This window comes from Diceros bicornis, chromosome 26, assembly GCF_020826845.1.
Source record: "Diceros bicornis minor isolate mBicDic1 chromosome 26, mDicBic1.mat.cur, whole genome shotgun sequence".
NCBI classification, from domain to species: Eukaryota; Metazoa; Chordata; class Mammalia; order Perissodactyla; family Rhinocerotidae; genus Diceros; species Diceros bicornis.
Genome location: NC_080765.1, coordinates 7,088,085 through 7,159,688, shown reverse-complemented (window position 1 = coordinate 7,159,688; position 71,604 = coordinate 7,088,085). Strand labels below are relative to the sequence as shown.

Genomic DNA, 71,604 nt, shown 5'->3' with positions numbered 1-71,604 from the left:
ATTGAGGTCACATTGGTTTATAACATTGTGTAAAGTTCAGCTGTACATCATTATATTTTGGCTTCTATATAGACTGCATCGTGTTCACCACCAAAAGTTTAGTTTCCATCTGTCGCCATACATGTGTGCCCCTTTACCCCTTTTGCCCTTCCCCTACTCTCTTCCCCTCTGGTAACCACCAATCTTTTCTCTTTATCTATGTGTTTATCTTCCACATCTGAGTGAAATCATATGGTATTTGTTTTTCTCTGTCTGACTTATTTTGCTTAGCATAATATCCTCTTGTTCTGTCCATGTAGTCACAAATGGCATGATTTCATCTTTTTTTATGGCTGAGTAGTGTTCCATTGTACCACTTCTTCTTTATCCATTCATATATTGATAAGCACTTGGGTTACTTTCAATTCTTGGCTGTTGTGAGTAATGCTGCGATGAACATAGGGGTGCATATATCTTTCCAAATTAGTGTTTTCATGTTCTTTGGATAAATACCCAGAAGTGGACTAGCTGGATCATATGGTATTTCTATTTTTAATTTTTTTTGAGAAATCTCCATACTGTTTTCCATAGTGTCTGCACCAGTTTGCATTCCCAACAGCAGTTATGAGGGTACCCTTTTCTCCACATCCTCTCCAACACTTATTTCTTGTTAATTATAACCATTTTGATGGTTGTGAGGTGATATCTCATTGTAGTTTTGATTTCCATTTCCCTGATAATTAGTGATGTTGAACATCTTTTCATGTGCCTTTTGGCCATCTTATATCTTCCTTGGAAAAATGTCTGTTCATATCCTCTGCCCATTCTTTGATCAAGTTGTTCATTTTTTTGTTGTTGAATTGTATGTGTTCTTTATATATTTTTGAAATTAACCCCTTGTCAGATATATGATTTGCAAATATTTTCTCCCAGTTGGTGGGTTGCCTTTTCCTTTTGTTGATGGTTTCCTTTTCTGTGCAGAAGGCTTTTAGTTTGATGTAGTCCCATTTATTTATTTTTTCTTTTGTTTCCCTTGCCTGAGGAGACATGGTATTCAAAAAGATACTGCAAAGACCAGTGTCAAAGAGCACACTGCCTGTGTTTTCTTCTAGGTGTTTTATGGTTTCAGGTCTTACATTCAAGTCTTTAATCCATTTTGAGTTAATTTTTGTGTGTGGTGTAAGATAATGGTCTACTTTCATTCTTTTGCTGTGGCTGTCCAGTTTTCCCAACACCATTTATTGAAGAGACTTTCCTTTCTCCACTGTATGTTCTTGGCTCCTTTGTTGAAGATTAGCTGTCTGTAGACGTGTGGTTTTATTTCTGGGCTCTCAATTCTGTTCCATTGATCTGTATGTCTGTTTTTGTGCCAGTACCATGCTGTTTTGATTACTATAGCTTTGTAATATGTTTTGAATTCAGGGAGTGTGATACTTCCCGCTTTTTTCTTAGGATTGCTCTGGCTGTTTGGGGTCTTTTGTTGTTGCGTATAAATTTTATGATTCTTTGTTCTATTTCCATGAAAGATGACATTGGGATTCTGATTGGTTTTTTTTTTTTTTGAGGAAGATCAGCCCTGAGCTAACATCCATGCCAATCCTCCTCATTTTGCTGAGGAAGATTGGCTCTGGGCTAACATCCATGCCCATCTTCCTCCACTTTATATGAGACGCCGCCACAGCATGGCTTGACAAGCGGTGCGTCGGTGCGCACCCAGGATCCAAACCTGGGCTGCCAGCAGTGGAGTGCACGCACTTAACCACTACGCCACGGGGCTGGCACCCTCTGATTGGTATTGCACTGAATCTGTAGATTGCTTTAGGTAATATGGGCATTTTAATTATGTTTATTCTTCCAATCCATGAGCATGGAATATCTTTCCATTTCTTTATATCTTCTTCAGTTTCTTTCAATAATGTCTTATAGTTTTCAGTGTATGGGTTTGTCACCTCCTTCATTAAATTTATTCCTAGGTATTTTGTTTTTTTTTTTTCTTTCTTTCTTCTTTTTGTGAGGAAGATCAGCCCTGAGCTAACATCCATGCCAATCCTCTTCTATTTGCTGAGGAAGACCGGCCCTGAGCTATTGCCAATCCTCCTCCTTTGTTTCCCTTTTTCTCCCCAAAGCCCCAGTAGATAGTTGTATGTCATAGTTGCACATCCTTCTAGTTGCTGTACGTGGGATGCTGCCTCAGCATGGCCAGCAAGTGGTGTGTCAGTGTGCGCCCGGGATCCGAACCCGGGCCGCCAGCAGCGGAGTGCGCGCACCTAACTGCTAAGCCACGGGGCTGGCCCCTATTCGTTTTTTTTAATTGTAAATGGGATTGTATTCTTGATTTCTGTTTCTGCTAGTTCATTGTTAATGTATAGAAATGGAACTGAATTTCATATGTTGATTTTGGACCCTGCAAATTTACTGTATTCATTAATTATTTCTAATAGTTTTTTGGTGGATTCTTTAGAGTTTCTGTGTATAGAATCATGTCATCCACAAATAGTGACAGTTTTACTTCTTCCTTTCCAATTTGGACCCCTTTAATTTTTTTTCTTGCGTAATTGCTCTGGCTAGGACTTCCAATACTATGTTGAATAAGAATGGTGAGAATGGGCATCCTTGTCTTGTTCATGTTCCTCAAGGAATAGCTTTCGGTTTTTCCCTGTTGAGTGTGATGTTGGCGGTGGGTTTGTAATAAATGGCTTTTATTAAGTTGAGGTACTTCCCTTCTACACCCATTTTATTGAGAGTTTTTATCATAAGTAGATGTTGGATCTTGTGTAATACTTTCTCTGTGTCTATTGAGATGATCGTGTGATTTTTTATTCTTCATTTTGTTAATGTGTTGTAGCACATTGATTGATTTTCAGATCCTTTTAATGTATTGTTATATTCAATTTGCTAATACTTTGTTGAGGATTTTTTGCATCTATGTTCATCAGTGATATTGACCTGTAATTTTCCTTTTTTGTGTTGTCCTTGTCTGGTTTTGGCATCAGGGTAATGTTGGCCTCCTAAAGTGAGTTAGGATGCATCGTGTCCTCTTTGATTTTTTGGAAGAGTTTGAGAAGGATAGGTGTTAAATCTTCGTTGAATATTTTGTAGAATTCAGCAGAGAAGCTGTCTGGTCCTGGACTTGTGTTTTTTTGGGAGGTTTTTGATTACTGTTTCAATCTATTTACTTGTGATTGGTCTATTCAGATTCTCTATTTCTTCTTGATTCAGTTTTAGAAGGTTGTATGATTCTAAGAATTTATCCATTTCTTCCAGATTGTCGAATTTGTTGGCATATAGCTTTTCATAGTATTCTCTTATAATCCTTTGTATTTCTGTGGTATCCGTTGTAATTTCTCCTCTTTCATTTCTGATTTTATTTATTTGAGCCTTCTCTTTTTTTTCTTGGTGAATCTAGCTAAGAGTTTGTCAGTTTTGTTTATCTTTTCAAAGAACCAGCTCTTAGTTTAACTTATTCTTTCTATTGTTTTTTTAAGTCTCCATTTCATTGATTTCTGCTCTGATTTTTATTATTTCCTTCATTCTACTGACTTTGGGATTTGTTTGTTCTTCTTTTTCTAGTTTTTTTTAGGTATAGTGTTAGGTTGTTTATTTGATATTTTTCTTATTTTTTGAGGTAAGCTTGTATTGCTATAAACTTCCCTCTTCATACCACCTTTGCTGCATCCCAGAAGTTTTGATATGTTGTGTTTTCATTTTCATTTGTCTCCAGGTATTTTTTGATTTATCCTTTGATTTCTTCATTGATCCAATAGTTATTCAGTATAATTTTAAGTTATTAATATATGTGCCTAATATCAGGGCTTCCAAAGATCACAAAGTAAAAGCTGACAGAGCTAAATTAGAAAAAAATATCTGAAATTTTATAGTTGGAAATTTTAACACTCTGTTCTTAGCAATTGATAGAACAACTAGACAAAAAATATTAAAGATATAGTAGATCTGAACAACACTATCATCTTGAACTTATTGACATATATAGAGTACTTTATAGAACATGTATAGACCACACAGCAACTTCAGAATGCACATTCTTTTCAAGTGCACATGGAATGTTCACCAAGTTAGACTATACACTAGGCCTTAAAACAGGGCTTAATAAATTCAAAAGGAATGAGGGTGGGCCGGCGCCATGGCTTAGCGGTTAAGTACGCGCACTCTGCTACTGGCGGCCCGGGTTTGGATCCCGGGCGAGCACCAACGCACCGCTTCTCCGGCCATGCTGAGGCCGCGTCCCACATACAGCAACTAGAAGGATGTGCAGCTATGACATACAACTGTCTACTGGGGCTTTGGGGGGAAAAATAAATAAATAAATAAAATCTTTAAAAAATAAAAACAAAAGGAAGGGGGTATTCTCTACTACATTGAATGAAAGTAGAGATCAATAAAATAAGATAGTTAGGAAATCTCCAAATACTTGGAAATTAAATGCCACACCTCTAACTAATCCAAGTAAAACATTTAAAAGGAGAATTTGAAAACACTTTAGCTTGAATGATAGGGAAATTATACTCAGTTCAAAACATTTTCTAATTGTATGAGATGCATAATTGCAGGATGCAGCTAAGGCAGTGATTAGAGGGAAATGTATATCTTTAAATACTTATATCAGAAAAGAAGATGCTGTAAAATCACTGTAGGGTCTACAGACATTAAAAGGATAAGATGGGAATATTATGGACATTTTTATGCCAGTAGATTTGTTAACATTTATGTAATAAATGATACCGATTTTACATAACTCTTTCAGATAAGAACTTGTTTTATGAGGCCAGCTTAACTCTTGCAGCAAAACCTGATAAGGAGATTACCCCTATTCTCCCTCCCCTCTCCCAAAAGAAAATTATAAACCACATCCCTCAAGAAGATAAATGTGGTAATTATTATGAAAATATGGGGAAAAATGAACCCAAAAATATATGGAAAGGGTAATATCATGACCAAATGGAGTTCATTCTGGAAATGCAAGGTTGGCTTAACAGTCAAATATCAATGTAATTTATCACATTAAAAGGATACAGGAGGAAAAACAAATCCCATATGGCTATATTAATATATGCATACAAACATTTGACAAAATCTAACACCCATTCATAAAATGCTTAGCAAAGTAGAAACAGAAGAGAACTTCCACATTCTGAATAAAGGCAGTTATGGAAAACCCACAGATAACATATTTAAAGGTAAAATACTAAATGATTTCCCTGTAAGATTGGGAATAAGGCAAGGATGTATATTTTTACCACTTTTATTCAACACCATACTGACAGACCCTGCCAGTGCAGTAAGGACAGAGAACAAAAGAAAAGGCCAAAAGTTTAGAAAGCAGACAATATGAAATTGTAAGCCAATTTTACATTTGATTCTTTTCTCAGGGTATGGAGTGCCTGTGACTTAATTTGGATAAGCTAAGGGTTCAGATATCACTCCTGTGAGCTCTTTTATACGCATGGCTTAAGATGAGCTGCTCTTCTGACCATAACTCTAGGCTGATAAAGAGATTTCACTGGTACATTAGTTTCCTGGCTTCCTTTTTCTCATAGCATCTAGTTCCAACTTCACGCAAGGCATAGAGCCTGCAGCCTTACCTCTTGCCTCTGTGTAGGTATTAAAATACCAAGCTGTAAATGTATGTTCAGTGTTGATTTGGGCTCTGCTGCTTTAATTCTTCTTCACCATTATAATTTCTCTCTTCTCTCTTTGTTTCTAGTCTTAGAGACTTCCATGATTTTTAGCTCAGTGATAGATTTTTAAAATATTTTATCCAGTATTTTATGTGCTTGAGACTAAAAGGGGAAATGTGTTCATTATCTGTCATCTCACCTGGAACCTGGCTAAGTCTCAGTTTCATATCTCCACTCTAAGAATACACAGTAAATAAGACACATCATTGCCCTGCAGATTGAGTCAAAACATACCGTGAAAGATTGAGTCCTTCCTGTATCCCAGTTTCTTCTCCAGTGTCATCTCTTTCTACTATCCCTCTTTGCACATTATGCTCTAGCATTTATGATCATTCATTTCCTCAAACATCACCCCCTCTCTGATTCAGGGTCAGTAGCTTCTGCCTGGAACATTCTCGTCACCTCCCGTCATCTGGTTTACTCCTATTCATCCTTCCGGTATCAACTTAAGTTATCACTTGCTCAAGAAGACTTTCCCTGACTCTAAGCTAAGTCACTTACCTCTAATACTGTGTTCTTATAACCACCTTCAGTTCTCTTGACATCATCACACTTTATCATCATTATTTGTTCAATGTCTTTCTCATGATATGATAAGCGGATACTTTATCATATAAATTACTTGTCGAGTGTCGTTCCAATGGTATTATGAGTTCTGTAAGGGCAAAGAAATAGTCTAGCTTGTTCACTGCTTCATTTCGATTGCCTACCTCTTATTAGGTATTTAATAAGTAATGGTGAAATGACAGAGTGAATGAACAACACCTAACCTTACAGTTACCGAGAATGCATATATTTACTTTGGAATTAGAATCAACATGGAAAGAGCCTTGGATTTGGACTCAGTAGTAGTTGTTAATTTGCTACGAACCCACTCCATGATTAGGGGCAAGTCTCTTAACTTAGGGAGCCACAGTATCCTATTCTGGATCATGAAAATTATGAATTACATAATTAAATGTCTTCTAAATCTTTAATGCTCAGTGTTCTCTATGTCTGGAGTCACTAGGATCCCATAACTTGCCCTATAGTTTATCCCCATAGAGGAAAATTCATTCCCTTTCAAAGTGGGGAAGGATAGATTATTATTTTAAACACAGCTTCTATACTTCGCAACCCCAGTTCCTAGCCCTCTAGATGATACATTTGGTGAGAAATGAACGAATTCAATGAGTTACTGAAGAGTTCCCAGAAGCCTCCATGGGCCTCCATCTGTTGCCATAACCCTGATGTTACTGTGAGACATTTCTCACCTTATTTCCAAGCAATTTCATCCAGCTGCTCCTAATGGTCTAACCCAAGGGGGAGTGAGTACAGAAGCCAGCCCCCTGAAATTATCAGAATTAGCTGAATTGATTCCAATTAGCACACTAGCAGCTCTGAAGCAAAACCTTTGTCCCCATGGCCTTGAGCTCAGGACTAGTTGCAGTGGAGTCTGAGTTCTCTCCTAGGCCCAGAAAGGCTCTTGAGAGTTGAGTCCTTCTGAGGTTCCGTGAGGAGTTGTATCAGAGTTGGGAGGGAATGTCTGGGGAACAGGGGGAGGCATTTCTAAGTCCACTTATATGGATAATGAGTGAGGAGAAAATGGTCCCCTATAGGGAAAACCAAGAGCAACACAAATTTCATGTTACTGAGTCTCAGGGTCTCTAAAAACCACAGCCCTGAGTTGTTTTCACTTAGCTCTCATTTCCTTTCCCAGGACCCCTCGAGATCTCTTTTACATCTAGGGAGCCAGAAAATGTTTGTAAAATTTTAATTTCTCTTCTCAGACAAATACTGTTTGATCCCTAAAGATCTTGAGAGGGATGAATGGGATAGGAATCTGAATATGTAGATAAATGGTCATCAGGTGCCCAACAGTCTCCTACAGGGTCATTACCACAGGCTCCATCAGAGGCACCACTGGCTCTTCTTTCTTGATCCTCTGTACCTCTCACCCCTCAATGGGAAAGTGACCTATATCCCAGAATGTTTCTCTGCTCTCTGCTTTCCTTATTTCTGAGTGCTCTGCCTGTCACCAACACCACAGAGTTAGTGAATCCAAACAAAAATATGGGAATCCTAAGGTTGGAGCAACCAGGGGATGTGATCATTGGAGGCATCTTTCCCATTTACATGGTAGAGCCTTCATCACCATTGAATTTCACCACCGGGCTGATTAGACTGTGCTCATCAAAGTGAGTAATTTGGTCAGTTATGACCGCTGTCTAGCATGTGGAAGGAGAGGGTGAGGTGAGTTTTCTAATGATATCCTCAAATATCCTGGCATGTAGGGGGCATTCAGTAAATTGTAACTACTTTTATTTTAAATATTACTAATGTTAACAACATCTTGGCCCATCTTTGAGTGAAGGCCAGCTTGTCCTGCTCTACTGTGTTCAATGTCATTCTTTTTCTTAAATGTCATTTTAAGCTGTCCAGTATATTCTTGATTACGTTTTTAACAAAGACTTTTATATGAGTGATTTTATATATAAGTGGATTTTTAGCAATTAATTTTATTAAATTCTTTCTCAAAAATTACAACAAAAATGCGTGTTTACCACAACCTGTGAAACAATATAAAAATATATATTAAAAAGCCATAGTGTGAGGGGCCGGCCCGGTGGCGCAGCGGTTAAGTGTGCGCGATCTGCTTCAGTGGTCCAGGGTTCGCCGGTTTGGATCCCGGTCGCGCACTGATGCACTGCTTGTCAAGCCATGCTGTGGCAGCATCCCATATAAAGTAGAGGAAGGTGGGCACAGATGTTAGCCCAGGGCCAGTCTTCCTCTGCAAAAAAGAGGAGGATGGGCATCAGATGTTAGCTCGGGGCTGATCTTCCTCACACACACACACAAAAAAGCCACAGTGTTTAGCTTCTACTTTCCATTTCTTTACTCACATCCTTGACAGCACAGTGTATGTCATTCTATACCTTTCTTAAATCTTGATCAAGTATGTATAAATGAATTTTTTGAAATTCATTTTACTGTTTATTTAGTGTCTACCAAAAGTGGAATTGTGCTATATGAATTATTATGTAACTTGTTTTTCTCTTTCAACACCAGCTTTTAATTTTACAGAAAAGATTTGGAAAGTGGGATTGATGGGCCACTATGAACATGTTTTTTTATATTAATAAAAATTGCCAGATTACTTTCCACAAATACAGAAAGTAATATTTCTCCCTGTGGTGTATGAGAGAGTCAGCGACTGTCAGTTGTGCTTGCCCACAAATGCTCCTCTCAGATCATTTCCTCAACTGGCCTCTGGCTTTGAGGGGATAACCTAACACAGCTGGTTGCAGGTCAAGCTCTATTCTAGTGGTTCTCAAATTTTGTTGTCTATATAAGAATCAACAAATATTTGTTAAAATTTTAGATCCCTTAGGCTCACCTCCAGAGGTTTTCCTTCAGTAGATATGAAGAAGAATGCAGGAAACAGCAGTTTTATACTGCATGTGCCACTTGATGTGGTTCTTTCAAGAGCCATACTTTGAGGAACACTCTTCAACCCCATGGCACTATCAGTTCAAAAATTTTTGGTGGTGTGCTTCAGTTCAAAGATGATTTAATGTAAATTTGGTGGATACAGAACCTTCATGTTTCCACATTCTCATTTCAAGCTTGCATATCCCATACAAGATACAAAACAATAATAAAAAGCCTAGTTTTCTAAGGACGCAGGTTTTGTTAGCTCTCAGCAAGGAAAGCATTCTCAAGTTGTCCACTTTCCAGGAAGTACTTGTCTGAGAATGGAAGACTAAATCCAACTAAAATTACTAGAGAAATTCCCAAAAGGAGTTTGAGTGATGTAGGAGATTGAGTTGCTGAATAGAAAAAGCCGATTAAAAGGTTCCTAACAAGATATATAAAAGATCTGACTGTGGCATCTAATCAAATGCTCAGTTGTCACTAATCTATATTTTTCACATATTTTTACAGTCATCATCTTGTATCTCATTCATAAGTATATAGTGTCTAGAATGTGACTCCTAAAAGGAAAGCCTCCAAAACAAGCAGGTTGCTATAAGAGACAGCTGCTAAATGAAATTGAGAGGTTTACCAAGAATCTAGGCATTGATGTAGTACAATTATTATTACTATTTTATTACTAAAGTTTATGTGGCATTATGTGCCACACACTGTCTTAAGCACTTTACATATATTAACTCATTTAATCCTCGTAACAACCCTATGAGGTAAGTATTATCATTATCCCTGTTTTACATAGGACAAACTAATGCAAAAATAAAGAATTTACCAAAAGTCACATAGCTAGTAGATGATAGAGCTAGGATTAAAATCCAGGTGGTTTTTGTGGTTTACAGTCTAAACCGCTGTAATAAACTGCGTCTCAAATAAGTAAACAGGAGATAATGAGGATGTGACTAGTTGAAGAATAACAAATGAGGATTGTAAATCAAGTTTGATCTTATTTTATTATAGGAGAATTCTGAGGAAAGGCTCCTGCCGGTACAACTGGAAAGGAACAAGGAGATGTCTAGTCAGGCAGGGCAGTAAGATGAGAGAGTTGTCAGGGAGTCTGCTCTAGACAGAGACAGAATTTCAGAATGAGGAGGAAAGGGGATGTGATTTGGATTCTTAGTGAGCAGCTTTGGACAATACTAAGCCATTCCTCCCCATCCACTCCCCACGTCCATGTGCTACCCGGACTCCCAACCATCACGAATAGAGAAACACTAACATCCTGGAGGGTGGCAGACCAACATTAGAAAGGTAATCAGAGAAAAGAGGGAACAAATGATGTTAATATTGGAGGATACCAGGGAACAAAGAAGAATCAGAGAAATATTTACCATTCTTCCCCTTGCCTCCAATGAGATCTCTCTTTAAGCCCACAACAATTCATAGTGTCTCTTTTCATGCATAGTCTGGAACACAGAATTTTTGAGGTATAAAGATCCATAGAGATTATCAAGTCAAAAGGTTTTAAAAGTAGAAGGAACTAGAACAGATCTGGGAAAACCTCCCTTCGTGCCCTAAGTCAGATTTCTTTCTCTATCTCCTGTAGCATGCTCTGCTTTATCCCTTCTCAAATATCATTGTACTTAGTGTATTGGATGAGTTTTTTTCTCAATACCCTCATCTCACTGTTATATTGTGATCCTTATCTCCTTTTATACTATATTTATTGATTCTAAGAGCCTTATTTTTTCAAATTTTAACACAGCTGAAAATAAGATGGATCTTATAATCAAAGCATTTTATGATTATAATTGGCAGTGCTTTTTCCTTCCTATTGGTACATAAAATAGTGGTGCATCTTACAATCAGTGGCATCGTAGATTCAAAATATATGGGAGTTATGCCTTGTCTTCCTTAATTGTAAACTCCTATAAGGCGTTTCCTCCCTGAGGATAGTTCAGGTTTTGTTGCAACTATTTTAGTTACCTATTTTTCCCTTCCCTTGCCCAAATACATCTATACATGTCCACCTTAATGGAACTGTTACTTTGATCCTGCACTATTTTAATAAATCTAATAAATATATAACATAAAGATTTAAACAGTAAGAAGAAAATAGAATCATCTAATTTGGAATCTTCTGGTTCTGAGTAGAATGGTGTCTCAGAGAAGATCAGTGTTACCATGAAAGCTACATAAAATGCACAACAGTCTATTTTAAAGGTATGAGAGAGCTGCTGAAGCAATGAGGACTAAAGGAACTAAGATTCAAGAGAAGAGAGAACTGCAGAGAATTGAGCTGAAAATCTGCTGCTGCTTTTTTCAGGGGTCAGTTGCTGACTCTAGGCATGGGCAAGAGGCAAAAATCCAGGCTTTGACCAGTCAGAGGGATGGTTCTGGGGAGCATAAAAACCAGCAGGGCTTTATGAAGTCTACTAGAAATGAAGTGACAGAATGGGAGACACTTTAGGAGCCTCAAAGAGAAGAACTGTTCTCCCCTTAATACCTTTCTTGGATTCAGAGCTGTATGAAATAGGAGGATAAAATTCTGTACTGAAAACCTCTGTAAAGGAGAGAAGAGTTTTTGCAGCCGTACAGTGCTGAGGAGGCCATGGTTAAGGTTCAGGTTCTACAGGAAGAGTGACCTTGCTGATATGCTAGGCTTTTGGTTGAAAGTCCTGGATGGAGAGGATAGAGAAAATGGGAGAGAAACAATATTGAAGAGACAATAGCGAAACATTTTACAAAGTGAATGAGGGATATTGACCCATAGATTTAGGAAGTTCTGCAATCCAGAAAACAGGAGCAATCCAAATAAAAATATCAGGAGAAAGATCTTAAAATCCACCTGAGAAAAAGACCCGTTGCCTTCAAAGAACAATAATAAGAATTAACAGGACTTTTTAACAGAAACTATGGAAGTGCAAGACAATGGAATAACATTTCTAAAGTGCCTAAAGAAATCTAGAAATCTGTACTTACTAAAATGTCCTTTAAAAATGAAGGAGAAATAAAAATATTTTTGGACAAACGAAACCTGAGAGGATTTGTAATCCACAGACTAGAATTAAAAGAAATACCAGATGAAGTTATTCAAATACATGGAAAATGTATTCTAAAGTAATGATGACCAATGAAAATGATAAATGTATGTGTACAAGAAAATTAATATTGACTGCCCAAAACAATAACAGTAGTAGTCCTGTGGAGTTTGAAATGCGTGAGGAATTAAAATGCAGCAATAATGCAAAGGGACAGAGGGTGTGAAGGGAGGTAGCGTTTTAAGATTTTAGTATAATCAAGTTCTAAAACTCATTCTTTAAATTAGACTGTAATAAGTCAAATATGCATTTTGTAATCTCTAGGTTACTCATCAAAACAACACTGAAAGTTTGGATAGCTAACAAGTTAGTAGAAAGGAATAATAGAATGATAAAAGTATCTTATTAATCCAAATTAAGGGGAAAAAAGAGAGAAAAAAGAACATTGAATATATTGGTCTGAAAAAGTCAGATAGTATATGTAAATGTCAGCAATTAAATTAAACATAAAAATAGACATTCTAGGGCCAGTGCTGATGGCCTAGTGGTTAAAGTTCAGCATGCTCCGCTTCAGAAGCCCGGGTTTGGTTCCTGGGCGCAGAACCATACCACTTGTATCAGTAGCCATGCTGTGGCAGCAGCTCACATACAAAAAGAGGAAGATTGGCAACAGATATTAGCTCAGGGCAAATCTTTCCCAGCAAAAAAAAAAGAAAAGAAAAAGAAAAAGCATAGACATTCTAAAAAAAAGATTGATTGTCAGGCTGCATAAATAAGCAATTATATGCTACTTTTAAGAGACACATATTAAATATAGGGACAGAGGGTGAAAGTAAAATAATATACTAGGCAAACACTAATCAAGAGAAAATGGATGTAGTTATATTAATCTGAACAAAGTGGACTATAGGGCAATGAATACTACTAAAGATAAAGACAGCTCTTTCATGAAGATAAAAGGGTCAAATCTAACAGGAAAACAGAAGAACTTAAATATGTTTGCAACCAATAAAATATCTTCCAAATACAGCAAGCAAAAATTGACAAAGTTAAGCTCATCTCTCAATAGCTGATGAGAAAAAAAAAAAAGAGAAAAAAATCCAGAAAGAATATGAAAGGTCTGGACAATGCAAATAACTAAGCTAACCTAATTGACATATATAGAACACTGCCACCCAAATAACTGCAAAATATATATTCTTTTTAAGTCCATACCAGAACATTTATCAAAATAGACCATATGCTGAGCCATTAAGCAATCTCAACGAGTTCAGTGGATTTAAATAATATATATTATATTCTCTGACCACAGTGGAATTAATCTAGAAATCAATAACAAAAAGGTAATGGGGAAAAAACCCTCAACTTCCCATAAATTAAGAAATATGCTTTTAAATAACCAAAAAGAAAAGAAGAAATAAAAATAGAAATTAGAAAATATTTTAACTGAGTAATAATGAAGATACAACATATCCAAATTTGTGGGATACAACTAACTGTATATAGAGAAATCTGTAGCATTAAATTACCTAAAATTACAAAAGAAGGTTGAAAATCAATCATCTCAGTTTCCAGTGAAAGACTAGAAGCAGAAGCAAATTAAACACAAATAAAGTAAAAGGAAATATATAATAAAGGACAGAAATTTTAAAATGGAAAGCAAATACATAATACAGAAAATCAGCAAAGCCTAAAGTTGGTGCTTTTTGTATGACTGTATTTGCAGAAAGAAACTGGAAGAACTCACAAGAAACTAAGCGTTACATGTGGAGGGGTTGGGGGGATGAAGGGTGCAACTCTTCACTACTTTGTTTTGATTTTCTGAGCCATTGTCTAGTAAAAAATTTTTAATACCCATCCAGTGCTGTTTCAAGCCATATTGGATCCTGAGGCCAAAAATCCCAAAACATATGTGCCACTACATACACTTATCAAAATATCTTCCTATGTTTTGAACCAGATGGGAAAAGTTAATGAAAGCACTACAATTAAAAAAAAATGACTATATATAAAGTCCACATTGCCCAGTCTGTTTGCACACCATTGTCAACCTGCACAAAGTAGGATGCGATGGCCTCATGGCCCAGGAACCATGAGCTGATTGGAAATGACTGTTCCCAGCACATGATAACTCTAGGTTATAAAACAAGCAAACAATAGCTTTCTCATTTAAAATTTTGATATTTTGTTCATCATGGATTTTTTTGCATTAATTTAATTTTTTAAAAATATTGCATTACAGGGGCCGGCCTGGTGGTGTAGTGGTTAAGTTCATGCGCTCCACTTGGGTGGCCCGGGGTTCGCGGGTTTGGATCCCAGGCGTGGACCTATGCACCACTCATCAAGCCGTGCTGTTGTGGCAACCCATATACAAAATAGAGGAAGGTGGGCACAGATGTTGGCTCAGGGCTAATCTTCCTCACCAAAAAAAACAACTACATATTGCATTACAATCTTATTTATCTTGATTACAATAGTATTTATCTTGATTACTGAGTTTTTTGGTGCCCTCTTAAATTTTGCACCCAAGGTGAATGAATGCCTCGCTTGCCTCACCCTATTCCCCACTTGGAACACATTATGTGGGACCATTTGGAGCTGGGAGAGTTGGAATGGGAGGAGATTCAGAGTGATTTTCATCATGCTCAAGGAAAGCAAAGAATCTTTGTGGACATACACATTAAAAAACTCATTAAGGGACTATATTGGAAGATTTAGGAAAATTCTAAAACTTCGTTTGTACTTTTTTTACTCAGGATTACAGCCTGGAGTTACTGGGCAATTCGGGTCTTCGTCTTTGTGACTAAGGAAATCAACAGAGACATCCGTTTGTTACCCAGTCTCATGCTAGGATTCTCCATTTGGGACTCTGGAAGCCTCATTTTCGGGGCCCTTCAGGGAATCATGAGCCTCCTGACAAGGTCCAAGAACCCAATACCCAACTATAGCTGCCGTGCTCACCCTCCTCTCCTTGCTCTGATTGGGGAATCTCAGTCAGCACTGTCCATCCCCATGGCGAGACTGCTGCGACTATATAAATTTCCCCAGGTGAGTGACTTGGAAGCCCCTTCTCATTTCTTATCACCTTTTACCCACCAACTTGACTCTTCTCTCAAAGTCACAAAGTCACAGTTCTTTCTCTCATTACAGAAAGCAGCCCTGCTCAAAATATAAACAAGCACACAGGCATTCATTCCTACAGATTCAGCAAACATTTCCCTCAAAATATTATACTATCCTATTGTTAAGTATCCAACTAGCATTCATCTTGCAATTTTCCACAACCCACCTTAAATTGCTCAGAATATAGGATTTTGGCAACGTGAGGATGAGTGGAGACAGGTGAAGATTCTTGCCGTCCATAGTTGTAGATAAGAAGGTCCAATGAAAGGAAAACTAGCCAAGGAAACCTCTCGAACTTGCCCCACAGAATCGCAGAATGACATCTGTGGCATGGAGAATCCAACTCTGGACTGAATCATCTGAAAGTGCACGGACCTATATGGCATTAAAATCTCAAACCTTAAGGTTTCAAGATGAATCTAAATATTACAGAATATGAGGTTGTGAATAAACATATTGATTCAATGTATTTATTGAATATATGATTTTATATTCAATATAACATTGACTCAATTTACTTGATTACCACAAGTGACTGATCATGATTAAAAAGTACTGTAAGGCATACTTCCTATCATTAAAAGCATGATCTAGATATATTGGGAAGAAATGCTGCAGGACTGAGTATGATAGTGGACAACTTAGTTCAACTAAAACTAAGAGTTTGAAAACTGGCAGAAATGAGTGCTCAGGTAAGCATGGGTTAAAACACGAGCTAAGGATAAGAATAGTGGGTAACATTTATATAGTGCTTGCTTTTTGTAAGGTACTATTCTCATCACTTTACATTTAGTAAGTAGCTCATTTAATCCATAGAACCATGGATAGGTACTATTATTTTTCCCATTTTACGGATGAGGGTGAAGCATAGAGAGGTTGGGTGACCACCCTAAGTCACAGCTGGTCAGTGGCAGACCTGCGACTTAAATTCAGGCAATCTGGCTCCAGAGTCTTTGCTGCCTTTCTAAACATATGTGTAATATTCACTCAGGTAGGGAGGAGGCAAGCTAATCTAGACAAAGAAAAATAATGATATAAATGTGCAGTGAAGCTGCTTCACAGTCATTTAACTTGAACAAATCCAACTGTATGGGCTTGGCCAAAAAAGAAGGAGTGGGAGAAAAATGCGAAGGAAGAAAAGGAGAGGTGGGGGACAGAAAATGGTAATTTACGTAGTCCTGGAGGTTGTCTGTCCTTCTACATAGAGGGATTATGCTCATAGGCAATGGATACAGTGAAGCCTGAAACAGTCCCTGTGCAGTGAGGAAAATGACATTGAGAGTGTGGAAATACAGCTATGCTAGTGGGCTGGGCAGAAATTCCTTTTCTGGGTAGTATTTTTTTTAAATTAAAATTATATATCCAAACTCAAAAGCAGAAAAAGGAGTTCCTTTTGTGTGTGAGGATGAAAATAAAATGGACTTCAACTTATCTGTAATGTTTTCTTTATTTTAATCAAAACTGAGAAGAAAAGGCAATTATGAAATATTAACATTCTTAACGGTGAAAACAATGGTGTTTGCTACATTTCTGGAGTCAAACTGCCTGGGCTTAAATCTGAGCTCTGCTACTTAACTTGTCATGTTATCTTGGGCAAAATATTTAATGTCTCTGTGACCCAGTTTCCTCATCTGTAAAATGAGGACAATGATGGCACCTACTTCATAGAGTTGTTATGTGGATCCAGTAAATAAATTCATGGAAAGTACATAAAATTCATGTGTCCCTGGCACAAAGGGAAATCCTCAATAAATGTAAGTGGTCGGTGACAACTTTGTTCATAGTTTCAAGGAGGAAAATGAAAAATTTTTGAGAGTCATGGGAAGTAATTGAGAACCATGAGAAAACACTGACCAAAGAGAAGTTCAGGGAAATAATTAAAGTATTCTGCAGGAGACCAAGATATTGATGACTAGGAAGATGTTTAAGCCAGGAAGGGCCTTAGAATCTTCATGTGTTTGCTGAAAGGAGCTAAGCAGTGATCACTTAATTGATTTAATCTCAGAGTATGGTCCCCATAGAGAATGATGTATATTACTGTATATATTTTATATATATATTTGCCGTATACAGTTGTATATTCAAAATCCGGTATACTGTACTTTTGGGGCAAGGTAAAAGATTTTAAAAAAGTAATTTTGAAGTCATTTAATTTATCTTACCATCTAATTTTTAGAACCTACCCTCCACTTAAGATGTATTTTCACAATAATTAGAATGTTTGGGAAATAATAAGGTAACTGGTTTGGCTGAATCATGATAGAAAAAGGCATGATTCATATTGGGAGGATCCTGAACACTAGGGTAGGAAATATGGACTTTATTTTTGGGCCTTAAGAAGCCAATGAATTTTTTTCCTAAGCAGAGGGATGACCTTGGTGAAATATCATATAGTAGGAGACCAAAATTTTGGGGGACATACCTATTCCAAAGTTGTAAAAGTACAGTCGTAATAATTATTTCAGCCTCAGCATCTTCTGGGTGCATTTTTTGGTTTTTCTTCCCAACATGTGAATTAAGAATACAATATTGTAATTCACCTTCTTGAAATGGTTATAACTTACCAAAACATAAAGTGGCCAAAACTATCACAACTTACGCATCATTTAGTAGCACAGCTGTGAGGTTACTGCAATTATCACAAGCTGGTGATACACACCAGCTTGTCCATATCATGCTGACAGAGCCATTGTAACATCACCTATTGGTCACATTCAGCTCTCAGATTTACTGTCTCCCTGCTTCACATGCATAGGAAATCTTGCTTCAGTTGTTTCAATCGTGATTTTCTTTAATGGGTGATCATCGAAAAAATCCTTTTAGAAATTTACTTTTACTTGGCTACTTTCTATATTTAAGTTCCCAGATGTAAAGTAAATCAGTCAATCAATCTTCTTTTGTATTCTTGATAATTCAGCGATGGACCGACCAATTTACAGACAAATTGCACTTAAAAAAAGAATAACCAGAGCATTTAAGAAAAGAATAAAATTGTTACAAAGCAACTATGTATTAAAAGTCATCTGTTGATTGTAATTATATGATTGAAATCAATGGATTCCACCTTATTTGTGCTGCACTATAGCAATGCCTCTCCCCCTTGACAATCAAACATGTAGCTCATGTGGTCCCACATCCATCACGTGCCATCTCTTCCTCCCACAGACCTGCCTAAGAGGAAAGTGATGGCTAGTAAGAGTCATGCATAATTGGGAGTGGAGAGGGAGGGTATTTGCAGGGTTGAGGATTCTCACAGGAATTAAAACTGTGAAGGTGAGTGCGTGGAAGGCAGAGGGAGGGTACGTCACTGGGATTGTGCCACATCACACCACGTTCTAATTTTCTACCAAAAGAAAGTTCAGTTAAGAAACAAAAATAACGATTTATTTGAACAGGTTATCAACTTTTGACTATTTTTGTCAAATTATGTGGAATTCTGTGTGCCTAGGTCCTTACACTTGTGCCAGTTTTACACTATTATGTTGTCACCTAATAAATGTGTTCCTAAATGCTGAATTCAGCTTTAATCAAGTATCAAAATCAAATATTTGCATGAAATCCCACTTGAACCATGTTTTGACCAGTTAAAAGTTAATTGTAATTTGAGGCTATCCCTGACTTTGTTCTGCCTCCAGATCTATTACCCTGTTTAACTGAGAGTCAGTTGTATTTGAAAGATTAACTTGTCATCAGGATTTAGGTTGAAATGTTTGAGAATTTAGGGTGAAATATTCTAGCGAAGAAGCAGCAAGTAGATGACGTGATTGTACGTCATCACTTAACGTGATTGTAATACGTGATTGTAAGAAGATGTGATTGTAATACATCAGTGGCACCTAAAGCCAAACTTACTTTGGTAGTTGAGAGAACGGAAAGAGGGAGCATATATGAAGTAAATTACATGTAAATTATTGGCAGAACTTGTGGAAGCTTAGGGATATAATAGATTCAAGATGTTCTAAGTTAGGTACACAAGACACCACTGAGGCAAAAAGGGAAGTTAGGTTAGGAAGTCAATGTTGAAGGGAGAGAAAGACAAATAAATGAAAAAGTCTGACAAGCATTGGAGGATGAAGAGAATATAATATGTGCCTCTACAATAAAGCAGGAAATTAGATGGTTAACTTGGGATATGACTATTGCAAGTCAAACCCTCCTATTTGGTGGGTGTCTTTAGACTCTGGGAATCCAAGGAATGTTCAACCCCCATTTCTAACTCAGAAACCTGTTATATTTCTATCACATGGCCTAAATCCATTTGCACAGAAAGAGCCTTCTGAGTGTATTATATAAAGCAGAAGTTCTCAAGTTTTAGCAGGCATGAGGATCACCTGCAGTGCTTGAAAAAATTCACTCCGCTGGGCCTCTCCCCTAGAGATTCTCATTCAGTAGATTGGGCTTGGGACCAGTGAACCTGCATTTTAACATGCATCTCAGGTAATTTCTGACGCAGACAACTGACCACAATTTGTAAAACACTTGTAAAATCTACAAATGTGTGAAGACAAAAGAAATGGTTTTCCAATTAAAAATCATCTCATTTCTCAAGGCTGTTTGCATAGAGAAGCTATGATTCTGAAGCTCTATTTCCATCAGTACTTTGAGTTCTTAGGCCCTATCTTCTAAACTGGCTGTCCCTTAGTATCAGAAATAGGTTTGCCTTTAATCTTGGGAATTAAACTCTAAGAGGTATGCACTAGTGGAACCAACATCACCTTGTTGTGATACACTTTCAGGGTAGTTATTACTAGACTACTATTCTTCACACTATAATGAAAATGAATTAAACACACTATACTGCCTCCCCCCAGAAGTTTAGGGAGAAATTATTTACAGGGGCTGAGAATTGTTTCACTTTTATTTAGAATGTAATTAAACTAGAGAAAAAAATTTACATGTATGTTATGATTTAGTATAGAAAATCATCATAAAAAGAATAAATTTTAGTATTCTTTCTATGTGCTTCTGTCAGAATTCATTTCTGATTTCTGAAAAAGATGTGTTTACTTTCCAGGTCAGTTATACATCTACTGCAGTCAGCCTCAGTGATAAGACTGAGTTCCCTTCCTTCCTAAGGACAATATCCAGTGACCAATCCTGGGCCCAGCGTGTGGCCCTACTCCTGAGCTACTTTAACTGGACTTGGGTGGGCATTGTGACTCAAGATGATGATTTTGGAATCCAAGGGAGCTCCTTGTTGATCACTGAGCTGGAGAAAATGGGAGCCTGTAAGGAATTCCTAATTACCATTCCCACCTCCAAGTCCTGGGAGAACATAGAATATAACAAGGAACTGCTAAGAGCATCAACTGCAAAGGTCATTGTGATGTTTCTTATCAGCCTGAGTGTTCCCTGTACCTATGAGAGAGTCTCATTGAGTGATATAAGGGGGAAGATATGGATAAGAAGCAGTGTCCAAGAAAACGAAGTTAAACTGTCTAATGTGGGCAAGTCCCAGACCATCACCATCTTTAGATCTGAGATCATAATTCCAGGCTTCTCAGAATTCCTTTTTTTTGTGTGTGTGAGGAGATCAGCCCTGTGCTAACATCTGCCAATCCTCCTCTTTTTTGCTGAGGAAGACTGGCCCTAGGCTAACATCCATGCCCATCTTCCTCCACTTTATATGGGACGCCACCACAGCATGGCTTGCCAAGCAGTGCGTAGGTGTGCGCCCGGGATCCGAACCGGCGAACCCCGGGCCGCTGCAGTGGAGCGCGCACACTTAACTGCTTGCGCCACCAGGCCGGCCCCTCAGAATTCCTTAATCAAATGCATCCTTCCAAGTACAAGGAAAATATGTTCATAAAGACATTTTGGGAAGAGAATTTTGGGTGTAAGTGGCCTAGTCAAGACCTTGATCTCCAGAGAAATAGCACGGACACTGGAGAGGTCAAATTTTGCACAAAAACAGAGCATCTACAAGGACAGTTCATGAGTACTTTGGTACAGACTTACAACACCTACACTGCTGTCTACAGCATTGCCCATGCTTTTCAAGACCTGAGTTCTTGGGATGATGGGAGGAGGCCCTTTAAAAACAGGACATGTGGAAAGGACAGAGATGTCCAACTCTGGCAGGTGAGAAACTTAAACAATCAGCCTTCAAAGAGATTACTCAATACTGGGAGAAGGTGTCTGTTCTCCTTCCAGCATGTCTTTTTGCTACTCCCAGCCCCTGATTTGAAAGAGTGTGATTATAGAATTGCAATGGGAAAACTAACCTGAACCTTTACGAGATGGTAGCAAGTAAGCCAGTTCCTTCTTCTGGTCCATCAAATTCAACAATTTACTACTCCTGGGCTGGTAGGAATCAGTAAACAGTCTTCCCTGCTAGACAGGTCACTTGCTTGATAGTGCTAGAGGTGAAAGGGGGTGAAAATAGGAGAGTAATTCCATCATCCAGGACCAAGAAGTCCTCCTGATATGATTTCAGCTTTCAATCTCCCTGTAAATTAGAGAACAACCTAAGTGTACATGAAATAGCTTGAATTTTTCTCTTTGAGAGTGTGGGCTTTTGAAAAATTACTCTTTCTGTGATGTTAGTCCAGGTCTTCCAAGAAGCACATACCAAGATGGGATGAAACATGCAAGGATTTTATCAGGAGACATGCCTATGACAAAGGAAGTAGAGTGAGAGCTTGTAAAGCTAGGTAGAGCCCAAGATGCAAGATGCAAGTCTGACTGCAAGTGAAGGAGAAGAGAGAGAAGGTCAGTGGAAGCATCCTACACTGCCCTGCAGTCTAAGGAAAGTCCAGGAAAGCCCTCAGGGAGTCTTTGAGCCAATGTCGCTGACAAATGTAAAAGTGTAAAAATATGACAGAGTACATGGAAAAAATACATAGAATAAATGTCTCTCAACTTAGGTAAGACCATAACCTGTACCCCAAACTGGATTTTCATTGATAAGAATGCTTCATGGTAGCTCTAGTGGATATTCCTCAAACAAGGTAGTTTCCTTAGTAGCACACTACAACTTGGCCAAACTGTGTTTTGGATCCAGGCATGTTTTCATGGTTGATTTTGTAAGTTTAAGACAAAACAGATAAAGTAGAATCTCTATTTGTCCTAACTCGATTTTTCTCTCTAACCCCAGGAAAGAGTGAGGGCACTGGAGTTATGAATGGTGAAAAGGAGGAACATATTCTTGCCATCATGGCCCTTACTAGCAAGTGAAATACTAATTCTGCAGGCCAGGAATCTAGTCTACCACAGAGTCTGCTGATGGCTCTGTTCTCCGTGGTGGGAGGTATAGCTAGCAGGAACACATGGATTTCCACCAATTCACTGGTTGTGTTAGCAGGCTGACCACAGAGGTATGTGTATGGTGGTCCTCGGAAAGCAGACAAGTGGACAGGAAGATGCACTATTGACCTCTGGGCCTACTCACAAACTGAGCTCAGAAACACATAACGGAATCTCCCAATCTGCATTCCCCATCCCCCTCCAACCTGCAAGTGACCTTGACTTACAGCTTGTCCTGTACAACTGCATCTGAAGGGAAAAGAGGATCAAGGTCTTGGTATCACTGGTAAATCTCTTCTGCCAGGAAGTTGCAGGAGCTACACTGTTGATGACACTTGGTGTGCTGGCACGAACCTTGGGTGGCAGTACTGTGAGCTGCACTCTGAATGCTTAGAGCTGAAGGCCACTGTGGGAAATGGGATCAAGCCTGGGGCTTGGAACTCTGTTGGACACGGACCTCAAGTTCATCCCCAGCCACTTCAGGCCTGAAAATGTACTGGTAGGTGCCAGAGCTTGGGGTCATGGAGAGCATGCTTAAAACTCTGGAAATTTCCCTAAGAGCCAGAAAGCCAGTGCTCACAGTTGCACAGGTACCAGCTCCAGTAGCACAGAGTCCAGAAGGAAACATGTAGCACACTCAGGCTGATGTTTGCAAATGGCTTTAGGGGTAGAAATAAGCAAAAATTTTCCACTGGTTCAGGAAGGAAATTTCTGAACAATTGTTTTGGAGTTTGGGGTTTTGAAGGCTGGGATAGGCAGAGGCTCATGGTTGACTTGATACATGGGCTGCAAAATGTGGACCAATGATGATCCAACGGACAGAGCCTGTGGGTAAGATCGAAGTAGTAAGGTAGTTAAGAGTAAAATTGAAATGCCAGTGCAAAGATACTAGACATTAAGCAGAACACAGGTACCTCATAACAGGAACCTGGAGAAAGAGATTAAGAATAGAGCCTGGAGATACATCTTGCAGCACAGAGGCATGGATACAAGCATTTTATACAGCACGTGAGGGGTTATAAAGCATACTCTGCCAGTATAAAGAAAGACAGAAGGACTGGCCCATTCCAGGGGAGGATTAATTATTTAAATCACCAAGTTTAAGGAAGTGGGACAAATTCTAGTAAGATCCAGGGTAGGACCAATATCTAGGAGGGTCCAGTCTAAGGGCTGGTGGACAGTCTAGGTGAGGCCTTTGTTAAAGTTGCACATAATGGACTGAGATTCTTTCAGATTTCGCAGGAGAAATAACATAATGTTCTATAGCCCAGTACAGATAGGAAGTGCTGGCAGGAACCAGATAAGGGAGTCAGGACACCAGCAAACTTGGTTTAAAGCTAGTGACAGTGGTACCTGTGTTCTGCCTAGTCCCAGAGATGAATTAGAGTGTAAACTAAGAAGAAGCAACAGGGACACAAGTCCTACCAAGGTGAGAGACAGGCAGGAAAACAGGTCTCAAGGCTCATCTGAGCACCTAATAAATGTTTTGCTCATTCTCAGACAGATGGAAGAGATTATAATGTCCTCACTTTCTTGTTCACTGCTGTTACTCCTATGGCCTGCATGTGATGAGCCTGGCATGTAATGTTGAAAGTGAGAAGGAAGCAAGCAAGCAAACAAATAAGAGGCAGATTCTTTCCAGACCCTATTTGTTAGTTGGGAAAATCTCAAATAAAATGCTATGAAAGTTCTCAAAGCTCCAGGGAGAAGCAGGGCCCATCTTGTAAGCAGTTTGTGATATTAATAACAGCTGGGTGGAGCTGGTCCTGGGGCAGGCAGAAATGGGCATCCGTAAGTTTGGGAAGTAGATGAGAACTCTGCCTCTCCCTTCTCCACCTCTTTCTATGCTCCCTCATCTTCCACGGGCCTTCTTGGTTTTAGTCTGACTTGAGAAATAAAACACTGGGCTCTAGGTCAATGCCCTAGTATAACCATGGGTTCTGATTTCTTGCCAAAAATTTACTCATTTGTTCATTCATTCATTTGTTCACCCATGTATTGAATTCCAATCATAAACCTATAAAATAGGATGGGAAGGAATTACAGGAACTCAATGGTTTGGAGGAAAGTAAAGAAAGAAAACTATGTTTGAGATAAATTACTCAGTCCCTGGTCCAGTGATTCCAATTCTTCCTCTCTTTTCCCCTCTCCCCCCTCACCACCACAATCACCTGCATTCATCATTCATTGCATCCTCTCTCCCCAGCTCCTTCATCACCTCAGGAATGTGCATTTTCAGGCCCCGAAGGGGAAGAAAGTATCCTTCAATGTCAACGGAGACTTTTCTGAAAGATATGACATTCTGAACTGGCAGGAGACCCCTAATGTCTCCTTCTACTCGGTGAAAATTGGGTATATTGATCCTATGGCCCCAAAAGACAAAGAACTGATGATCAACAAGAGCACCATCATCTGGATGAGAGGAGCAGCGCAGGTAAGTGATGGAGACTGCATGCAATTTTAAAGGAAGACCAAAAAATCATTCCTCTCACACTGGTGAGCTTTATCAGACTGTAGGGTTGTTAATGAGTTTTCTCCATTGCCTGGAGGAGGCATGGAAAATGATAATACATTTCTCAAAATAAAGGGAGGAATTTTTAAAACAGTAGAAATCATTAGCCCTGGGAAAATCCTTCATGTAAAAAAACAAAACCAAAGGTGGAGTGTGGAGAATACTTACCTACTCAGGACATGGGAATATTATTATTTTGCCTTTTATCTACCAATCCCATGTGAACAGACTGAGGAGTTTCTCTTTTCAAAGAACTTGTTTGTTTTGTCTGTAGGCCCTAGTATGTAGCTATACCAAAAACAAAACAAAACCTTTCACACAATGTCTCCCCTCTCAGTTCTCTTAACTCACTCTCGTTCTCACAAGGACTTTTGATTTCCAAGTTCCTGGAATGGAGGACTGAACAGATACATAAATAGTTCCCTTTCTTTCAAACTAACTTACACCACCTCTTTCTATGGCGGGGCTTCTAATTCTCCTTCTGATCAGGAAAAGGGAGAATCTAGTGATCTATATATATGCCGTTTTTCTCCCCAGGTTCCCCTCTCGGTCTGCAGCGAGAGTTGCCCCTCAGGGTCCACCCAGATCACCCGCCCTCCCAGAGTCCAACCAGATCACTCGCCCTGAGTGGCCCACTGCTGCTTGATTGCAGGCCTTGCCCTGAAGGGCAGTTTTCAGACAGCAGAGGTAGGAGCACCAGGGAGCCCAGCTTGTGTCTTCCCTGCGTGGACTCATTTTCTGTCTTCTGTGTGTGTTCTCTTGGATGTATTTTTTGATATTTGCTAAATCAATATTCACATCACAGGATTTCAGAAGAATCTGAATCCTGTCTTAAAATATAAAAAGGCTCTATATCCATGACAGATACCATAAAAATATTTGTTATATTTTTTTTTTAAAAAAGAAACAACTCTGTGGTCTGGAAAAGCAGCTTTCCTTAGCAAACCTAGCGCACTGTCAAACAAACGTGGAATTAAATGTTTTTGGTGCTTAGTATGGATTAATTTTGTGAGTATCTGTAAAGTGCAGTGTACTCCCTGGATTCATACCGGAAAGGGTAGGCTAGAGGCTTAATTCCTTTACCAATGGCTGATGTTATTAATGGTCATCAGAATCCTTGGTCATTGAGAATCCTGTGTTTGGGCTCACTGGCTTAACAAAAACTCATATTTCCAGATTCAAGTGCAGTTCACAATTTTCTCTCCTATCTCATTAATTTGTATCTTTTGTTTTTAAAATTCTTATAAGACTGGTTCAAATTGTGCTGGAGGCGTTTAACACTTTAAGACCATATAGCGGGCCGGCCCCGTGGCTTAGCGGTTGAGTGCACGTGCTCCACTGCTGGCGACCCGGGCTCGGATCCCGGACGCGCACCGACGCACCACTTCTCCGGCCATGCTGAGGCGGCGTCCCACATACAGCAACTAGAAGGATGTGCAGCTATGACATACAACTATCTACTGGGGCTTTGGGGGATAAAAAGAGGAGGATTGGCATGGATGTTAGCTCAGGGCTGATCTTCCTCACACACACACACAAAAAGACCATATAGCATTTACAATACAAGGCTGTGAAAACTTTCTCTTAATTTCCATTGCCTCTTCGAAACCCTCCACCTGTAACCTTTCAGTAGAATGCTTTAATGACAACTTAAAATTCTCTTCTCCTATCCTTGTGGTATCCTCCAGTACCAGTGATTTGCCGTGTAACAAACAACCCCCAACTTCGTAATTTAAAACAATAATCACAAGTCCACAAGTCAGCTAGGTGATTATAATTGATTCTAGAACTGATTTGGTTGATCGTACTGTTCAAGTGTTTACAATTAGCTGGTGGATTAGCTAGGGGCTGGCTGATCTAATAAGGTCTCGGCTGGGATGACTTGGCTCTTCTCCATGTGTCTTTCCCATCTCTTTAACAGGGGAGCTCAAACTTCTTTAGTGGTGGCAGGGTTTTAAGAAAGCTAGCTCAGGCATGTTCTCACAATGAAGGCAGAGCGGCTAGAAAGGAATAAAAAACATGCAAGTGCTTTTCACGATCCTGCTTGCATCACGTTTGCAAACATCTCATTGGCCAAAACCACGGCTGAGCCCAGAGTCAGAGCAGGAAATGACTGAAAGTTACAAAGCAAAGCGTGTAAATACAGGGAGGCCATTAATACAATCAATCTTCTGTCCCTCGAAAAGAATAGAACGGGCTTCTGGTAGTATAGAGTTTTGATTGACAAGTCCCAACTACTGTTGATCATCTCAAGGAGAACTCTGGATCCAGTGAATCCTGTCTCAGTGGAGGGCCTTGGTCAGCCCACATTTGTCTATGTTGTATCTGCATTCCCCTTCCAGGAGAGACCCAGTTTCTTAAGAAATGGAGTATCTGTTGAGGCTCAGTTGAAAGTCAATTTCCAGTGTGGATTTCATGAGGGAGTTTCTTAGTCTTGTGCACACTACTAAGCTCCCATAAGGCTTCATATGTTTAGTTCTCTGCTTGAAACAGCCTACCTATGAACCTCCTCCCAAGGTTGTGAGGCTTATCTCAGAGTATTTTCTGCAATATTCATCTAACTCTGAGGTCCCATCAGTCATGCATCAGTCATGTAGTCGTGTGAAGGACACCCACATGAATCACTTCAAAGCTTGTAAATTAATTTGAAATCCTGCTGAGTCCTGCAGCTTAGCTCATAAATCCTGGCAGGAAACTCCAGAATATAACCCAGATTAGAGGGGGCTCCCTTGTATCTGGAGAACTGGTGAAATTTTCCTTGCATGTCATTTTTGTGGACTGTAACAGCTGAAAACTGTCCTTCCTCCTTTACGATTTCCATGCCTGACTCCTTCATGCTTCTCTCTGCCTCTGTCCTTCAGAATCAATATGTGTTTTCTTGGGTCTTCTCTATTAAACTTCTGTGTGGCACTCAGGACCTCACCTTTTTCCCAAGAAAATAAAATCACACTTAACCCTTTGTAAATTTAGAAACTGTTGAAATGTTGAAGTTTTCTAGGAAGAGATTACATTGCACTCTGCAATCTCATTGGCTCCCCGCTCACATGCAGCCATTTTCCAAAGTGCACATTCCCTTCACAATATCCTCCCCACATCTTGTAGACCCTTGAAAAATGCTGTCCCGTCCCATACTCTTTTGGGTTTATATGTAGAAGTCATGTCTGGTAGGCCTGGCATCCATAGAACATATTCTTCAGAATTTTGAAACATGAAATTTTCTCAGTCTTATTTGTATATATACTTATATGAATGTATGTAAATTATATGATGTATGTCTATGCATGTGTATGTTATAAGCTTCCTCAAATCAAATTGTGTATGTTTATACAGGGGTAGTTTATAAATAAATAAAAGCAATCAATAAATGTATCCATAGTAAAAGACTTTTAAGGAATATGCCCATTCTGTGCCCCCATCCACTCCTCCAGGATAGTTCTCACGCTCAGGTTATCTCCAAAGTCATATTTGTGTTATGTAACCTCCGTCCACCGTGGTTCCTTCCCCACCATGCTTCCAGTCTAGGGCTACAGTTTTACCCCAGTAGGGGCAGATCACTGTTTCTCATTTTCCTCAGTGCTGTGTTGCATATCTATTCAGGGAAGGCACTGCCAAAATGACTGGGGCTCCTCTTTTCCACACAGCCCAGTCACTCTAGACTTGGCAGGTCAAGAACACTGGGGCCTTAATGCTCTCAAATTCCCTTGTCCCAGCGTATCTGGGACAAGGGGTGGAGGTACCACTCCAATAGAAGCAAGCCAAGAAGACTAGGAGTCAGCGTCTGCTCATAGAGCAGGAGAGCTACTCCGAGAGAAGTGGGCTGCTGTCCCTGACCCCAATTCTTTTGCAGTGGCACAGAGGTTCTGACCAGTGGGAGAGGCAGGCTGTGAGGAGAAGATCCCCACAGTTTTGCCTGAGAGAGGACTGACTTTATTTGGAACAGAGACAGAGTTTGGAGAATTCCATGCCTAACGGCATCATCAAAAACAATGGAAATCTTGGTGCAGAGCAATTTAGAGGACCCTCCTAGCTCCATGATACTAGTAGCCACAAGCTAAATAGCAGAGCAAACAGAAGTTCAACATAGTAACCAGGAAGAGTCAGCCAGGAAGAGCCTTCCTGGGATCACAGTCAACTCCAAGGGTCAAGAAGGCTGTGCATGAGCTGAGCTGCACCCACTCGGGAGCAATCAGAACAAGACGTGGGCAGACTTGAAAATAATTGCCAAGCCTCACACAGATCAATCAACAAAGGATGGACACCTCACTGGTACAGGGGCTTAAGCATAACCTCTGACCAAACACTGGCTGAACAATAAGCTACTCTGACTCAAGAACAACCTCCTATAAAGTCAGGCTTGAAAATAAAATCCCATGTGTCCCTGGTTGTCTAGAAGACTGTGCATCCCCAAGGCTGTTATCTCTCAGGAAGATCTGTGAGTATAGCAAAATATTTTTTCCACGGCAGTCATCTCCTAATGTGTTGGTCTTACCAGACCATAATAATAATAAAACGTATTAAAAACAAATGAAAGCTTCCATGAGAAAGTAATATTTAAGCTATGATCTTTATTATCAATGGGAGATGCTAAATGAAGAAGAGGTAAGAATATTTCTAGAAAAGAGAACAGAATGTGAGAAGGTCCTGAGGCAAGAAGGAATGTGTTACTTTAAGAACGGGCAGTGTGGCTAAAGTCACAAAAGCAGTAAGTGAGAGTAATGACAAGCAGTGTGTGAATGCGGCAGAACCCAAGGATTGCAGAGCATTGAAGCTTACATTAACTTTTCTCCTAAGAGCCATAGAAAACTATTGATGAATGTAAGGCACGTATGTTTAGATGATAAACTATAGTATGTATTTCCTGTTGTGATTGTGCTTATCTGAATCATTGTTACCTGCAGTTAAAAGAATATTGCCAAGTATATTAATGGTTGCTCACCCATTAACCCATAAAATTACCAATCCAATGTACTAGACTATCTCTTAATGACCATCTTTTCATTTACAGGAAGAAAATTCACTTCTAAGGTTTTTAGCACTGCAATTCCTGTGCAGCAGAGAATTGTAGTTTGTAGATTAAAAGAAACGTATTGCCATAATCATTATCTTAGCTTGAGGAGAGAGAATATAGACTCCAAGAGGTAAAGTAATTCCTTATTTGTTTACTTAGACTCCAGACAGTGTGTTGAGTGTCCAGAAGATCAATATCCAAAAAGGAGAGGAACCACTGCCTCCCAAAAGCAGAAATATTTCTATCATTTGAAGAATCTTTGGGAATGACTTCTGTCCTCACAGCTCTAGTTCTCATGCTCTTTGTAAAACATCGAGACTATCCCATAGTCAAAGCCAATAATAGAGCTCTCAGCTATACCCTCCTCATCTCTCTCATCTTCTGCTTCTTCTGTTCTTTGCTTTTCTTTTTCCCCCCCAAAGCCCCAGTAGATAGTTGTATGTCATAGCTGCACATCCTTCTAGTTGCTGTATGTGGGACGCGGCCCCAGCATGGCCGGAGAAGTGGCGCGTTGGTGCATGCCCGGGATCCGAACCCAGACCGCCAGCAGCGGAGCACGCGCACTTAATCACTAAGCCACGGGGCCGGCCCTGATCTTTGCTTTTTATTGGTCATCCTACAACAGCCACTTGCCTCTTTCAACATATAGGTTTTGGAATTGTATTCACCGTGGCTATTTCCTCTGTTTTGGCCAAAATCATCACTGTGGTCCTGGCATTCAGAGCGAAGAAGCCTGGGAGTAGGCTAGGGAAGTATATGGGCCGCACCAACCTTCAAAACCATTGTTCTTGTCTGCTCACTGATCCAAGCAACAATCTGTGGGATTTGGGTGGGGACTTCTCCCCCATTTCTAAACAAGGACTCACACTCTGAGCCAGGCTTCATTGTCATTGAATGTAACAAGGGCTCCATCACTGCTTACTACTGTGTCTTGGGCTACATGGGCTTCTTGGCGCTTGTGAGTTTCATTGTGGCATGTTTGGCCAGGAGCCTGCCTGACTCTTTCAGTGAAGCCAAGTTCATTACCTTCAGCATGCTGGTGTTTTGCGGTGTCTGGATCTCTTTTCTTCCCACTTATCACAGCAGCAATGGGAGGGCCAAGGTGGCTGTGGAGATCTTCTCCATTTTAGCCTCAAGTGCTGCATTATTCACCTTCATATTTATTCTCAAGTGCTGTCTCATTCTGCTGAGGCCTGAAAAGAATGTTCAGGGATATTTAAAGAAGAGATAACTCTATAGTATTTAAAAACTAGAGAATTAAAAAGAATTGTCTCAGGGGCTAGCCCAGTGGTGTAGCAGTTAAGTTCCCACGTTCCGCTGTGGCAGCCTGGGGTTCACCTATTCGGATCCTGGTCATGGGCTTACTCACCGCTCATCAAGCCATGCTGAGGCAGAGTCCCATGTGGAAGAACTAGTAGGACCTACAACTAGGATATACAACTGTGTACTGGGGCTCTGGGGAGAAAAAGGAAAAAGAGGAAGATTGGCAACAGATGTTAGCTCAGGGCCAATCTTCCTCAACAAAAAAAAAAAAGAAAAAAGAAAAAGAGGGGAACGTTAAACAAATCATGGCACATCCATTCAATAGTACATTAAAAAAAATTGTCTCAGCTATTAGATGCCATTAAGTTAAGAAAATAGACAGATGAGAAATGTCAAATGCACAGAGACTCCTCATAAAGGTACTCTTCCAACACAGGGCATATTAAGTTCTGAGTAATATTGAAAATATTTAACAGTGTATGGCATGAGCACCACCCAATCTGAACAGACGCTGCATAATCAGAATAAATGGTGGCAGGAATACTGTAGTGGTGTGTGCCAGTTGAAAAAAAGCCCCACTTTTACTAAATTGATGGTATAAAAGATATTTGCAGAGGAATAATTGTGAGCAGACAGATTTTTTATGAGACATGGATTGAAAAATAAAGTATTGATTGGGAGGAAACAGAAGGCCATAGTGTGATAGTATTGAAAAACTAAAGCTTTTCTTTCAGAGCTCCATCCCTATTCCTGGTCTCCACCTTCTGTGAAGAATAGGAATACAATTATGTGGAAGTTCATACATCTAAAAAAAACATCCAATTCCCAGAGGATAGAGAGATCAAAGAAGGATGAGTGATACATCATAAGTGCTCAGTAAATCCTTCTGATTCCATTTCAGTTTAACAGAATGTGTTATGAGTAACACTACCAAAATTTAAGAGAAGCAGGAGACCCAAATAAATGGAACAAGTGACATGAAGTTTCTAAAATCCATTTTGTCTGTTTTCAAACTCAGCAGGTAGCTTTGCATCAGACCATGCAGATAATCAGAAACAATCAAACCTTGAACTTTTTTTAGATTAACTCTATCCTAACCCATCCATTCCTCCTGTCTTGGAGGGCATCCCATTCCTTTTCAAGGCTAATTGGTATTCCTATGCTTCTGAGCTCATCCACTCAAGCATCTTGAGAGAATCTGAGTCACCAATATCATATTTCTAAATTAAAAAAAAGAATAATATACGGGGCCGGCCCGGTGGTGCAAGCGGTTAAGTGCGCGCGCTCCGCTGTGGCGGCCCGGGGTTCGCTGGTTCGGATCCCGGGCGCGCACCGACGCACTGCTTGGCAAGCCATGCTGTGGCGGCGTCCCATATAAAGTGGAGGAAGATGGGCACAGATGTTAGCCCAGGGCCGTCTTCCTCAGCAAAAAAAGAGGAGGATTGGCGGATGTTAGCACAGGGCTGATCTCCTCACAAAAAAAAAAAAAAAAAAAAAGAATAATATATTAATTTTCTCAGCTCCATTAATATAAATTTTTAAAACCTAGATGAAATGCATAATTTTCTATGCAAATATAATTTGCCAAAAGTGGCCCCAGTAAAGAAAGTCTAAACAGAGCAATCTCCTTAGAGAAGAAATAAAGAATGCTGAAAAAAAATCTAGACTCAGATGGTTTCACAGTCGAATTCTACCAAAATTTGTAAAGATTTGATTATCTCAATACTTCTTAAACTTAACAGAGAATGAGGGAAAAAAAGAAAGTTCTATATTTTAAACAAGTATAAAATTAAGGCTTAATAGAAATTGCATAAAAATAAAACTACAAACCATTCTCTTATGAATATCAATATAAAAGTACTAAAAAAAAATATTAGCCAACAGAATGCAATATCACATTTAAAAATATATCATGACCAAATTGAGTTTATTACAGAAATGCAAGAATAGTTCAATATTAGCAAACCTATTAGCATGTCTAAGGAGAAAAAAAATGATCACTTCTACAAATATTAAAATGGCATTTAATAAAAATAAATTATTAATTTTTATATTAATATAAAATATAAAATAAAACAAATGTATTATTAATTTTTTTTTACAAAGCTCCTTAAAATAGGCATTGATAGAGTCTTTTTTTAACATAGCAGAATATATATATATAAAGTCATTTCAAAGCCAGCATTTTATTTAATGGGGAGACACTAGTAGCAAGTCTACTAAAATTGGGCATAATGCAAGAATGATTACTATTGCCATTACCATTTAATATTTATATAGGAGACATTGTCCAAAACCATTAGACAGGAAAAGGCAACTAGAAGCCTAAAATTTCTAAAGGCAAAAGAAAACTAGATCTTGTGTACCTAGAGAACCTAAGAGAATTAAAACAATAACTACAAACCAAAAAGGATTCAATAACGTCACCGACTAACTGCCCTGAGTAACTCAAAGAAGGTTTCAAAAGTACTTAACTGTTTCTCAAAGTTGTTTTTTGGTTATGTTAAGAGATGCAATCACCAACTGCCCTGAACTGGTCCAAACCCCACTGCAAGAGCAAGGCATATGCAGACAGGCCAAGAAGTGTCCAAAAGTTACCTTTGTTTCATTTCAATGTTAAGATCTCTGCCCCAGGAGGAGCTTAAGCCTTGTTAGTATAACATATAATGTATGTGAAAGCATGTTTTCAAACTACACCTGCGTGAGCTTATACCCAGCTCTACACATGATGACAAAACTTTTCTTTTGAATGTTCATTCCTCATCCAAAATAAAGGCCCCTGCTTTCCCTTCCTTGAGGAGGCATGGCTTTGGAAGTGATTCCCCATGGTCTCCTTTATTTGCTGCAAATAAATTTTACTTTGTATGACTACTACTTCTGGTGAAGGCTTTGATTTCAACTCACCAAGAAGCAAACTCACTTTGGTTCGGTAACAATGTAGCAAGTTATAAAATTAACATACAAAAATCAGTAGCCTTCATATACACAAAATTCTTAGTTAGAAAATTTGTAAATGAGAAGACTTCATTTACAATAGCAACAAAAAAGAGAAAACTCCAAGAAATAATTTATCAAGAAATGTGAAAAAAATTTTATGAGGAAAACTTTAAAACACCTCTGAAAGAAAAAAGTGCACTTGAATAAATGAAAAGACATTTATTCTTAGATAAGAAGACTCAGTGTCATAAAGTTGTCAATTATCCCTAAGTTAATTTATAATGTTAGCATGATACCAATATAAGTAGGGTTTTTTCTGCAGCTGTATTTATTAATTCTAAAGCTCGTGGAAAAATAAAAAAGCAGATATAATAACAATAATAAAAAAACTCTGAAAAAGAGCAAATAAATTTTTCTACCATTTATAAAAACATACATAAAACCTTTCTAATTAAAACAGTGTGATATTGGCATATGAATAGATAGACAGACAAATGGAACAGAATTGAAAGTCCAGATATGGTCCAAGAATATGTGAGAATTTAGTGTATGATATAAGTGGCATCCTATATCAATGGGGAAAGACAGCCTTTTTAAAAATATATTTTTTTCATTACTGGATAACTTTTTGGAAAAAGGTTAAATTTAAATCCGTGACTTCCACCACATACCAGGTTAAACTCCAAATGGATTAGAGATTTACATATTAAAGAAGCAGAAGGAGAAGAAGAGGAAGAGGAGAAGGAGGAGGAGGTGGAGGAGGGGAAGGAGGAGGCGGAGGAGGAAGAAGAAGAAGCCAAAAAAGTGTGAATTCACTTTTAACCTGGGAATGGAAATATTTTTTTTTTCTCTTTTTTTTTTTTTTTGGTATTTCTTTTTTTTCTTTTCATTGCAGTAACATTGGTTTATAACATTGTATAAATTTCAGGTGTACATCATTATACTTCTATTTCTGCATAGATTACATCATGTTCTCACGTTCACCACCCAAATACTAATTACAATCCATCATCACACACATGTGCCTAATCATCCCTTTCGCCCTCCTCCCACCCTCTTCCTCTCTGGCAACCATCAATCTAATCTCTGTCTCTATGTGTTTGTTTGTTGTTGTTTTTATCTACTACTTGTGAGTGAGATCATACAGTATTTGACCTTGGAGAAGTATTTCTAATGATGTCTCAAAATCCAAAATCCGTAACCTATACCCCAAGAGAAAAACATCCAAATACAATTATAGACAGTTCATTAAAACAAAATGCAAATGGATTTTAAACATGTGAAAATTTCAACTGCACTAATAATAAAAGAAGGGCACATTAAAACTACACTGAGTTTGGGCCAGCCTGGTGGCGTAGTGGTTAAGCTTGCGTGCTGTGCTTCAGTGGCCTGGGGTTTGCTGGTTTGGATTCCAGGCATGGACCTACACGCTGCTCATCAAGCCATGCTGTGGTGGTGTCCCACATACAAAATAGAGGAAGATTGGCACAGATGTTAGCTCAGAGACAATCTTCCTCACCAAAAAAACCCCCCCAAAACCCACAAAACTATACTGAGTTTCCTCTTCTGGCTACGATGCAGTTACTGGGACCAGACTGACTTACTGAACTCATAAAAAACTATAAAACTAGACAGAATATATTAAAAAATGTTTTCAGGCCTTGGACAACAGGCAGTGCAGACCCATGATTCCCTGAGCAAAAGGAAATAAGTGAGGCGAGGCCTATGATTGCTCTGGCCTTCTAACTGGAGGCACTTTCTAGACCACAGTGCAAAGGAGGAAGAACCCAAACAGACCATAGCAGGCTCTCTGAGTTGAGGAGACAGAGACTTGAATTCAAGGAGGCAGAGGTAGCTGGGACTTGGGTAGAGAATCCTAGAGAGCCAAAAGCTACATAGAGAAAGAGCTCTGGAGATCTCCATAAGGGGTCTTCTTGAGTCTGTTCCTGGCAGCCTCAATGCCAGCCAAAGAATGAGCAGGAAGCTGTAACCTGAATAATTCTCAGAGCTCACCCAGAGCTGGGATAGAGCTCTATCCCACTCTCTATCATGGAGCTAGAGATACATAGAGAGTCCTCACTGAACACCTGAGACATTTAGTAGAGATCCTAGAAGGATAATGCTAGTAGTTTAGTAAAATGCTGATACTAATAATTTAGTAAGAGTACTAAATGAGCCCTAGAATACTTCAAGATCTGCTCAAGCTTTCAAGCCAAGATTATACTCTTTTTGGGGTGACTCACCCTTACAAATCTTAAAAACAAGCCTTAAAAGAATTAAGCTGATCTGAAAGTAGTCTGAACTGTCTGCCAGGAAAATTTAAAAAACAACAAAACAGTGTTTTTTTTTTTTTTATTGTGGTAAAATATACATAACATAAAATTTACCTTTTTAATCATTTTTAAGTGTACAGATATGTGGCATTAAGTACATTCACGTTGTTGTGCAGCCATTGCCACCATCCATCTCCAGAACTTTTTTCATCTTCCCAAACTGAAACTCTGCACCCATTAAACACTAACTCTTCATTTCCCCCTCCCCTCACCCCCTGGCAACCACCCTTCTACTTTCTGTTTCTTTGAATGTGATTACTCTAAGTACCTCATATAACTGGAATCGTACAATATTTGTCGTTTTATGTCTGGCCTATTTCACTTAGCGTAATGTCCTTGAGGTTCATCTATGTTGTAGCATTTGTCAGAATTTCCTTCCTATTTAAGGTTGAATAATATTCCATTGTATGGATATACCACAATTTGTTTATCCATTCATCTGTCCAGGACACTTGGGTTATGTCCACCTTTTGGCTATTGTGAATAATGCTATTATGAACATGGGTGTACAAATATCTGTTTGAGTCACTGCTTTTAATTCTTTGGGGTATTTACATAGAAGTGGAATTTCTGGATCATGTGGTTCTAATGCTTTTTAAAGGAAGACAACAAATTCTAACACTCAATGTAAAATTTATAATGTTTAGCATCCAATAAAAAATTAATAGATAAATAAAGAAGAAGGAAAATGTAATCTAAAACCAGGAAAATAATCAGTCAATAGAAACAGATCCAGAAATGACAGAAATTATGGAATTAGGAGACAAAGACTTTAAAATAACTATTATGAATATGTTCAAAGATTTAAAAGAAAGCATAAACATAATGAACAGAAAAGTACAAGGTAATAGAAATAAATGGAATTTCTAGACATAAAAACAACAACAGCAATATTGAAAGGATCAGTGAGCTTAAAGAGTGCTTATTATTGATCTCCTCCCCATAATGGTCTTATCTCATAAGCACTGGGAGACTGGAAAATTCCTCTCTTCTTTTTCCAATGTTTTAGCATAACTCTTTAGCCTCCTGCTCCATGTAGCTTCGATATCAGTAGACAGGGAAACTATCCCTGAGTTTGAGGCCCCCAAGTCTCCAATGTTGTCACTTTTAGCACAGCATAATTGTCAAAAGCTCAACTGATTTTTCTGTCTGAGATCAGCGGCCTTGTGCCTGGACCAAGTTCTAAATACTCTGAGTAACATTTAAATTTGTAATATTTGAAACTTAAGAGTGCCTGGCACATTGTAGACACTCAAATATTAAGTGAATGAATGAATTTCATTGTTTTTCCTGATTTTCTTAAGTGTCTTTTGGAAGTTCAGCTGCTACAACACTGAGTCAATGAATATCTGTATTCATCTAAAGATGTTTGGAAAACTGAAGGTTTTCTTCCTAATACTTCAGGAACATTTACTGTGTGCCAGGCATTGTTCTAAGCACTTTACGTATATTAACTCATTTAATACTCATAACAACCCTATGAAATTCATAGTATTAATCTCCTCATTTTCCATGCACGGACACTAAGGCACAAAGGAGTTAAGCAATTTGCCCCAGGTCAAACAACTATTATGATACTGGTAAAATGCTATATATCTATAGTGGTTTTGATCCATGGGAATCAAGACTTAAAGGGAGATTTCATAGAATACCTCAAAAAGATTTTTCTTTTTAAAAAAAAAATCTGTATTCTCTCTTACTTTTTTTCTTTACTAAATATATGGAATCCTATCAAAGATTTTAATTAGTCCTACTATCAATTACAACTAATTGCCGCTGTGAAATAGTCCTATGTTGCTTTGTATAAATAACAGAATTCATGTAACAGAAAATTAAGTAATTTCAAATAATATAATTTCAGATAAATACCTATTTTTCATATTTTTGTGTTAAAGTAATAACATATTTATATTTTGATTCATTATATTCAACATATGTTTTTTTGTCTGGTGCAGCTGTGTCCAGGGTTGGCTCTATAAAAAGTTGGTCACTATGTTAAACTCACAAGAGGAGCTTTTGAAAATACCCAATTGCACAAGAGCCCACCCCTAGAGATTCTGATGCAATTGGTGTGGAAGGGGAGGGTCTTTATATTAGCATTTTTAAAGCCCCCAGGTGATTCTTATTAGAGATTCCCGCCGGCCCGAGTGGGCGGGGCCTGGAAGTCACGTGGCCGAGCCGGCGCCTTCTGCGGCCGTTGATTTGCCCGGGCCAGTGCTGTGGGTGCGTGAGACGCGAGGCCGCAGCTCTCTTAACCCGACCAGAGAGTTGCGAAGCCTCCGCGGTTCCTAGAAGGTACGCGGGCGGGGACGCTCTGCTCGGACCGCACGAATGGGGAGAGTGAGAGGGGCCGGGACCTTCCGCGTTCGCTCCTTCATGTTGGGGTTAGCGGAGGGACGGCGAGTAGTTGCCGGCTGTGGCTTGGAAACTCGAGAGGGCAGCCCAGTGCCCATGGCCGCTGCAGGTGGACGCTGAGGACTTCCTGGAGGAGGCGGCGCGGCGGAGGGTCGGACGCGCCGAGCAGGTTTGGGGAGGAAGAAGCTAGTGTGATGGGAGGGGTGGGTGCCGCGGGAAAGCCACGGTGGCCGCGCCACAGCAGGTGTCAGGGCTCGAGAGACCCCCGGGCCTTCAGGGAAAGTTTCATTGACTGAGAGCCTTCCTGAAGACGCCAGCTTTGGATGTTTTCCGCGGTGTCAGGTCTTGAGCGTTAAGGAAGAACAGAGTCCGATGAATGAATGGTTGGTTAATCCTGTTGTTTGGTTTGGTTTTATGAGGGAAAACGAGATGTGATTAAAAGTTTAAAGGATTCCTATTATCGTTGTTAAAAAACAAAATTCAATTGAGTAAATCTTAAAGATCTTCTTGGCTTTATTCAGCGATTCACGAGTGGGGCAACATCCCATCTAGCAGATAGAAGGGAGCTCCGAGGAGCGGTGCAACAGCAAAGACTTGTAGACAGAAGGGAGCGGGACAAGGAAGTTACACTAGCGAAAAGCGGATTGGTTGTGACTGCCTTTAGGCTGGCAGATGGCGTCACTAGTGCTGACCAGGTAGTTCCAGATTGGCTGGTTTAAGATTTCACTCCTGGGAGCGGCCGAAAGTGCCATTAGGTTAAGTCTCCTGGCTTGGTGACTGGGGCTTAGCGTAAGTGACTTCAATTGGGGTCTGTTGTCTTGTTTTTAACATTGTGAAATGGCATTTTAGATTCTGACTTGCAGACACAAAGAGTTCACTGTAGGTAATATAGTTTACATAACGAAAGGGATGAGGCCCCTGTCCCAGCCTTGGAGCCATTGATCAGGACGTTTTTGGAGTGCCTCCTTGCTGAAGAGGGTCTTCCAAACAGTGTTTTTAGGCAACGTGAACGGTGTGTGAGGAACTTGCTTAAAAATGCACTTGCATAAAGCAGAGTTCACCGGTGGCCAGAAAAGCACAAGAAAAAAGTGAAAATCCCCTGTATCCCATCACTTCTGTACTCCCTGAGAGTAACAATATTGAGTTTATCATGTTAAAGAAAAACCAAAATAGAGGCCCCAGTTTGGGAATACCCCTAGGCCAACCATCCATAGCTGGGGAACGGAAACCTAAACTGTCCTAATTTCCCCAAAATGCTGCCTCTGCCCTTAAAGGAAACTTAAGCTTTCTTCATGTCAGGGTGACCTTGCAGCTTCCTAGCCAATCAGCTACAGCTGAACCAACAAGTAAGCTTGTACAGTGCTACTCTTCTAAAAGGAATGTAAGCTTCTAGTAACCAGTCACAATAAAAACGATGTACTTCCTCATTTACGTGTAGGGGAGGAAAAATAATTTCCTCTCTACCCTTCTGAGTTCTTAGCTGAGACCCCTGCAATAAAAGATTAAGAGAAAAACAAGTTTATTAACGTGTATACCTGATGTATACATGGGAGATACCCAGGGAAAAATGAGTGACTCCTTGAGGTGGCTTAGAATTCAGACCTAAATACCATCTTAATAGGGAAAGGGGACTGGGGATCTTAGGGGAGAGTAAACGATTCTTAGGAAAGATGAGTGGGCCCTTAGAAGAATAGAAGATGGGAGGTCTGATGGTTTGTGACAGTTTGTCTGGGTGTGGTGTTAACTTCTCATCTCCTCTGCTGTGACAAGAGTCAATCTTCCCTGGTTGATCAAACTCCCTGGGAAGGGATTTATGACAATTGAGTTCCTTTTGGAGGATCTGTTTTTAGGCAAATAAGGGGAGTTCACAGTGTCAATAAAAACATCTTCAATACAAGAATTTAGTTAGGAAAGCTTTATTGCTCATATAATTTGCAAACTGGGGAGACGCAGCCTCCAGGACAAATTGAAAGTACACTCCAGGGAGGGCATGCGAGGGCAGAGCTTATAAAGGCAAAACCATGGACCGCAGGGATTGTTTTGAAAGCCCACTGATTTGTTGGTTCCCCCATAGACAGTAGTGTTCTAAAATCAGCTGTGTCAGGCTTCTGGCCATCTGTCAGGAAGGAGCGCTCAGTTTAGGGTACATGTGGTTTTTCTGAGAACAGAGTATGTGGCTGCACCTTGGTCGTGGCGTGGCCGCTTGACCCTGTTTTCTTTTAGGTCCCGGTTAGCCACACAAAGTCTGTTTTATCTTTCTCTTTTAGGGGTCCTCTATAATTCCATAAGAGAAAGCCTCTCCCTATATTTGTGGTTTTTCAATTGCCTCCAGCTCAAAAAAATATTCCCAAGTGGGATATTTTGGGGTGGCATGCCCTGAACTCCTACAGTCATATTTTGGGGTGGTGTGCCCTGAACTCCTATAGTCATATTTTGGGGTGGCATGCCCTGAACTCCTACAGTCATATTTTGGGGTGGCGTGCCCTGAACTCCTACAGTCATATTTTGGGGTGGCGTGCCCTGAACTCCTACAGTCATATTTTGGGGTGGCGTGCCTTGAACTCCTACAGTCATATTTTGGGGTGGCATGTCCTGAACTCCTACAGTCATATTTTGGGGTGGCATGTCCTGAACTCCTGCAGTCATATTTTGGGGTGGCATGTTCTGCTCCCCCTTACATGCTTTATACGCTGAGCTGAACTGCTGAGAGGCCACCTTCTGAACACTTTCGGTTTTGAAGTCTCCTTGTTTACAGTTTGTTTCTCCCTCAATGAAATATTCATATCAAGTAAAGCTCTCTGAATTTTATTTAGACAGAAATTACCTCTGTGTATATAATATAAGCCTGAAATCTCTGATAACTACCCTACAGTCATTTTTACACTCTGAGCTGATTCTGTCTGATGGAGAAACAAAGGAAGACCACCCCAGTGAGAACAGCAGAGACTTCATTCAGAGCCTGCTCTAGCAAGGGAGTCGGCCACCATCACCTGTATTTCGCAGAGACTCAAAGACAGGCAGGGGAAAGCTTTAGAGTGGGGAAAAAGAGAAAGCTCCGATCTGCCCAGTTTGGAGGTTGTTGGCTTGGGAAAGCTGGAGGCAGGTTAAATAAGTAGTAGTGGGACGTCCTGTGTGATTCGGTAGGGGGCATATTGGACTTTCTCTGTTGGTTTTAAATTGGAGGAGTGGGGGCACATATTAGGGATAAGCTGCCAGTTGTTGAGCAGGTCCTGATTTGGGGCCTGTTTCTGCATTGGTTGTGGTTTGGGTTCTGGGTTGGTTGCTGCAGGTTGCGGGTCAGAGTTCTATTTTATCTATGCTCTGGTCCTTGTGTATATTCAATCTCTCAGTGAGGTGCTGCAGAATATATTCTAGCAAGAAGGGGAGGGCAGGGCCACAGGTGCTCCTGGACTAAAGTTTGGAAATTGAACTAGCTTCAGAAATTCCTAAAAAGACTATATTCTAGCGGCTCCTTTCATTTTATCACATATTCCAACACCAAACACAGTGACTGTGTATTAGCTGAGGTTTGTTGGCGCCAGTTGGAATTCCCTGTCCCGGGGCTGCCTAGTGAGAGAGCTTCAAATTTGGGCTGGCCTTACTTGTTATCTTTTTCTCTCCTTCAGCCTAGCCTGATGGCTGGGGTCCTGCCCCATCTCAGAGACCAGGCTATGGAAGCTGTGTTCCTGACAGCCCGGTGGAAGGTGAGCTGTGGTTCTTCCTCCGCTTCCTCGCTATAGTCCTTGCAGCAGGTTGTCACCTGTGCTTCTGACCGACTGGCTATAAACTGGAAGTTCCCACGACCCACTCCTTGAGTTCCATTAATTTACTAGAGTGGCTCACAGAACTCAGGAAAACAGTTTAGTTACTAGATTACTGGTTTCTTGTAAAAGGGTGTAACTCAGGAGTAGCCAGATAGAAGAGATGCATAGGGCAAGGTATGTGGGAAGAGATGCAGAGCTTCCATGCCCTCTCCAGGCACGCCACCCTCCAGCACCTCCGTGAGTTCAGTAACGCGTGTTTGGGTTTTTATGGAGGTTTGTTGCATAGGCATGATGGATGAAATCATTGGCCTTTGGTGATTATTCAACCTCCAGCCCTTCTCTTCTCCCTGAAGGTGTTGGAGTGGGGGGTGGAGGGGAATGAAAATTCTAACCCTCTAATCACATGGTTGGTCCCCTGGCAACCAGCCCCCATCCTTAGGAGCTTTCCAGAGGTCACATCATTAAAATGGACTCAGGTGTGGTTGAAAGAGATTTGTTATGAGTAACAAGATGCTCCTTTCACTTATGGCTCTGGAGCTATTTTGGAAACCTAGGTCAAAAGACCAAAAAGATGCTCCTTTGCTCTTATCCCTTAGGAAATTCTGAGGGTTTTTTAGGAGCTCTGTCCCAGAATCAGGGGTGAAGACCAAATATATATTTCTCATTATAAATCACAATATCACAAGGGAAAGAGGGTAAAGATATAGAAAAGGAAGAGTCATTGTCATTAGATTAAGACCCTGGAGGAGACATGAGAAAATAGAATCAAAGGCACAGGAGGAGGGATTACTAGAAGAGCGACCTCTTCCTCTGAGAGAGAAGAGAGGAGGATGAGTGAAAATATAGGTAATGTCTGGGGGAGATGGTGGGAATGTGTGAGGAGTTAAAGAGCGTGTGCCTCGTGGGCTATTTTCTGGGACTTAACTGGGCAGTGCCCCCTGAAAGGGAGGGGTTGGGGGTGAGCAACATGTCCTCGTAGCCCCCTCTGATTACCTCCCATGGGGTATTGACCACTGGATCATTAGCAGTTGACTTCTCCATCTTCCCTGACTGGGCCGTTCACTGCCTGGAGCAGGGACCAGGGCTGCTAGGGGGTTGTATAGGTTGTGCATTGAACAACTCTAGGGGGCCCCATTCACACAACTTGAGCAGTGCACAGCCTGAATAGCTATATCCTGTGGCCTCAGCAGGAGCTGTAACCTACAGCATGAAGGCTTGCGACTTATCAGTGCTCAGTAAATGTTTCTTGAAGAAACAAGAGTGATAAAGGCGTAGAATATCACTGGTGAGGAATATGAGAGAAGGAGTTGCTGAGCAACATTAAGGGGCCAACTGTAAACCTAAATGTACAGAGACAACTTGATGGGAGATTAAACCATTTTATTCCCCAGTGATTGTTAATCTTCACGGAGGTGCAGAGAATGCAGGCACTGAGTTGGGGTCAGGTTGAGAAGATCTGCAGGGCAGCTGTGGTAAAGGGAGGGACATTTGGGATGGTGGTGAGAGAGAGCTTGAAACCATAACCCTGAAAATCAGCTTTGGTACGAAGGAAAGAAAGACCATGTAATTTGGGAGATTCTGATATCTGTCTCCGGAGGGGGGCTAGCTACGTGAAACTTCTCAGGATGGGGATGGGTATTTCCTGTTACTCATCGCCCTTTCCCTGCACAAATACCTTGTGAACTCATGCAGTGTCTCGTAAGAGAAGGGCGAGGGGCAGACATGGCCTGTCTGCTCCAAGGGCTGCAAGAGCGAGTGAGTGAGGCACCTGTTCAGCAGGAGTTGAACACACAGTTGCAGATGGAAACTCCTGCCATGGACATTGTGCTGAACAGTCTCCCTTTGCCCCCTCTGGATATGTCTCTCCACCCTTCCCTGCTTTGGTCTGTGCCCTGGCAGGCTGCCCTCTATAGTCACCCTTGATGGGCTCCCTTGCCCTCTGGCTTCTGGTTGGCTTTTGGCAATGGGGTGGAGGGGTCAGGGGACCAGAGGCCTGGAGGAAATTGATGTCGGGTGTTTATTCCCACAGCTCCCTCCCTGCTGGGCTGCAGGATGACAGTGGCTGCATTCCTCTAAGGCCTTGGGCTCCAGTCTTGCTCCTTCTCCAACAATTTTCTAGACTCCAATAACCCCTCCCTTACCTTCCCCTTCAGACCTAGTGGGTAATGGTTCCCCATGATAGCCAACCCCTGGGTGCTTCAGTGTGCCTTGTTGGTTTCCTTTAAGCCTGTCCATTCCTATGTGAGTGGTCTGCATGCTAACCTATCCTCACTAACCTCATTTGAGTGTGCCATCTCTTTCCTAAAGGAATTTGGGACAGAAGAAATATATTATTTGTCAAAGGTACTATCGTATAGAGCAGGGGTCGGCAAACTGACCTGGACTTGTTAGTAACGTTTTATTGGAACATAGCCACGCCTATTCGCTTTCTGTTGTCTATGGGTATGTTTGTGCTGTAGCAGCAGAGCAGAATAATTGCAGCAGAGACCAAGTCGCTTGAGAAGCCTAAAGTATTTGCCATATGGCCCTCTGGAGAAAAAGTTTGTCAACTCTGTAGTATAGAAGAAAGAAGAGGCCTGGCCTGATGGTCAGAAGACTTGAGTCGAGCCCTGAATCTACTTGTTAATTGAATGAGTAGGCCAATGACTTGACTTGGCCAAGTCACTTTACCTTATCACACCTCACTTGTAGCATAGTAATAGCTCACAAAGTTATGGCAAGAACAGGAGCTATAATTAGTCGCTGTGTTTTCAGGAGTTGCTGTCCTTTGAGGATGTGGCTCTGTTCTTCACCAGGGAAGAGTGGAACCAGCTTGACTGGGCTCAGAAGGACCTCTACAGAGATGTGATGCTGGAGAATTACAGAAACTTGATCTTGTTGGGTAAGGACTCGGCTTGAAGATTTGGCTTTGAGTCTGCACGAGTCCTCAATCCCTTATCTGCAATTCCAAAATCAGAAAAAGCTCTGAAAACCAGAAGTTTTTTCATAGCTCGTTTGGCTACAAGACCCACCCTCAAGTCATCAGGTGGTAAAACCTGATTTCATCCTACAGGAGGCTATTTGTCATCCTTATTTTTCCCACTTGGTCTTTGTATCTATATATTTAGCATCAGAAATATCACTGTGTTTGATTATAAGTACAGTTCCAGACCCTGTTTGGGGTGGTACATGATAGAAAATATACACGCCAAGGCACCTTTGTAAGATTTGGAAAAATCCTGAATCCTGAAACACATCTGGTCTCAAGGTTTTCAAATAAGGGATTGGGGACAATGAATAGTTTCCTTTTGTTTTAGAAGTCAGGGATGCTTAATCCATTCCCCACCCCCACCTGCATCTTTCATGTCTGTAAGACCTCTAGGAGGTGAAAAGACTGTGGCTGATTTGGATTCCAAAGGCAAGCTTCTTTTTCTCTTGAACAGTCTTTTTCTTTCCTCTCTTTGGAATTGGGTTCCTTCCTTGTTTGCAGCATCACTGGGTGCCCAGGAAATGCTTAACTGACTTCATTTCTGACCCTTCACTGCTTCTATCTTGCCAGGAGCCTGCCTTTGTCTTGTTCCAACGCCGAGGCTCCTACTGTGGGATTTTCCTCGTTAAATAGCTTCTTTTTGGGGCCGCGTGTTTGGCCCCCACACTGACACTCTTGGCACAGAGTCTTGACCACTTCTTGTGGGGTTGTCCAACCACCACTGGATTTTTTAATGTTTATTTTCCTTTTAAAAGTATTACAAAAGCATGCTTGAAAACATGGAAGGTATAGGATGAGAGCCGGGGAAAACATTCAGGGCTAACACTTGCTATTTGGGAATATTTCCTTCCAGTTTTTTTCTCCTATGCTTTTAAAAAATGTAGCTGAGCATGTTCTTTGCATAATTCTGTAATCCCTTTAAAACTTAACCTGATAGCATCAGCATTTTCCCTCTGTTATTAAAAGCCCCCATAGGGGCCGGCCCGGTGGCGCAAGCGGTTAAGTGCGCGCACTCCGCTGTGGCGGCCCGGAGTTCGCCGGTTCGGATCCTGAGCGCGCACTGACGCAGCGCTTGGCAAGCCATGCTGTGGCGGCGTCCCATATAAAGTGGAGGAAGATGGGCATGGATGTTAGCCCAGGGCCAGTCTTCCTCAGCAAAAAGAGGAGGATTGGCAGATGTTAGCTCAGGGCTGATCTTCCTCACACACACACACAAAAAAACCCCATAAATATAGTAAATGATCATAATATAATTCTATTGTATGATCCATAGTATTTCATCATTTTCCCATTGGGGGTGTTTAGCTTGGTTTTTATTTGTTGGTTTGCTTATGTGTTTATCATTTTCTGTATTACAATGTTCCAGTGGATGTTTCTGACTATAAATCCTTGTATGAATTTCTGATTATTCCCCAAGATACATTCCCAGAACTGGAATTTTGGAGTTAAAGGGTGTGGTACTTTTAATCTCTTAATATATATTACTGAATGATTTTTTAATGTTTGAATAGAAAATAAAAATCATTGGCCGGCCCACTGCCCAGATATAACCCATGTTAAGATTTTGGTGTACTTTTTCGTATGTATGTACACTTATATACATATACCCACACATATATAGTTTTTAAAAATAAAAGTTGAATCATACTTTACACGAGTGTTGTAGTCTGTTTTAAAATATATAGGGATGGGCCGGCCCCGTGGCTTAGCGGTTAAGTGCGCACGCTCCGCTGCTGGCGGCCCGGGTTCAGATCCCGGGCACGCACCGATGCACCGCTTCTCCGGCCATGCTGAGGCCGCGTCCCATATACAGGAACTAGAAGGATGTGCAGCTATGACATACAACTATGTACTGGGGCTTTGGGGGGAAATAAAATAAATAAAATCTTAAAAAAAAAAAAAAATATATATATATATAGGGAGATTTTTCTATTTTAATAAATATTCTTTGAACACATGGATTTTTAATATCTGCCTAATACTTTTGCCTTCATTGTGTTAAAATGTTACACTTTAATCATTCCCCTATTGACATTTAGTTTGTTTATTTCCAGTTTTGCTCTATTACAAGTCAGCTGAACATCTCGGGTACATTAATCTTTGTCCTAATTTTTCCTTACGCTGTGTAGATCTTCCTTGACTTATGATGGGGTTATGTCCCGATAAACCCATTGTAATTTGAAAATATCATAAGTCGAAAATGCATTTAATACACCTACCTACTCAACATCATAGCTTAGCCTAGCCTCCCTTAAATGTGTTCAGAACACTCACGTTAGCATACAGTTGGGCAAAATCATCTAACACAAAGCCTATTTTATAATAAAGTGTTGACTATCTCATGTAATTTATTGAAAACTGTGCTGAAATTGAAAAACAGAATGGTTGGGTACAGAATGTTGTAAGTGTATTGGTTGTTTGACCTCGTGATCACATGGCTGACTGGGAGCTGCAGCTCATGAGAGTGTCGTACTGCATATTGCTAGCCTGGGAAAAGATCAACATTCAAAATTTGAAGTACAGTTTATACCGAATGTATATCGCTTAAAGTCAAAAAATTGTAAGTTGGGGACTGTCTGTATTTATAAGAGGGAAATTACTGCATCCTGGGGTGTGGATATTGTTCAGGCTGTCAATAAAGATTGCCTGATTTTCACAAAGATTGTGCTGATTTCCATTCTCACCAGCCGTTTTGGTTAGTGTCCTTATCTCTGCCGCCACTGTAGACCCAACAGGGTTCAGCTGAACTCTAGGATGTCTCTCTGTAACTCACTAACCGCCACATCCCATTTACTTCCCCGTGAGTAGGATTTCAGTTTCCCAAACCTGAGGTGATCTGTCAGCTGGAGCAGTGGGAAGAGCCGTGGATCCTGGATCTGCCAAGAGCTGGGACTAGGAAGGCTTCCAGTAGTGCTTGCCCAGGTGGGTGAGGAGAAGCCCCAGTTCAGTGTAAGTCCTGCAGAGGAAGGAAGTCACGTTAATGAAGGCCTTTCTGTGCCCCAGATACTGAGCCAGGGGTGGGCCTATATTTTCCCACTTATTCATGAATCCCTGCTGCCCTCTGATAGTGGCGGGTGTGACCATCATCCCCATTTTCCAGATGAAGACACTGAAAGGTTAAGACATCTGTTACACAGTTAGTGGATTGATAGTTGGGATTTGATTTCAAGTCTGCAGGGCTCCTCCTCTTTCTAGTGCAGTAAAGTGCTTCTCTGAAGCAGTTGCTCTCTGTTTTCTGACAGCTCTTATGCCATTCTAGATACTCCTTTATTCTACCTTCATTTCTTATCCTTTCTCTTGTTCCCTTGCTTCCATTTTGTTTTTCATATTCCCTCGGTGTTTCTTGATGGACCTACTTTTAACTACTTACTGTGTCCTGATTGCTGCGTCTACCCTTTTTCACGTCCCTCTACCCCATGGTTTCTCAGCCTCGGCACTGTTGACACTTGGGGTTGGATAGTTCTTTGTTGTGGGAGAGCTGTCCTGTGCATTGTAGGATGTTTAGCAGCATCCTTGGCTTCTACCCATTAGATTCCAGTAGTACCACCCTAGTTGTGACAAAAATGTCTCCCGACATTATCAAATGTTCCCCAGGAGGCAAAACCTTCTGTGGTTGAGAACCACTGCTCTATTCCCTTGGCTTTTGTACCTACTCCCTCTGGTTCCTTTTCTATTCTATCTATACTTTCTCCTTTTCTGGTTTTTTTTTTTTTTTTTTTTTTGGTGAGGAAGATTGGCCCTGAGCTAACATCTGTGCCCATCTTCCTCTATTTTGTATATGGGACACTGCCACAGCATGGCTTGATGCGTGGTACATAGGTCCGCACCTGGGATCTGAGCCTGTGATCCCTGGGCCACCAAAGCAGATCATGTGAACTTAATGACTATGCCACCGGGCCGGCCCCTCTTTCTCCATTTTTAAGGAGTTGTTTCTCCCAGTTATTAAAAACATGCTTATCTAGAAAGTTTAAGATGCTACCTCTCCTACATTTATGTGACACTACTGAGTGCCTAGAGTAAGTTGTTTTTCCTATAATGGGTTCAGTTCTCGCCTTCTTTGACACACATTCTTGTGCATTTTAGTTGGTTGATGTTAAGAGCTCTTCTGTTAACGAAAGCTGAGAGTCCTATGAAAATCTGAATTTTGGCCACTTCAGTATGATGATGTCACTAAGTGAGCACTTCTTAGCTTCATTTGAGTGTCTGATATCACAAACAGTTGGCTTCTTTTTCTTTTTTCCTTCCGTAGTGGACAGGTCATTTATATATATTTTTTTATTTGGCTAGGCTCTGAAGCCAGATACAAGATGAAAAAGCTAACTCCAAAGCAGAAAATTTCTGAAGATTTAGAATCATGTAAGATATCAGCGGTAAAGCAGAAAACGGCCAAGATACCTTCAGAAAAATTACATAAATGTAATGAATTTGTGGACATTTACAGACTTGCACTCCCTACTATTGGTGGTGAATGCAACAAGAACTTCGTTCAAAATCTTAACCTTATTCAAGGTCAGAATGCTCAAACAAGAAAGAAGCGGGGCAAATATGATGAATATGGAAAACCCTTCCATCAAAGATCATTGCTTTGGAGGCATAAGCGAATTCTTACAAATGCAAAATCTTATGAATGTAGTGAATGTGGAAGAGGCTTCAGGCGTCAGGCAAATTTTTTTCGACATCAAAGAATGCACACTTCAGACTATCCCTTTGAGTGTGACGTGTGTGGGCACGCCTTCAAACAGAAGTCTGCTCTCAGTGTCCATAAACGGTGTCACCCTCAACAAAAGCCATATAAATGTCATGACTGTGGAAAATGTTTCCGTCAGATGGCATATCTTGTTGAACACAAGAGGATCCATACCAAAGAAAAACCCTATAAATGTAGTGAATGTGAAAGGTCATTTAGTCAGAATTCAACCCTTATTCGACATCAGTTAATCCATAGTGGAGAAAAGCCCCATAAATGCCTTGAGTGTGGAAAAGCCTTTGGTCGCCATTCAACCCTCATGAGCCATCAACAGATTCACACTAAACACAACACTCATAAATGCAGTGAATGTGGAGAATCCTTTGGTCGGAATGTAGATCTCATTCAGCATCAAAGAATCCATACCAAGGAGGAATTCTTTGAATGTAGAGAATGTGGAAAAACTTTTAGTTTTAAGGCAAATCTTCATCGGCATGAGGTCATTCATACTGGAGAGAGACCCTATAGATGTGACAAATGTGGGAAATCTTTCAGTTGGCGCACAAGCTTTATCAAGCATCAGGGTACTCACAGAGAGCAGATATCTACTTGATATGAACTGGAAAAGCGACTATTTAAAGACCAGAACTTAAACTTTTTGCAAGTATATGTAACTCCATTGTTTTGTGAAAATAAACAGGACCTGAAATTTGTTTTTCTGGGGGACCCTCTTTTTGTAGCTGACGTTCTTGCTGTAGTCCAGAAGTACTTAATAGAAATTGTAATAGGCTGCTGTGTCCAGTCTCCCTTGAGCCCCCTGTATATACTTTCATTCCCCCAAGTCAGGTTAAGGCAGACGGGAGGCATAGAAGCTTTGCTCTGTGGTCCCCCAGGCTGGAGACCATGTGATGGATCATGAATGATTTAAGAATGCTTTACTTGGTTTCATATAGAAGAATGACCTGATACTGCATAGACTTTTTAAAAATAAAGTAAGGGCTACTCACTAGTAACTAGTGAGGTATTAAGAATTACTAAAATTTATAAACTAAAATTAGTGTGCTGCTAGATCCTCCTGAGAGTTCTAAGCCAATGCTTATAGCAGGTGCTGTTGGGGCCTGGCCCTGCCCCTCCGGCCTTACCCCTTCTGCGTGCTTTGTCTGACTTGCACTGTCTGTGTCTCTTGGCCTGCAGGCTTTTTCTGAAACCATGCCACTGCTCTGTGGGTTAACTAGCACATCCTGGGAGCAGGCCTCAATCAGTGCTTGATGGGAAATTGATAAATACCAGATCTCCCTCTCCCCTTGGGTGGAATATCTCTGAAGCATGTGTTTTACACTGTTTCAGAGTTTTCCCGTGGGATTACCCCCATTCACTCACCATCGTCGCTGCTTTATTAGCTGTCTTCCCTTCTCTGTGTCTCTACCAGTGTTTCAACACTTCTCCCCACAAATAAGTTGATTGTACTCAAAAAGTGTCGACTATAGTCCTTGAGGAGCCATATCCCTTTTGTTTCCATAATTATTCCAACCATGTTCTGAGGTTCAGGTTAAACAGGTTGAGCTGACTCTATTACTCTTCCCTACAGCTCACCAACACAAGAAATCCATTTGAAATTCTAATATCCTAAACATCCTCTTAGGTCTGTGTTAAAAATTGCTGCTATTTAGACCCTCTGTCTCTTTTTTTTTGTAAGGAAGACCAGCCCTGAGCTAACATCATGCCAAGCCTCCTCTTTTTTTGCTGAGGAAGACTGGCCCTGGGCTAACATCCATGCCCATCTTCCTCCACTTTATATGGGACGCTGCCACAGCATGGCCTGACAAGTGCTGCGTCGGTGTGTGCCCAGGATCCGAACCTGGGCTGCCAGCACGTGGAGCGGGTGCACTTAACCGCTATGCCACGGGGCCAGCCCCATGTTTAGACCCTCTCTTATTGTTCAAATCCCCTCTAGTTTCTTCTTGATTTTATTTTCTTGCTCCTCCCAATTCCATGAACTTCTTACCCAGCATATAAAAACAAAAAAGTTGTATTGAGAAAGAGAAGAAAGCAAGTGGCACCCCATAAAATTGAGGAATCTTAATCCTTGCAGAAGGAAAATAATGATTAGTGTTAGATTTGTATATTAGGTTCAAAAATACCTAATCGCTATTTTTGCACTTGTCGGCATGAGTTGGCTACAAGAAAGCGCTGCCCGATTGTATTTCCCTAAGCAAAGTTAAGAAGTTGAGACTTCTGACTGGTTAGGAAGTAAGCGAATGAGAGAGAAGTCCCCCTTAAGACAACCGTGGGAGATGACCTGTGAAAAGCAGATCCAGGCTTGAGTACACAGAAGTCTGGCCCAGGCTATTAAATCTTTTCTGTTCAGATAATGCACAAGCTTTCAGCTTTCCAGAAAGGGCACAACTAAAGGATCCAGGGTTAACGTGAAACGTGCCTACCATCAGCCACGTCTGTCCCAAGGGAAAGAAAAGAGCTGTGCTATTCAGTATGGTAGCCACTAGCCACATGAGGCTATTTAAGTAAAAAAAAACAAGAGCAAATGAAGTTCTTCAGTCAAAAGCTGCATTTCAGGGTCATCACAGATATAGAACATTCCTATCCTCACAGGCAGCTTTATTGGACAGCCCTAGTAGACCCTGAGGACTTCTTATGGAGAAACAAGGGAGCTTGCACTTGGTGTCACTTCCTTCTCTGTTTACAACTAAATTAAATGAACTTCTTTCCCCTTTATAAATGACCTTTATAAAATGTTTGACTTGCTGAAAATATTTTTTTCAGTAGAATTCCTGGGACACAAGGGAGGGAGAGATGGAGCTAGTCTGGAAGCCTTGCTGAACTAACTTGCTTTGGGAGAAAGGAGCCCCCACCTCAAGAGAGTGAGCGCAGGTTAGGCTTCCTGCCTTCCCCAAGAGTCTAGACTACAGTCGCAGGCCAAGAGCACTGATTAGCAACGTCACTGTCAATATGTGGTCATGTTAGCATTTAGCACTACGGCAAGAGCTCCAAACTAGTCCTCCAGAGAAGATAATGGGGAAGAAATGCTCAAGTTTTGGCTTTCCTATTTGGCTAATGGGCTGGACCCATTGTGCTCCATGCCTGGATAGACTGAGCAACCATCAGCTCAATCGGTGAAGGCTGGGAGAGTCTGGCATCGACGGTCTAGAATATTCCACTGGACTAGAAAAGGTACATCTTTTCTTGACAAGACCAGTGAACCTTTTTTCACCACATTTAAATCAAGGAGAAAAATAAATAATACAAATGTAATTTGTCTACTTTAGCTAATAATCCTCAACTATAAATTAAAAAACAGGCTGTTTTAAAATTTAAATGACTGAAAATAAGATAAAAATTGATAAATGCTTTCATTTTCTCATATTTTTACAATCGGGTTACAGTTGACTAAAATGTCACATAACGTGATCATATGCAAGACTAGTATGCAGCTCACACCATTTGAATTTTGACAACACCTGTGTGGATCTGGACCTTGTTCAAGTTCATGCTCAGCTGTAGCTTTCATCAAGGTGAGTTCTCCATTTGTTAACATTTGTTAGCTGGTGGAAATGAAGAGGAGGGGAAACTGGGTGCAAGCAAGTATAAAGCAGAAACTCTACTTGAAATTCTAAAGTAAATTTTAAAGTAGAAATAGATGACTTCCTGGCAAAATATAAATTTTCAGATAAGTTCTTTTATTTTTTTAAAATTAAATTTATGGCTAATTATCTGTGTCACTATTATAAATGGATGTTTTCCCCACTTCCATTTCAAAGCCCATATTGCTAGTGTATGTGAATCAGTACCGATCTTGTTATTCTGAAATAATTTCCAATTTTCAAAAAGTTACAAAAGTAATACAGAAAACTCCTTTACACCATCTGCCGAGATGCACCACATTTAACATTTTGCCACCTTTCTCTCTCTGAGATTACTTTATAGCAGTTTGGATAAACTGGATCTGTATGCATAAACATAAATCAATCTAAAAATGGCAAATTTAGTTCCAAAATGACATTTGGAGTATAATATGCTCTGCATAAAATTTAAAACCTGCAGCAGGACATATATTGTTTATGGATGCAAGATCTTGTACATAAAGTATAAAATGGGGAAAAGAAGGATACATAATTTCAGGATAGTTATTTCTTCTGATGGGGGAGAGAAAGGAATGGGAATAGAGAGGGCACATGAGGGTCCTTAACAGCATATATTGTTTTATTTCTTTAAAAACAATCTAAAACAAACATGGCGTGTTAAGAATTGATAAATCTGGGGGCCTGCCCGGTGGCATAGTGGTTAAGTTCACGTGCTCCGCTTCAGCAGTCCAGGGTTCACAGGTTCAGATCCCGGGTGCAGGCCTATGCACCACTTATCAAACCATGCTGTGGCAGGCGTCCCACGTATAAAGTAGAGGAAAATGGGCACAGATGTTAGCCCAGGGCCAATATTCCTCAGCAAAAAGAGGAGGATTGGCAACAGATGTTAGCTCAGGGCTGATCTTCCTCACCAAAAAAAAAAAAAAGATAAATCTGTGTGGTGCATATATGAATGTACTTTAAAATCTTTATTTTCTATGCTTGTCTGTATGTTAGCAATATTTCAGAATAAACTTGTGTGTGCTTACTGTGAAATAATATCATAATTCAAATGTGTATGAAGATATCTGACAGTAAATAATAAAAGGACACTTACGCATCTTCATCCTAGTTAAGAAATAGATCATTTTCAGAATAACAAAAGCCCCTTAAATTCTCTCCAATTTCATCTCCCTCCTTCACCAAAGGTTAACAGATACTGAACTTGACGTAAACCATTCCATTGGATTATGTATTCATACCACCTCTCTATGTATTGACAGTATATTACTTAGTTTTGCTTTTTCTGGAACTTTACAAACGTGGAATCATACTCTTGATTTTTCATCGCATATGTGTTTTGGGAACCATCCATATTTCTGTGTAGCTGTGGTTCAGTCATATTCACTGGTTCTGAGAATTCCATTGCAGGAATATACCACATTTGATGAATCTATTCTTTTTTTGATGGGCTTTTAGGATGTTTCCAGTTTGGGGCTATTATAAAACAACATGTCAATATGCCTCTTAGTTCCCTGCAAAAAGACCTGGAAATAGGATATGTACATTTTCAACTTTAAGAAGTAATGCCAAACTGTTTTCCCTAATAAATGTAACAATTTACACACCCAACAGCAATAGATGAGAGTTCCCACCACTCTATATCTTTGTCAATACTTGGTACTGACAGATTTTTAAAGATTTGGTAATCTATAAGGGGTGAAATAGTGTCTAATTGTGGCTTAATTTGCGTTTCTCTTGTACTGATGTGATTGAGCATGTTTCATCTTCGTGGGCTGTGTTTCCTATCTTGTCTTTTCCTAATCTTAATGTAGCTGCATTCATCAATCTTTTATAGTTCGTGCTTTCTGAGTCTTGTTGCAGATTGCTACCAGTTTATCAAAAATTTGTTTTGTCTTCTTCCTGGGCACACAGCTAGACTACATTTCATAGCTTGTATTGTTAAATGTGGCTAGGTGACTGAGTTCTGACCAATGAAGTGTGAGTAGAGATGATGTGTCCCACTTCTTGGCTTGGCCCATCAAAGCCCTCTCACATCTCCATGCTCTTTTCTCCCTTCCAGTTGACCAGGTTAGAAAACCCCCAGGGGATCTTGGAAGCCATGTATGGAAGATGGCAGGACTACCATCAGATTGACTGCTTATAGGAAAACCACCCCGCCAGTCACGTATATTGGCCTTAAACTGTTAACAGGAGTGAAAAATAAACTTCTATTGTGTTTGAGCAACTATACCTTTTTGATTCTGTTTGTTAGAGCTGTTATCATTAAGCTAACTTAATACATGTTTAAGATATTCTAATCTGAGATCACAACAATACCTCCTACATTTTTTCGCAAAAGATGAAGCATTTCAGTAAAAAACTGAATGAATTATTGGACAAATAACTAAACTTGGTCTTTCTGCAGCTCCCATCTGTTATGGGCTGAGTTTTGTCTCTTCCCCAAATTCACATGTTGAAGTCCTAACCCCCAGTACCTCAGAATGTGGCTGTATTTGGAGATAGGGCCTTTAAAGAGGTGATTAAGTTAAAATGAGGTCATTAAGGTGGGCGCCAATCCAATCTGACTGGTTTGCTTATAAAACAAAGAAGTTTGGACACAGATCTATACAGAAGGAAGACCATGTAAAGACACAGGAGAAGACGGCCATCTAGAAGCCAAGGAGAAAGCCCTCAGAAGGAACCAACCCTGCCGACACCTTGATCTTGGACCTCTAGCCTACAAACTGTGAGAAAATAAATTTCTGTTCTGGCTGATTTGGTTTCTGGTGAGGACTCTACCTGGCTTACAGACAGCGGCCATGTCCTCACATGGCCTTTCCTTGGTGAACGCAGGTAGAGAGACAGCAAGCTTTCTGATGTCTCTTCTTAAAAAACACTAATCCTATTGGGTGAGGCCCCACTCTTATGACCTCATTTAACTTTACTTCTTTAGAGGCCCCTTCTCCAAATACAGCCACACAGGGCATTAGGGCTTCAATATATTAATTTTAGGGGGACACACACCTTCAGGTCATAACAAATATCACAACTACAATATGGATAAATTTCAAAAATATAAGTGAAATTAAACCAGACACAGAAGAATACATACTGGATGATTCCATTTATATAAAATACAAAAATAGGTAAAACTAATCTATGTTGCTTGAAGACAAGTTAATGCTTTGGGTTGGGAGATAGCGAGTGGAATGGAGCACAAGGTGGAGGGACTTTCGGGGGCTGGTAATGTTTAGTTTATTGATCCGGAAGCTAGTTACATGAGTGTGTTTAGTTCGTGAAAATTCATTTAGTTTGTTTATATTGTAAATTGTACTTTATTAAAAAGTTTTAAAAAAATCTGAGGGGTCCAGTGATACAGTGGAAGAGGTACTTTCAAATACCAAGATCTTTAAAATGTCCAACTTCTTTAACTTTAGTACAAGAATTGTAATTATTCACTATTTCTTCAGGAGTTGCTGTCATTACAGGAAGTGTCTGTGTATTTCACCAGAGAGAAGTGGGAGGACTTGCACTTGGCTCAGAAGGATATCTACGGAGATGTAATGCTGGAGAATTAGGGAAACAGGTCTTGCTGGGTAAGGAAGGACTTTCTGTCCTTAAAATTTAGCCTTGTTGGTGTGTTTCTGGATATCTATCTAAAATTTTAGGTAGATAGATAAAGATATTTATATATAAATTTATATTTATAAATATACATGTATAAATATTCAGGGTGCATATATATATATATTTATATTTATATAAATGTCTACAATCCCTTTTTTTCCAATTCCAAAATCCAAAAATTTCTGAGGGCAAAGATGTTTTCTCATAATCTATTTGGTTACCAAACCTGAGCTGACCTGAACTCATCTGGTGGTGAAATAAAGACTAATTTATAGTCTTTATCCCAATTGGCATGCATATTCATATATTTTGTTCCAGAAATATTAGTGTAGCGGATTATGGAATACTGGCCCAAACCCCTAAGTGGTGTTATGTAAATACATTACCTTTCTAAAAGCTGAAAAATTCTGATTTTTGGAACACATATGGCCCCAAGGCTTTAGATCAAGGATTTTGGACCTACGTGTAGTGGAGATTTTAGAGCTCAGAGGAACATTAACCTCCCCACACCCCTCCACAAGAAAGGCCTTGAGGGGGCACATGTCACATCAGTGAAGAGCAGCAGCCCTGCTACTGGACTGGCAATAACCCCTCCCAAGGACTTTCTTTCCCCCACTGAAGTGGAAGCTATAGAACTCTCTGATAAAGCAAAAAATGGCAGCTTGGTTTCCTGATGGCAGCTCTGGGTTGTATGGATGAGAACTATCTGGAAATCAGGATTCTGGCCTGACAGAAGACTGAATTGTGGGCAGTACACTTAGCTATAAGAGAACCAGAAAGGTGCCCTAAGGGCTATTCTTGTGGCCAATAGCTAATCATATGATCCAGCAAGTGGGCCTTGGATAATTAAAAATAATCAAAATGAGGAGCCCAATTATGAGAAGCCCTTTGCTCACCAAAAGAATCCAGAGCAGGTTCTGAAGGGGCCAGGAGTGCCAAAACAGATGCTCCAGTCCATTCAAAGTGGCAGTGTGGCTATCTGGGCACCCAAGATGAGTGGCTGCAGAGGCCCCCAAGCCATGCTGTGATCTCCAGATCCATTGTGACATCTGCTGGGGCAAAAATGGTTTCCAAAGGCTGTTCAGAATCCTGCCAGAAGATAAGCATGTGGGAAGCGGGGGCTCACCTGCTCAGCCTCGCCTGCCCCACTGTGCTGCCTGGTGGACAGCCCTGCCCTGCTTCCCCTCTAGGAGCCGCCAGATACTTCGAGACCCTCCAGTTCCTTACTTTGGTAGGGTTAGTGAGAGGGCACAGATCCCTCCCCTGCAGTTCCCACCTTGGGCCGTAGGAGCTTCTCTTTTAAGTGTGCCACTGTCCTGGAGACCTTGAAGTCCCAAGCTGGGCACAGGACCTTCCAGAAGAATAGACCTTGGAAATGTTTAAAACAAAGACATGCTAAGACAATAGATTTAAATAACTTTATAACTCCCCTCCTAGCTTCAGTCAGGTCTTCTATCACTTTGTTAACAAAAATCTAGATTTACCATTTTTCAAGATGCTGTACTAGGTGCTATGGGGGAATACAAGATTGTTCGTCACTGTTATGGACTGAATTGTGTCCCCCACAAAATCCATGTGTTGAAGCCTTAACCCCAATGTGACTGTATGTGGAGACAGGGCCTTTAAGGAGCTAATTAAGGTTAAATGAGGTCGTAAGTGTGGCACCCTCATTCATAGGACTGGTGTCCTTATAAGAGGAAGAGACACCAGAGATCTCCCTCTGTCCACTGCACAGAGGAAAGGCCATGTGAGGACACAGTGAGAAGGCAGCTGTCTATAAGCCAGGAAGAGGCGTCAACAGAAGCCAACCCTGATGGCACATTGATCTTGGACTTCCAGCCTCTAGAACTGAGAAGAAACGTCTATTGTTCAGCCACCCAGTCTGTGTCTTGTTGCAGCACCAGAGCAGACTAATACACTCACCCCTACAATCCAGGGATCATAGATGGCATATACACATTAGCTTACTGTATATAGTGGTTTGCATGGTAAGTGACAAACAAACCTACAGACAGTGTTAGTTCAGTAAAGGAAATATTTTGGGGTAGGATAATTGAGATTTGACATTTTAAAATTGTTTTACCAGAATGGAGTTTTCTTGTGTTAATTTGGTGGTTTAGGGGCTGGGGGAAGGGAGCTGGGATTAAAAGCTGAGGAAGCATTTTGACCAAAGGCTTATATGTGGGAAATTCAAGTAGTAGGTAGACAACAGTAGATGTCTATAGAAGGGAGAAAAGAATGGAGGAAAAACTAAAAATGCAGAGAGGCCAGTCCATTCTAAGTTTAGAGTTCCTATAGTAAAAAGAACACTAGGATCAGAACCTGTACCAGGTTATATGTGTATGACTTTATTGCTTACTAGTTATATGACCTTGGGCAAGTAACCTTGATAAGCTTGGGGAAAACACCAGTATGATACAGCTCACATTCTGCTTAAACTGATAGCGTGAGCCCAGTACTCTTGATACTAAATCTCATTTAAATAAGTTAAATTCTCCACATGACACCCCAAAGCCTGAATATACCTAGGCCAGCCCTCTCACAATTCCTCCTGTTATAAGGAGGGTCAAAGGAGAAAGCACGCACTCCTATTCCACCACGTTCAAGGTCAAGGAGGTGAGTTCTGAAAGGCAATTAAGTTGGTTTTGGTTTTTGCACATTTAGGGAAAAAATTAATATGAGGTAAGGTGACAATGCTAGAGTAGAACTCTTGTAATAGACTGTAATTTGGCACTCGCTTTGGGGGAAATTGGGAAGGTATATTCAAAGCCATAAAATAGCTCACACACTGCTCAAGGAATTCTACTTCTGGGAACCTAGCCTTAGATTCTAAAGATCCAAATTATGCTATAATTACATTGATATTCAGTGCAGCATTGCTTGCAACAGTAAAAAAAGAGAAATGCCTGAAATGTCCAATAAAAGGAAAATGGCTCAAATGTTACATCCACTTGATGGAAAATGATGCAGCCATTAAGCATTAAGGTTATGAAAACCATGTAAAATCCTTAAGACATAATAATATTAAATATATAAAATATAAACACTATGATTTTTTATTATATAAAAAATAGGCACAGAAAAAAGTCAGAAGGAAACACAACAAAATGCCAGTAACAGGTGGATCAGGGTGGTGGGATTATAGGTAGTTTTTTCCCCTATTCTTTTCCCAAATATCCCATAATGTGCTTATATTCCCTTAGTTAAAAAAAAAGGTTCAAAAAGAATTCGGTTGCAATGCATGTCATCAGTGTGTAGAACTGGAAAGAGACTAAGATAGATTTAGGCTCTAATCCAAGTTCTTAGTTGTGTGCCTACAATTTAACCCAACAGGGAAAGAGTGGGAAAGAACAGGGACTCTGCAAAAGCACTTTTTAAAAAAGCCAAAAATAGGGGTGGCCTGGTGGCGTAGCAGTTGGGTTCCTGCACTCCGCTTCGGTGGCCCGGGGTTCTCTGGTTCGGATCCTGGGTGCGGATCCGAACCAGATCAAGCCATGCTGGGGCGGCGTCCCACATAGAGCAACTACAAGGATATACAACTATGACATACAACTACCTACGGGGGCTTTGGGGAGAATAAAGGAAAAAAGGAGGAAGATTGGTAAGAGATGTTAGCTCAGGGCCAGTCTTCCAAAAAAAAAAAAAAAGCCAAAAATACCGAGTACCTCTTGTATGCACTGACCTTTACAAGGTGTTCTGGATTATAAAGTATTGGAAATCCTCTCTACCATCTAAGAAGAAAGACAATTCTTAGGGAAGCAACTGGAGTGGGGAAGATCTGGCGCAAACGCAGAGGTAGGGAGTGAAGAGACAAGAACAGCACTCTGTAAGCCCTGCTCTCATCAGAAGTCTCCTCCACAGAACCATCTTGGGGGGGGCTTGACTTCCACACTCCTCCTTCACAGCCATACTTGATCAATGTTTGTATCGAGACTTGAGTCAGATTGAATCTATCTTGGGTGTGATGCCCAAGGAAATATGATCCACGATTGGCTGAAATACTCTCAAAGCCAAAGAATGTAGTTTCTGAGCAATGAAAACAACCAAGAAAGAAAGAAAGAACACGGCTCATGCAGAAGCATGTCAAAATGATGGGACTTTATTTATGTGGATTCTTTGATGTCGGATAAGGTGTGGACTCTGTCTAAAGCTTTCCCCACAGTCAAGACATATATAAGGCTTTTCTCCAGTGTGAGTTCTCTGGTGTGTAATGAGGGTTGCACTCTGACTGAAGCGCTTCCCACACACAGAACATCCATAAGGTTTCTCCCCGGTGTGGATTCTCTGATGTTTCGAGAGGTCAGAGCACCGTTTGAAGCTCTTCTTGCACTCTTCACATGTATAGGGTCTCTCCCCTTTGTGTAGTCTCTGATGTCTAAAGCGGCTGGAAATACGGCAGGTTTCCCCACACTCGTTACATTGATAGTGTTTCTCTCCCATGTGGATTCTTTGATGCCGATTGAGATGTGAGCTCTGTCTGAAGCTATCCCCACATTTGGAACACGTGTATGGCTTTTCCCCTGTGTGTGTCCTCTGGTGTTTAATCAGGGCAGCACTCTGACTGAAGCTCTTCTCACAGTCTTGGCATTTGTAGGGTTTCTCCCCAGTGTGGATCCTCTGGTGTTTAAAGAGGTCCGAACGCTGTTTGAAACTCTTCCCACAGTTATCACATGTATAAGGTCTTTCTTCCTGGAACCGCCACTGGGTCTTAAAAAGGCCTGGACTATGGAAATTTTCAGCACTGTCAGTAGATTTGTAAGGTCTCGCTGCTGGATGTTTCACCCTGTCTAAACTCTGTTTGCAGTTGCTCCCACGTTCATCACCGTTAACGGGCCTCTCTACTGCCTGGACATGCTGACAATGAACCAAGTCTGAACTTCTGGCACTATTCCCAAATTCATTACATTTGGAGTCTCCCTCTTCTGTGGGACCATTCTTGAGATCTGAGATGCTGGTGAGTCCTTGCTCTTCAGGAGAATTTTCAAGTTTCAGCAAGGAGGGGTCTCCCGACTGCTTTTTTACCCTGTCCTCGTGGGTATCACAACACTCTGAAAGCAAGGGAGCCCTCCCCTGGGAACCTTCTCGTAGTTTCCCCTGTGGCTCTACTTCTTCTAGAATTTCTTGCTTTGGAATCAACTCTTTGTTCTTGGTTCTGGTTTCCAAACCTGAAACATTAAAAAAAAAAACTGCTGACATTCCATCCCTGTGCAAGAGTGAAATAAGCAAGTGCTAGCAGAATACCCACAAAAAACCTTTTTAATATTCTCCATGAAACCATTCCTAAAGTTAAATATTTTCATTAACCTGTCAGAGGTGCTCACATTTACCTGCATAAACCCTGTTTCTTTCCTTTTATACTTGTGCCTACACCCACCAGCCCATCTCTTTTCCCCCTGCCCCACTCCACTGTTGTATGAGTCACCATATCATGAGAGGCCAATCTGGAAGGGGTGTCAAGAGGGCAGTACAGCCTTTACCCCATGAATGAAGGATGGTTTAACGAGAGAAATTTTATTCATGTGACGAGTTAGAGTAATAGACATACCAAGTACCACCAAGGTCTGAAGGCAGGGTCTGGGTGGGAGACACATCTAAGACAGACTGAAAGTCTATAAAGGAAGAGTCAAGCCACCAGATTCCATCCCCCAATCCAGAACTTTTGCAGTTTACTCTCCCGGAAGCCTGAACCAGATAAATTCTGGATTGGGGACATGAGGCACAGCTGAGAACATGGGATGGGTACCAGTTTCACATCAGGAAAATCAAGTGAAAACAGACACACTAATTGGTAAACCTCAGTGCACTGTCCTCTGCTCAGGTCCAAACTGTTGGCTCCAAAGCTTACATCCTCCAGGCAGGGATGTAAGGGCAGGGATTTCATAGGCTTCATTCCCCATTGTACCCCCAGCACTTGGAACAGCACCTGGCTTATTGCAGACACTCAATAAAATATTTGTTGAATGACTCTCTCTATGGTAAAACTTCCCAGCCCCAGCCAAAGACCTAGAGACACCGACATATGGGAATTCCCCAGTAAATCAGCACCTGGTGACCAACCCTACAGTAAAGATCACCAGTTCACAAGTTCTACCCCAACACACAGAGTTTCCAGTCAGATTTCTTATGTTTGACTATTAAACAAATAGAAAGTGAAAGGTTACCAACACTTCAGGAAAACCTCTAATATAAATGCCAGTGAAACATGCGATGCATGAAACAGAGAATTTAATAACCTATAATTAATATTCTCAGATAAATAAGAGAAGATATTGCATCCAGGAAGCAAGGAAGCTATAAGAAAAGAATAAAGAACAAGAAAAAGCTCTTGAAAATATTAATGAAAGCAGAACTATTTCAGCATTAAGAGCTGGAAAATAAAGCTAAGGATCTCCTAGATAGTGAAACAAAAGATAAGAAATGGGAAGGGGTGGAGGAGAATCTTAGAGGATCCGTCCATGAGTTCCAACAGCCAACTGAAAGAAATCTCAGAAAGAAAACAGAAAAAAATGAGATAAAAATAGATAGATAGATAAAAGAATATTATAAAGAATTTCTCACAACTCAAAGACAGGGGCGTCTAAATTATAAGGGCCCACCAGCTACTCAGAACAATGAATTAAAAAAAAAACCCTCACACTAAGCCACATCCATTGTGAAATTTCATACTAGCAGGAATACAGAAAAGATTCTAAAGGCTTCTATACAGAACAAATGGATCAAATATCACAGTGGCCTCAGATTTCTCAATAGCAACCTGGAAAGCTAGCTAGAAAATGCACTGTCTTCAAAATTCAAAGGTAAAATCATTTCTAACATGGAATGCTATATCTAGCTATCTATAATCCAAATGTGAGAGAGGAATAAAGACATTTTCAGACACACAAATTTTCAAAAAATTTAGCTCCCAAGTATATGTTCTCTGGAAGATACTGGAGGATGTTCTCCATCAAATCAAGGGGGTGAACCAAGGAAGAAAATGGTATGGGATCCAGGAAGGAGAAAAGGAATTCCCAGGTGATAGTGAAGGAAAGTTCTAGGACAACAGCTGTGTAACAGGCCTGGAGAAGAAGCCCGTTCACACTGGAGCAGAGGAAGGTCCAGGAGGATCGCTCCAAGGGGGAAACAAAAGTGATGGCGTATCTGATACATCTGAACACGCTGAGAGGAGTTTTACATTTCTAACAGAGAGCATGGGGGTGAACTAGTGTTCAGTAATCAGAAAAGTAAACACATGTAAAACAAAGCATTATTAATTCCAGGGAAAACTAAAAGCTGTAAAATAAAAGAACATACTGTTGTATATATGATGTGGGTGAATACAGATAATATTTACATAAGCAGAATATTGAAACTATATTAATGAACAAAAAGACTGATTTAACTATAATCAGAGAATTATGGACTGCTAAATGTGTGCATGTTGAGGGGACAGAATTCTCGTCTTCCTCAGTAGGCAGTCAGGAGATAATAACTGAAATTGGGGAAAAAATAGCAGTTATTCTGCAGCATCTTATTTAGAAATATGAAAATAAATACCACTAGAAAGTTAAAGGATTTTAAAGTTGTTGTCTCTGCAAAGCTGGAAACAGGATTGAGAAGGCCTGATATTTTCCTAAGAAGATTTGAAAAACACAAACCATAAAAGTAAAAGATTGAAAAATTTGACTATATTAAAAATTTTAAATTCCATATAACAAAAGATGCCATGGTGAAAAGACAAGCCACCTATATACCAATAAAATAAAAGATTAGTATCAAAAATATAAAGAGCAGGGCCAGCCCCTGGTGGCCTAGTGGTTAAGTTTGGCATGCTCCACTTTGGTGGCCCGGGTTCAGTTCCCGCCACGGACCTACACCATTTGTCAGTGGCCATGCTGTGGTGGCAGCTCACATACAAAATAAAGGAAGACTGGCCACAAATGTTAGCTCAGGGAGACTTTTCCTCAGCAAAAAGGAAGATTGGCAACAGATGTTAGCTCAGGGCGACTCTTCCTCAGAAAAAAAAAATATGGAGCAATCACAAAGCACTTTAAAAAATGACAATGGAGGAAAGGAGAAGGGATAAGGATATAAACAGGCAATTCACAGGAGAGGAAAACAGAATGTCCCAAAGATATTTGGAAAGATATTTAAACCAGTAGAGATCAGGGCAAGGCAAGTTAAAGCAACAGGATACCTACCATTCAGTCATTCATCCAAATAGTATCTATTGAGAACCGACTCTGTGCCAGGCACTGTTCTGGGCACTTGGGAGACATTAATGAACAAAACACACAAAATCCTTCCCCTTGAGGAGTTTACATTCCAGAAGAGGCAGTCAGACAATAAATAAACATAAAGTAAATTATATAGGCTGTTAGAGGGTGATAAATGCTACAGATCAAGTCAAGCAAGTAAGGGATGCGTCAGCAGCATGGGAGGAGGAGATGGGTAGGCAAACTGCAGTATTAAACATTATGGTCAGGTCAGGCCTCACTGAAAAGTGAGATCTGAGCAAACACTTGAAACACAGGGAGTATGCTTTGTGGAGATCCGGAGTAAGAATATTCCAGGCAGAGGGATCAATTAGAGCAAAGTCCATGAGGCAGGATGCCTGCCATGTTCAAGGAGCAGCAGGGTCAGTGGGGCTGGAGCAGAGTGAGTGAGGGGGAGAGTAGAAGATGGGTTGGCGAGGTCACAGGGCCACGTCACATTAGGCATCTTTTACTCTGCCTGAAATGGGGAGCCATTGCAGGTTCTGAGCAGAGGTGTGACATAACCTAACATCTTAAAGGGAACACTTGGGCTACTGTATTAAGATATCTTACCATCAGCTGAACACCGAGTGTTGACAAGGATCTGGAGAAAGAAGATTTTTCATATACTGCTGGTAGGAGTACAAACTGGTTACAAGCCTTTTGGACAGCAAGATGGGCAAATATCCCTAAGTATAGTCTCTTCAGAAACACAGGGAGGGGCCAGCCCCGTGGCGTAGTGGTTAAGTGTGCGCACTCCACTGCTGGCGGCCCGGGTTCGGATCCTGGGCTCGCACCGATGCACCGCTTGTCAGGCCATGCTGTGGCGGCATCCCATATAAAGTGGAGGAAGATGGGCACGGATGTTAGCCTAGGGCCAGTCTTCCTCAGCAAAAAAAAAAAAAAAAAAAAAGGATTGGCATGGATGTTAGCTCAGGGCTGATCTTCCCCACAAAAAAAAAAAAAAAAAAAAGAAGGGCCGGCTCCGTGGCTTAGCGGTTAAGTGCGCGCGCTCTGACGCTGGCGGCCCGGGTTCGGATCCCGGGCGCGCCCCAAGGCACCACTTCTCCGTCCAACCCGAGGCCGAGTCCCACGTACAGCAACTAGAAGGATGTGAACCTATGACATACAACTATCTACTGGGGCTTTGGGGGGAAAAAAATGAATAAATAAAATCTTTAAAAAAAAAAAAAAAAACACAGGGAGAAAGATACAAGAATGTTCAATGTAATACTGTTTGGAAAGGTGAAAAATTAGAAGCCTTAATGTCCACTGACAGGAGAATGGATAAATTAATTTTAGAATATTCATACAATGAAATATATAGGTGATAAAATGAAGAAACTAGAGTTACATGTATGAACACGGATAAATCTCAAAAATGTAATGTTGAGAGAAAGGCAAGGTGCAAAAGAATCATACAGTAATATAATTTATATACCATAAAAGCATGTACAATATGATGTATATGGTCACATTTATATATTTACATGTTTATATACATGTTTACATACAAGTTCATATAAAGAGAATGTGTGTGTTTATGTGGCTACATGTATATGTAGAAAGAACATAAAACACACATAGAAATGATAAATACCACAATCAGGATATTCGTTACCTCTGGAGAAGGAACAAGGGGAACAGCTTCAGGGAGGGTACACAGGGCTTCACCTATAGCTGTTACATATTATTGCTTTGAAAAAAAAATATACAAAGCCAATATGGCCAAATATTAAAATCTGATTAAAAAACCTGGGTGACAGATATATAGGTGCCCATTATATATATTTTTTTGTATATATTTTATTAAAAGTGAACCAAAATTAAAAGCTGACTCTATCACCTAACAATACAGAACAGAAAGGTTCTGCTTGGGTCACAAAAGAGACTCCAACCAAGGCTCTCAACCTCTGTCTGTGAATGGCAGGCTGGCTCAGGGATCTACTGAAGCAAGCTCTTCACAAGTCACACACAGCTAGAGACAGCCATAGCACTTACTCGGCGAGACCGTGTTCCCGTGATCCTTTGGTGCGCTCTCCCTGTGGAAGTCCCTCTGAGCTGGGTCTAGCTGCTCCCACTCCTCCCAGGTTAGAGACACAGCCACGTCCTCGACCGGCACCAACCCCTGAAACAACACGAGACCTCCCCTCAGCACCTACTGTCCCAGGATAGTGTTATCAGCAGTCTCAAGATGAGGCTGGGCTCCAGAGAGGAGTCTGCCAGCACCGAGGAGGAAGCACTGAGAATCAAGCAGCAACCGTGGCTGCTGAGTCTTTCTCAGTGAGTCTTGCACCGACGGGGGACTTTCAAAGTGACCAAAGACAGAGGCTGACATTCTCCTGCAATCCTGAGAAGGCTTTCTGTGGACTGTCTACACTAATTTGGGGTAAGAGCAAAATATTCATTTGAGTTATATCACTGTGATTTATCAAAATGGAAACCTGATATGGATTGAGAATATACAGATAACCCGAAAGTCCTGAGTTCCCATGCTGGCTCTGAGACACTGTTTCCTCAAGTGTGAAGTGGATACAAATATCTATCTAGAGAAGATGAAGGTACCTCACGGACAGCAGGTGCTCAGTAAAATTTCCTTTCCCTTCCCTTGACCACTGCACAATAAGATAATTATCCAACAAGATGGTCTTTTGAGATGGCTTATTTAAATGTAAGTTGACCATTCACAGGAGGTAAAGCCACAGTTCTTAGAAAGGAAAAGTTCTAAAACTGGTGCAGGGAGATGGTTGTGTAGGTTCCAGTGATGGGTCACAAATTGACTCCAGGGATCTCACTCAATGACAGGGAAGGGAAATGTATTTTTTAAATTTTCTGTTACGATTTGTAATACTTTATGTTATGTTTTGACATCTTAAAAAAAAAAAAAACTTTCTGACTGGGGAGACTGCCCCTCATAGGGCTAGCCAATTCTTAGAGAGCAAATGGCTCAGCCGAGACTGGTTAATCCAGCCATACCTCCTCTGTCTGGCCCGTACACCCAGGAGGCATCATTTCTCTGCCTTAATCATCCCAGGGCCAGGTACCAGGCAACTAGCGACCGCTGCTATAATTCAGAGCCCACTGAAATTATTCAACCTCGCCAATCCTAAACTGTTCACCCTGCCTTGTCTTGCCTTTCCCTCTGAAACGCCAATATAGGTTCTGGCCTAAACTTTCCCCTAGCTCCTGTCATCTGCCTCCTGACCACCCTGGTCTCCTTCCCATGAAGCTGTGTGTGGCAGGGGGTGCCTCCTGTCTCTAACATCTGAATGTAATAAGTTTTGTTTTTTCCTGAGCCTCTCCTCTGTCTCCTTGAAAGGAAAACCACTCTTGTGTGTCTCCTCTACTCTCAATACTCTGAATACCTTATTATAACACTTCACTTCTGACACCAGATGAGTGCGTTTCCACATGTCAAGCAATTCTGTGACACCAGCTGAGTGTCCTACAGTTTAATTCAATGCTGACACTACCTACCTGGAGACAGCGTCAGATCCCACAGGTTAAAGGCTCAATCCTACAAGACTGCCCCCTCCCCACCTTCAGATGCCAATCACAAGTCCACGTTGTCACCTATGGACCTGCTTCTGATCAACCAGCTTAGATAAGAGGATCTCATGACGCCCTCTTTGGGTTCAATTAATTTGCTAAAGGGGCTCCAGAACTCAGGAAAACAGTTTACTTACTAGATTGCCAGTTTATTATAAAAGAATATAACTCAGGAACAGCCAGATGGAAGAGATACATAGGGCCAGGTCTGGGGGGGTGCCAAGCCCAGGAACTTTTGCCCCCCTGGAGTTGGGGTGCGTCACCCTCCCGCTAAGTGGATACCTTTACCAACCTGGAAGCTCTCCAAACCCCATACTATTGGGATTTTATGGAGGCTTCATCACGTAGGCATGATCAATTATAAACTCCATTTCCAGCCCCTCTCCCTTCTTTAGAGTACCATTATCAATTGTGGGAGGAGGGGGTCCCCAACCGTTAAAAACTAAAAAGGGATCCTCACATTCAAAGTGGTGGGGAATTGCTGTTCTGGCATAAGCAGCTGAACGACACAAGCCCACTTTCCATTCTGACATCTTTCCTTCCCAGATAATCTAGTTAGACAAGAGGGTGTCTTACAGTGGGTAAACAATACTCCTGTTGGTTTGTGCTGAGAGGTCTATAACTCAAGGATCATGTCCTGGATGGATTCACTTGTCACAGTTTCGTACGGAAAGGAAAGAAAGTTTCATGCACATCCTAAAGTTCACAGAAAACATACTAAGGCAGGAAAGAACTTCTGAAACTCACAGCATCCCTTACACCTCCATTCCCCTCATCCTACCCCAAGAACACGTTCACTCCTCACCTGGGGTGAGGACCCATCTAGCGCTCTCTGAAAGGCGCGCACAGTGGCCGCCGCCGCCTCTCCGCTCTCCGGGCAGTGCTTCCGCACCCAGGCCTGGAGCTCCCGGGGCAGGATGGTCAGGAACTGCTCCAGCACCAGCAGCTCCAGGATCTGCTCCTTCGAGTGCATCTCAGGCCTCAGCCACCGACGACAAAGTTGCCTGAGCCGGCTCAGCGCCTCTTCGGGTCCGGCCACCTCCTGGTAACGGAACTGCCTAAAACGCCGTCGAGAAGTTTCGGGATCCTGACAGTCCCGGGGCGGTGCGGACTCCAGACCTCCCGGTGAGTCTTCCTCCACTTTCACTACCAAAAGCCCATCACGCAGGGGCGGCGCGGCGACCCCGGCCCTCGCAGCCACCGTCCGGGACCCCGCCGCAGCGTCACTGCCTGGACCTGCGGTCAAGCTGGAACTCATCTTCCTCCCGCACGTGCTGACTTTGCCGGAGTTTTGCCCTCAGGTGAGAAGACAGCAAACCCCGCAAAACGCCCCGGAGCTCATCGACCCTCCCCAAAGCAGGGGCGCATGGCTGTCCCGTCCCCAACAGGACCCCACCTCGCCCGGCCCCTCCGGGACTCCTCCCACCTGCAGCTCATCCACCCAGAACTCACCTCGTCTGGCGACAAAAAATAATGCACAACTAACCCAGGCAGGAAGTGCGTCACCGACTCCCTGCGGCAGCCATCTCTCTCGGGCATTTCCGGGGCCTCTCTAGGCGCCCCGGAGGAGTGAGATGCGTCTTGGTGGTTTGCTGTCGTTGCCTCTTCCAGGGGTGCTCTCCCAGTGTACCTTGCTTTGTGGAACTTATAGGCCTTAAGGTTATGGAACTAAAGGATATTCTCTTTTTTAAAGATTGGATGTCATTCTTTAACACAGTTTCTGTGAATAAAGTTTTGTAAATTTTGTTTTAGGAAAAGTTAAAGGTCCAGCTGTACCATGAGTGGTAAGCAGTCATTCATCCATCTGGGTATTCATTTATGCAAGAAAGCTTGGTAGAGTATCTTCTACACGCCAAGGCATCGTGCTTGACCCCATAGATACAACACCGGGGAGGACATAGTCCCTGTCCTCAAGTTGCTCACAGTCTCCTCAGAGAGACAAACACTTAAATCCTTACAGGACAGTGTGGTAAATGCAACACTTTGAGATATATACAGTGTCCATTTGTATAACCAGAGGTGGAATTAATCAGTCATGCCTGAGGGGGAGGGTACAGTGAAAGACTTCACAGGGGAAATTAAAGTTTAAAGAATCTGTGGACTGAAGACATTTTAATTCAAAAATGATTTAGATAAATTTATAGGCAATAAATCCATAAAAGATTGTCATCCCCTCCAACATTAAGGTTTCCCGCACTGAGCTTCCTTGCAATGCCTTACAGTATCAAAGTTGCCAAAGATTCTGTCCTATTCTAAGCCCAACTCCTCTGTCCTGTCATTGACTCCCTCTCCCT

The 71,604-nt window shown here is 40.9% G+C and overlaps 3 protein-coding genes across 6 annotated transcripts; 2 read left to right on the top strand and 1 right to left on the bottom strand.

The window, feature by feature from the left end:
- The first annotated feature begins 22,907 nt into the window (after window positions 1-22,907).
- Window positions 22,908-31,243, top strand: LOC131422904 (vomeronasal type-2 receptor 116-like). Its single transcript, XM_058570533.1, is given in 9 exon segments — window positions 22,908-22,991; window positions 24,732-24,926; window positions 25,542-25,566; window positions 25,633-25,644; window positions 25,647-25,691; window positions 30,172-30,216; window positions 30,219-30,406; window positions 30,607-30,762; window positions 30,764-31,243. Coding segments are annotated over 9 exon segments (1,230 nt in total).
- Window positions 31,244-38,752: 7,509 nt separating this feature from the next.
- Window positions 38,753-51,042, top strand: ZNF789 (zinc finger protein 789). 4 transcript variants are annotated; one of them, XM_058569238.1, is made up of 5 exons: window positions 38,753-38,840; window positions 42,527-42,604; window positions 45,419-45,545; window positions 48,441-48,554; window positions 49,920-51,042. In XM_058569238.1, the coding sequence occupies exons 2-5, from the start codon at window positions 42,536-42,538 to the stop codon at window positions 50,930-50,932; spliced, it is 1,323 nt and encodes a 440-aa protein (XP_058425221.1). In that variant the 5' UTR covers window positions 38,753-38,840; window positions 42,527-42,535; the 3' UTR covers window positions 50,933-51,042. The 4 variants fall into 4 exon arrangements, with proteins under 4 accessions (XP_058425221.1, XP_058425220.1, XP_058425222.1 ...); XM_058569237.1 differs by lacking the exon at window positions 38,753-38,840 and adding an exon at window positions 38,856-39,069; XM_058569236.1 differs by lacking the exon at window positions 38,753-38,840 and adding an exon at window positions 39,121-39,283.
- A 10,381-nt stretch (window positions 51,043-61,423) lies between these two features.
- On the bottom strand, window positions 61,424-70,745 carry ZNF394 (zinc finger protein 394). The gene is made up of 3 exons (XM_058569235.1): window positions 70,092-70,745; window positions 67,763-67,889; window positions 61,424-62,692 (listed from the first exon to the last, which is right to left on the bottom strand). The coding sequence occupies exons 1-3, from the start codon at window positions 70,566-70,568 to the stop codon at window positions 61,611-61,613; spliced, it is 1,686 nt and encodes a 561-aa protein (XP_058425218.1). The 5' UTR covers window positions 70,569-70,745; the 3' UTR covers window positions 61,424-61,610.
- Window positions 70,746-71,604: the final 859 nt, after the last annotated feature.

What these genes read in the sequence shown, in the direction of transcription:
- ZNF789 (XM_058569236.1), top strand. An exon ending in TCCTGACAGCCCGGTGGAAG is followed by an intron (nt 42,605 to 45,418) that starts GTGAGCTGTGGT and finishes CTGTGTTTTCAG; the next exon opens with GAGTTGCTGTCCTTTGAGGA. An exon ending in CAGAAACTTGATCTTGTTGG is followed by an intron (nt 45,546 to 48,440) that starts GTAAGGACTCGG and finishes CCCCGTGAGTAG; the next exon opens with GATTTCAGTTTCCCAAACCT.
- ZNF394 (XM_058569235.1), bottom strand. Translation starts at nt 70,568, where the DNA reads ATGAGTTCCAGCTTGACCGCAGGTCCAGGCAGTGACGCTGCGGCGGGG. An exon ending in GGAGTGAACGTGTTCTTGGG is followed by an intron (nt 67,890 to 70,091) that starts GTAGGATGAGGG and finishes GTGTTGTTTCAG; the next exon opens with GGGTTGGTGCCGGTCGAGGA. An exon ending in CGGGAACACGGTCTCGCCGA is followed by an intron (nt 62,693 to 67,762) that starts GTAAGTGCTATG and finishes TTAATGTTTCAG; the next exon opens with GTTTGGAAACCAGAACCAAG.